The following is a 72,089-nucleotide window of genomic DNA, read 5'->3' on the forward strand; positions in this document are numbered from 1 at the left end:
TGCAACCTGACTTGTTTTATTTGACAGAATTCCCTCCTGATCCATCATGCAGCAGCTCATGTGTTCACATCTCTCCTGATGGTGTGTTACCAGGGCTCAGGTATTTTTCATTGATACATCTTGCTGTACTGTACCTTCAGTATACACCTTATTTGTTAGAGTCAATTCTTCTCATTTGTTTCTGCCAAGGTTGACATGTGGCTCCCTGCTGCCTAAAATTTTCTGCATTCTTTCCTTTTCTCCCCATTCACTTTTAGCCTGTTCATGTCTCTGTCTCTGAAGAGAATTTGGGAGCAGGGGAGTGTGGCTTAGTAGTAAAGACTTGTCTAACATGCATAAGGCCCAGGATTTGACCCCAGCACACATAGATAGATAGATAGATAGATAGATAGATAGATAGATAGATAGATAGATAGATAGATAGATAGATAGATAGACAGATAGATTAGATAGATAGTAGACAGACAGATGGATGATTAGTATAGATGATAGATCAGTGGTTCTTAACCTTCCAAATGCTGTGACCCTAAACACAGTTCCTCATGTTGTGGTAACTCCAACAATAAAGTGATTTCTCTTGCTACTTCATAACTGTAATTTTGCTACTGTTATAAATTATAATGTAAATATTTTTGATGATAGTGTTGCCAAAGAAGTCACGACCCACAGGTTGAGAACCTCTGCAAGAGATATAGACGGACAGAGAGATAAGGTGAGTCTCTCATAGACAGTGCATGGTTGGGTCATTTTTCAAAGCAAATTCTGATTACCTCAAACTCTCTTTTGCATGTGCATGTGGTATACATGTGGTGCTGATGGTGGTGGTGGTGGTGGTGATAGGAGTGGTGTGGTATACATGTCGTGCTGATGGTGGTGGTGATGATGGTGGTGGTGATGTTCATAGGAGTGGTGGTGGTGGTAGTGATAATGGTGGTGGTGGTGATGGTGACAGTGATGGTGGTCCTAATGGTGGTGGTGGTCATGGTGATGACACTGGGGGTGACAGGGATGATATTATTGGTGGTGTGGTAAAGATGGAGACAGTAGTGTTGGCGTTTTGACTAATAATGGCAAAGGAGTGGAAGAGTCTATCACTAGCTTTTCCTAGCGTGAGTCAATATGAAGTGTTAGTTAAAGTCTCAACCTTCAGTATCCTAAACACTTGGACTTTAGCCCCAGTACTTACTCGAGCATGATGATGGCCATGTTAGTCATGTTGTGTGCCTCACTTACCGACCAAATCAATGTGATGGGGACAATCAGCCGGAAATTAACTGTCACAGTGAGCCTAGTCCAGGAATGATGTGAGCGTCTTACCAGGAATGCCATGTCTTCAATGACTCTACTCTGTGTATCAAGAGTTCTCTGGGCGTGGTGCTAGCACCTGATATCTCTTTCCCTAAGAGACTGAGGTGGGAGAATTGCATTGAATTCAAGGGCTAGCCTTGGCTACAAAATGAGACCCTACCACAAATAAAGGACCCAGACTTTCATTATTTCTGGCTTTGACCCACTCCGTTGATGTTGCTATGATCCACCCATCTGCCTCCTTTGTTGCTTTCTTCTGCCTCAGTGGGGCGGGGTGGCATTTCCAGCAATCCAGTCCCCTGTTTTCTCTTGTGCAGCTTCTACCAACAATGTCACTGTAGTTTAACTGGTCTCCAGATTCCACCCACTTATCATTGCACCTGCGTAGTAGTGCTGATGGTGATGGGTGCTGCTGCTGGGGGTGGTGATGGGGATGATGGTAAGGGAGTGATTTTGGGAGGGTGATGGTGATAGTGGGTGGTTGGGGTGGTGGTGGGGTGGTAGTGGTGATGAAGATGGTGGAGGGGTGATAATGTTCGGGGGTGATGGTGCTGTTGGTGGTGGGAGTAGTGGTGATTATAGGTTGGGGATTATGATGGTAGGAGTGGTGGTGATGGTGATAGTGATGGGGGTGATGGGGTTGTGATGGTGATAGTGGTGGGGGTGATGGTAGTGGTGGTTGGGGTTGACTGTAGTGGAGATGATGATGGCGATGGGGGTGATGTTGATGATGCTGGGGGGCAGGTGGTAATGATGTTGATGGTGAGGGTGGGGTGATACTGGGGGTGACTGGGACAGTATCACTGGTGGGGGGGGTGATGATGCAGACAGTTGTGGTGTTTTCTGAACAGTGCGATGAAGGAAGTGGAGGAGTATATTGCAAGCTGTGCACCTGTCCCACATGCTGGCTCACACCAGAGCGTGCCGGCATGTTGTGTCTCTCTGCCACCGCCCATTTCTCCCCTGCAGACACTGACTCTCAGTCACAGCCTCTCAAGCCTTCCCTACTGTCCATGTCCCATAGATCAAGTCTACCCCGGTCACTGTGGAGTGTGAGGTCGGTATCCTCTGCTCAGGTTGCATTGGAATCCAGATTCAGACTGTTTGGTTATATCTGGTTCTGCCACCTCCTGCCGTGTGTCTCAGAGGGGAATGGGGGTGAGTTTTTTAACACCATGCCTCATTTTCCTTTTCTATAGCTTAGGCTTCATGAGAGCACCCACTCCTGAGGCTTAGGGGAGAATCATGTGAGTTTAATAAGCATTGATCCCTTAAACATGCTTCTTACACCTTTAGACAGTGTTAACCAACTCGATCACCACAACACTCACACCACTCAAGCTCTTCGTCAGCCACCAAGGCCCAGGCCTCAGAGACCCTCTTGGCAGAAGTTAGAAGAGTGTCTTAGACCTCCTGTTCCCCTGGTCAGGCTGGGCAGCAACTTTGTCACAGCCTGAGCAATGGAGTTAGAGCAAGGTGTCACGGATTGTGATGGAGCTACCTCCTGTCCTGGAGGGTAGTTCCCCAGCTAACACTCCCAGGCACAGCCCAGGCCCCAGCCCAGAGTGTAACCTTCAGCCTGATACACTGCAGACCGGAAAGGAAGCTGGAGGCTGCTGGGAAAGATGTCCATCTGTTTCCACAGTGATGGTAACATGCAGCCTCGACCCGTTGAATCACTCGTGTTCTACTGAGTCACAGCATCTCCACAGCTCTACAGAGGACCCTGGAAGTTAGGCACCTATGACCCTCTTTGGACCCCTCCCTGTCAATCTGGCTCCTAGCCCAGGCTCTCTATACAAGCCCACACCTAGAGGACTCTGGCCTCTGGAAACACCACAGTAGATTGAGTTCTCTCGAATCTGCAAGGCTGTGGTGCTTTCTGTAAGGCTGACATCATCCCTCACCCCATGGGAGAGGGGAGTTATGAGGGACGGTCTCCAGACAGCTCCCTGTGGGACCTGGCAGTTGTGTCTGCACATGCCACACATCTGGCCAGAAGTGGAGCCTTCCTTGCTCTCAGAAGCCACTGCCTCAGGCCGCCCTCTGCCTTCAGCCCCCACCCCACCCCGGCACCCACCCCAGCTCCCACCCCCGTGCACGGTGCTTCTTCCAAACCCTCCATAGCCCATGGGCACCTCCGAGCTGGAGGACCACTCAAAGACTGGAAGAAGCTCATGTCCCAGCTCAGGTCAGGCACATGCCACCTCCATGCTTCTGCCTCTCACCTGTAAGACAGACAGAGACAATGTCTTTTGGGACAGCTGAAAGAAAGTGGTTTATCAGGCGTGCTGGCCAAGCCATAGGCAGACTCAGTATTGTCGGCATTCTTTCCTGGACGCTGAGAACTGCTCCCTGGGCCCTTTTCTCTCTGCAGCTCCCAACTCCTTGCCTCTCTCACTTGCTCTGTTCTCACTCTCCTTGCTGGGTTTGGCCAGGCAGCCCCACTAAGCACAAACAGGTCTTTCCTCCCTGACCTGCTCTCTCCCTTCCATCATCTTATCCTCCTCCAACTGTCCCTGCCATGCTGTTCCAGGACCACCCAGCCCTTCCTGGGTGTCACTTAGTCATCTTCCATCTGAGTACTTACATTTCTCCTCTGCTTCAAGATGGCTCCTTCCCAGGCCTCCCATCACATCAGCACAATCCCTCTGGTTCTCCAGCCATGAGCTGGTCTCAGTGGCCCCCTTCTCTCCATCCATGCCACCTCTACTGACTCAGGTCCTGCCCCCACCTGTCTCTATGGCCTTCCTGTCCTAGGCTGCAGAGACCCTGGCCAGTGCAGCTGGGAGTGGTCCCGGACTCCCTCGGCCTCAGTCAGACCTCCGAGGCTCTGGCTGCCTTCTGTATTTGGAGCTTTTCTGAACATCTTACTGATGCTGTGTTTCTTGCCATCTAACACATGGCGTGTAGCATCGGCCGGAAGGCACATAAAATACATCTGCACAGGTGTGTGTCCTATGGTTTTCACAAGGTTGTACCAGGGCCATGTCTGCAGCCAGCTCAGGGTCTCGGACCTCATCTGTTCTTGGATGTGAGAGTCAAGCTGGGAGCTCTCTCCTCCACTGAGTGGACCTGTGCAGTAACCTCCTACATGTGTCAATGCTTATGACTATGGCACGAGGTCTTCATCCATTCTTCTGTTGATGATCAATGGGATCAATTCCAGTTAGAAATGAACATGATTCTAAAAGTGTTTTGAAGACACTTCCTTTTCAATTTTCCTGTCTACAGAAGTCTGGGAATAATATTGCCAGGATACGGAAACGCTGATGTTAACAGTATAGTCAGCTCCTTGTTACTGTAACAAAATGCCGGCCATAATCAACTTGTGAAGAAGAAAGGTGTGTTTGGGCTCGGGTTCAGATATCGTCACTGAGCCAATTTGCCTGTGCGCCTGTGGCAAGTCGGTATACCCTGGCAGGAGCGCCCAGCAGAGCGAACTGCTTGACTCACATCTGAGAAAAAAAAAAAGAGGAGACCAAAACACCGGCTCCCGAACCCTTTCAAGGGCACACCCCCAATAACCTAAAACCTGCTGTGACACCCACCTCCTAAAGGTTCCACACCCCTCAGAAGCTCTTCTCTTGGATGAACCTCTAGTGTGTGGACCTTTGGGGACAGTCTGGATCCAATTATGGCACTGGTAAATCCTCTGCAAGGCCTTCTGATTGGCTCACTCCCAGTACTCTGTGCCTCCACCTCGCTGCTCATGCTGGGAACTCTGCTAACTTTAGTTCTGCCGGGTATCCTTCCCACTCACCAAATGGGCCCTGGCCGTTCCTGGGTGTAAAGGGCACAGAGACAAAGTTCAGGGACTGAGTAAAACCAAGAAAACACAGGATGCCCCATAAAGTTTGAATTGTCCTAAATATGTCACGAGAGACGCACACACACACACACACACACACACACACACACACACAAAAAAAAACAAAAACAAAAAAAACTGTCCATTGCTGCTTCTCTGAAGTCTAGAAGTAATTGGAGCCCTGATAAGTCAGGGGATCATGTAAGGAGGGAGATGTGAAGGAGACATGACGCCTGATGTGAAAGGAATATGAGGCCCTACATGAGTGAGGGCATGAGGCAGGATGTGAGGGAGGGCTGCCTCCTGAGTGACTAGTGGGACTTAACAGGCAGCACAGACCCCTGACTCATCATCCCCACAGCTGCCTAGTGGGCCAGCTTTTCACCGTCCCCTCCACCACAGTGAACCTAGCAAGATGGAGGGGTCTGGAGTTGCTCCCCTCTGGCAGTTACAGGAACTTCTCCTTGTAACATGTTACCCTTTCCCTGAATGCCAAGGCCACAGGAAGATGCCAGGCCTTTGGAGCAGCAGAATGCATAAATCACACACACACACACACACACACACACACACACACGCATGCACGCACGCACGCACTCATGCATATACATACACATAGACACATAAATGCATGTACACACATATATGAGCATGTACACACAAACACACACAGATGCAGAGCTAAAGAGCTGGAGTCTGTTGGACAGTTGGAATGTAGTTCTATTTTGCATCCCTGAAGTGCTGGGAATTGCCACTGAACCACGTGCCCAGCCACGCTGCAGGATTTTCCTGATGGAGCTAGCATCTTAAAAACCCACACGAGGTTGGAGCACTGGAGGAATGGCTCAGTGGTTAATTAACACTCTTCTTGCGGAGGATCTGAGTTTACTTCCCTGATTGAGTGACCTGAGGGAGGCCTGAAGTCCTCAGTCTATCCTAAAACACTTCTCTCTGTGTGTGTCTCTATCCGTTTCTCACACACACAAAAACACCATTGCTCCACAAAGTAACACACATCAACACACAGACACACTACATGCAACATACTCTGCAAAGCACACTTAACACATGTACACACCTTTGCACATTACACACACAACATTCATACATAGATTACATGTAGTTCAAACACTACAAAACAACATCTTTGCAACACAGAATATGCCATAAACTTCTATATAAAACAACACCATACATAACACGTGGATCAGACAGGACATACAGTGCACACATACCACCTACATACTGTACAAGCCCACACGCACATCACAGACACTCACCAGGGGCCTACACATTAAACCACAAACTCACACACTCAACTCTTTGAACTTTGTTCAAACTGTTTCCTGGCTTATCGTGTGGCCAGTATTTGTGAAGTCTGTGTTCTTCAGCGGTTAGAATAAGGTTCTTCAGCTGTGGGGTGTAGAAACTGAAAAGTATCATGGCTGTGAGAGCTTCTGCCACCAGGGGGCACATGTAGCCCAGCTCAGGACCTTCAGATGCCCACAGGAACTTAGCTCCACTTGGGTTCCCACAGAGCCCAAAGCCAAGCCTGACTCCAGCTGCCCCTGCCAATATGTAGGAAGGGGTGGGGGTGGGGTAGGGTGGTGCCTTCAGCTCTTCTTCTGATCACCAGCTCAGAGCCATGGGTCTTGCCATGGGACAGCCACAGACTACACCCCCTCCTCACCCATGCAGCTTCCCGACCTGCCCAGAGTAGGCAGAGGATCTTGGCCCACCAATCCCCAGAAGCTGGCCCCAGAATATCGACTCAGCGCTATCAGAGCTATTACCGTCGGGCCCCAGCTGACTCCCCAGTTCAGACTCAGAGGCTGGTCTGAAGTTTCTGTTGCTGTGATGAAGCAGTGACCAAATCCCACCTGGAGAATAGGGGTTTAGTTCCTCTTACTGGTGACAGCCCATCACCAAGTGATGCCAAGGCAGCAACTCAAAGCGGCAACTGGAAGCACAGACCCCGGAGGATGCTGCTTACTGCCTTGCATCCTTGGCTTGCTCAGACAGCTTTCTTACACAGCCCAGGCCCACCTGCACAGGCATGGCACTGCTCACAGACGCTGGTCCTCCCACATCAGTTATCAGGTAAGACAATGCCTCACAGACACGCCCACAGGTCAACCTGATGGGATCCATTCCTCAGCTGAGGGTCCTTTTCCCAAGTACGTCAAGTTGACAACCAAACTTAGCCATCACAGAGGCCCTCCTGTATCCAGGCTGTCCTAAATGGGACTGAGTCTCAGCCAGCCACCTGAGGCCTAGAAGTTATCTGGAGTATACTGGGCTCTCCAGTCCCCAGGAAGACTTGCTGGGGGGGGGGGCTTGGTAGGATGGGGGAGGTGGAGGAAAGAGGATAGGCCCCAACTGCAATGGGAAGTCCAGAGGAGCCCAAGGAGCCCCTGGAAGCTAAGGTACTGAGCCCAAGCTGTCCCATGGCCATCCCGTGTGCAGAGGACTTATGCAATAGCTCAATGAGGGACCTAGGCCAGCAGACTAGGTACCCTTAGAGGTCACAGCAGGTTGGAAGGGGCAGAGGAAGGCTCTTTGGACCAGGTGGCAGGATCAGGAGACAAGTGGAGGTGTGCAGAAAGGACATTACACCTCCACAGCCCAGAAATACACCTGGGAGGGCTGGAATGCAGCCGAGCTGGCTACAGAAGAGGCCTTGCCCGTGTGTCTGGACAGTGGAACCAGGTGTCTAGGACATCTGATCTCCTGATCCAGGGTGGGCAGGGCAGCTTCTGCCACACCTGGCACCCCACCCATTCCCCTCCTTCATTCCTCCCCCATCACCTCCCCTCCCCGTCCTCCTCACTTCAGGAAATGAAACTCCACCTCTGGGTTTCCCTCCACCCCTCTCTCACCACCACATAAACCTAGGCCTCAGGAAATGGAAACTCTGCCCCAGGCTCCTCCTCTCCTTCCCAAGCCCCACCCCACCTGGGCTCCTTCTGCAGTTTCTCCTGGCAACCACCTCCCACCTCCCCTGGGAGGAATCCAGAACCTATGGGCTTGGCTAGCCCCTCTGGCTTGGGGGGGTCAGGATGGATGGGAATACACTGAGTAGTAGACAGGGCCTGTGGGTGGCCAGCTTCCACCTCTTCAAGGGTTCCTAGGAGGAGGAGAAAGGGATAAGAAAATGTTAGAGAGAATGATAGCAAAGAGGAGAAAAACAGAAACACAGGATACTTTCTTCAGGAGGACTTGGATCAAAACCCAGTGGCCCCTCCTGCCTCTTCAAAAGCGTTTTTTACAACAATGCCAAGGAGCGGGACAAAAGACCTCCACCTTGCTAGATCAAAGCACATCACACAGGCAAGTGTAGACCCTTCCAAACCCTTAACAACCATGCCTGTGGTCAAATCATCCCCTTATGCAGCTCTGCTGGGTAAAGCTAGCTCAGATTCTCTGACCCTGAGTAATAATTTGGGCTGCCACAAGAGCCAAAATTCTACAGAGCCAACCTCCCTAACCCTGAGAGACAGATGGCAGCCACACTGTGCCTACTGCAGAGAGGGTAAGAAGACAGGATGGGTAACACCCCCCAGTACAGAGCTAAAATACAGCAGGACAGGGGCCCCAGTGTCCTGGGCAAGTAGCTCGGACCTCCCAAGCAGCTTCACCCCTTTCTCTGGGCCTGTAATACCTGCCCTGGTACCCTCCAGATGTCCAAACAGGATAGTTTTGCTGCCACCCAGGAGTGCATGAGGTCAGTGGCTTGTGCCTTTACACCTACCTGGATGCCCCAGGTCTCCAGTGGTTGGCAAAGTCTGTCCAAGTTCCCAGTACCTCACTTTACTGCCTGGGGGCTCCACTTCTCTTCTGGTTCCCTTTGGACCCAGACCACCTGGGCTTCTATGAGGACCCGGGGCTCACAGGAGCTGTTCAGAGTTGTCTCTCTCTCTGCTGGAGTCCCACACAGGCACCTGGAGAATGATTCTCTATGGCACTCACACCCTTCTCATTCACCACGGGGGTCACAACCTGCTGGGTCCCTGGGTGTTTGCCAGACCCTCTCAAAGTCCAGGACTCATCTCTAACTATCACCAACCCCTGCAAAGTGTGAGTCCTTCAGCTTTGTCTCTGAGCCCATCTTGGGGTGGGTGGAGCAGCAGGTGCTGGCTACCGGATCAGTGAGTCAAGGTCACAGGGACCAGGTGACTCTCGTGATTTTTTTAGTTAGGGTTTCTATTGCTCAGATGAAACACCATGACCAAAGCACCTTCATACAATGTGAAAAGGTTCTTCTTTGGTACGTGCTTAAGCTTTTCTCAAGTTAAACGTTTTCAAAAGTTTAAAAGATATTTAATTAAAAATGAAAAGGAAGGGGACTGGAGGGATGGCTCAGTGGTTAGGAGTGCTTCCTGCTCTTACAGTTTGCCTCCCAGCACTCACGTTAGATGGCTACAACCGCTCCAGCACCAGGGTTCTGACATCCTCTTCTGACATCAAGTCTCTGCATGCATCTGTACATACATACTCACACATGCTCACGCACACATACATACACACACAAAAAATAAATATCTTCATTTTCACTTTATTTGATATGTATTGATTGGTATTTTGCTGCATGTATGTCTGTGTACCACATGCATGCCTGGTGTCTGTGGAATCTGATACAAAAAAAGTGCCAGATTCCCTGGAATTAGAGCTATAGATAGTTGTGAGCTTCTATGTGGGGGCTGGGAATTTGTTTTAGTTCGGGTTACTATTGCTGTGATGAAACACCGTGACCAAATGCAACTTGGGGAGGAAAGAGTTTATTCAGTTTATGCTTCCACATTACAGTTCATCATCAAGGGAATTCATGGTAGGAACTCAAACAGGGCAAAAACCTGGAGGCAGGAGCTGCTGCAGAGGACATGGAGGAGAGCTACTTCCGGGGTTGCTCATAATGACTTTCTCAGCCTGCTTTCTTATAGAACCCAGGCCCATCAGACCAAGGATAGCACCATCCATAATGGCCTGGGCCCTCCTCCATCAATCAGTAATCAAGAAAATGCCCTCTAGCTGGATCTTATGGAGCAGTTTCTCAATTGTGGTTCTTTCCTTTCAAATAACTATAGCTTGTGTCAAGTCGACATAAAACTAGCCAGCACACCTGGCTAGTATTCACACTCAGGGCTTTCAAAAGTATTTAATATTTAATAAAATTAACTCTTTCTTGAGCTACAAAAGGGGTGATAATTCATGTAGGATCCTCAGGGAGCACAGAACAGAGCAGGGAAGGAGCAGGTGACCCCAGAACCAGCAGAGGGAGCTCTGGTTCTCACACTAGGAGGTTGAGGGTGCCACAACCCATGTGGAACCTCTAATCTGAAGACAGCCACTGGGGCAGGAGCAAGGGATGGCCAGGGACACCTCTGATCTGCATTTTCCAGAGCCACCAACCCTTTGCATCTACATGATGGCCTATTCTGTTTGTCACCTTTCACAAAACCCCCTCCTTCCCTCTGAGGTCAAAGGTCTCTAACCTCAGTCATTTCCTCAGACTGTTTGGTTCAGACCCCCTATTTCAGTTCCAGCCCTTCTGACTGACTGTCATCTGTGAGCTAGAGAGGGCCTTGTCCCTGGTGAAGAGGCCACTTTTGCAGTGTACGACAAAAGTTCCCAGTGGATAGCCGGCCTGCAGTCACTCAGAAAGGGACCTACTCACTCTCAGAGTACATGCCAGGGTCCTTAGCTGAGTCCATGGAGCAGGCCCAGAGCCCATGAGCAGGCTCAGGGTGAGCCTTGTGACCAGATAGAAGGGAAGCCAGAGTCCATGCCAGCAGCTCTGGCCTGTGGTTCTTCCACATCAGCTGTCCCTGGCTGCCATGCTCACTGACTGGTGAAGGTCTGTCTAGGCCTTGGTTGGCCTTCATCTTTATCTGCCCTTTCCTTGGCCTGGTTGACCTCAGCCTTGAACTTGCTCTTTGCCTTGATTTTAGTCTTGGATTCAGTCTTGGCCATGTCCCTTGTCCTACTCTGTATACAGCTATAATATAAAATATGAATGGGGATTTAATTCCAATCCTGGTTTCAGAATGAGTCCCAACAACTCCTTGGCTCTCTGAAAGAAAGATGCATGGTAGAGCATTAGAGAAAGTGAAAGTTCTGGAAGATGCTGTGACTGATTGCAGCATTGAGTGCCAAGGGTTGCTGACACCAAGGCAGGACAGCCTTACAAGCATCCAAGGCAGAGTCCTGTTTTCAGAGTGTCTGATTGTGCCACAGAAGCCTGTGGTACAGGTAGAACCATTCAGAGCATGGGCTGTGGTGGACCTGGATCCCAGTACTTGCCTTGCAACTTATTACTTGGGTACCACTAGCAAAAGCTCATCCCCTTCCCAGTAGCCACTGGCATACTTCAAAACCGAAGGTAGGCCATCACGGCCACTTTACAGGCTTCCAAGATACAGTCAATGATATAAGGCATGTCATGCACCTTACAGTGCTCAGAACACAACAGATGCTCCCAATAAAAATGATCTGTCCTCCTGGGCTTAGCAGGGCAAATCAGGAGACTACCCTGCCCGCCACTGCCTCAAATCATCAGGGTCCACACTTCCATTCCTTTGGTTTTTTTTTTTTTTTTTTTTTTTTTGGTTTTTCAAGACAGGGTTTCTCTGGGTTGCCCTGGTTGTCCTGAAACTTGCTTTGTACACCAGGCTGGCCTCAAACTCACAGAGATCTGCCTGCCTCTGCCCCCCAAATGCAGGTATTAAAGGCGTGTGCCACCATGCTTGGCTCCTTGTACACATTTTTAAAAGGAATTTTTTATGTTATTGTATATGTGTGAATGTTTTCCCTGCATGCATGCCTGTGGTTCCTTTGTATGCCTGGTGGGTGTGCGGGCCAGAAGAGAATATCAGATCCCCTGGAACTGGAATCACAGGCATTGTGAGCTGTGGTATGCATGATGGGAATCAAACCCTGATCCTCTGACAGAGCAGCCAGTGAGCTCAACCTCTGAGAGGTCTCTCCAGTCTCCACCCACAGTGACACCAGCATTTCTCCCAATGGGTGAAAACATTTCTGCAATAGTTGTAGGAAAGACTTTGTTGCTTAGCAATGCCTTTCCTCTCTGTTGATCAGAAGTGGAAACTGAGCCAAGCCTCCTCCTGATTGGTTTGTGTTTGAATTATAGATCCCAAGAAACACAAATTCATTGCTTGCTCCCTTAATCCTTTGGCCATTTATCATCCATCCGCACACTGCTTTCTAAACAGGTCTTGGATATGACTATCTCTACTTGTGCTCATTGGCCCTGGCTGTTTCTGTTTTAAGAAAGGTCTTTGCCCTGAGGATGGGGTGTAATGGGACAGCACATGCCTAGCACACATGTCACCCTGTGTGTGAGTCCCACACTCTCAAAACAAGATTTGCCACTCAGGAGGATGAGATTTCACCTTTTCTGTTTGACTTTTGTGCTTTCAGGTGCTGCGTTCTAAGATCACACATACACACACACACACACACACATACATACACACACACACACATACACACACACACACACACACACACACACACACACACACATACACCCAAAAAACCTTTAATTCTCAAATGTTGCTGTGTAACTGAATCTCTGTTTTCAACAGACCTTTCTTCTAGGGGAGGACCTGCAGTGTTCTCTTAATTAGAGTAAGTATGAGTCCCTCAGACTCTGACCTCTGTCTCACTGGAGCTTTTCAGAAACACATACTCACCCCACCCCTCCCTGACTCACCCCCAATCCCTAATTCTGGTCATGGATTTGGGTTCAATGGGAAAGGTACAATGTCAGAGACACCTGTGACATCCGGGAAAGATTAGAGAGGAAGCAGTGGTGGGGAGGAGAGAGAGGAATCACTGGACACTCATGGGGAAGGGGACAGGGACAGGAAGGGACACGAGGAAAGCCTCTACAGATGAGGTATCTGAAACAGGGCCCAGAATGACAGAGATCCTTGGCCCAGAGCCCAGCCAGTCCCACTTTTATTCTCCCTGTAGGGCATGGATGTGAGTGTGTGTGTGTGTGTGTGTGTGTGTGTGTGTGTGTGTGAACAAGATCATGTTCCATCTCCAGCTAACACAGCTGTGGGCCCAGCTAACCTTTCAGCCTGTGTCCTCTCACACTAGTCAGCTACAGGAAAACCCTGAGTGCTGAGCTGAAAGCCAGCGGCCAAGACACACATGCTGCCCACAGCTGCTGGGCTTTGGAAAGCTGAGGGTGAAGATTTCAGGACTTCTGTAAAGAGGTTTTAAACGTGCATTTAAAATTAAATTACCTGCCAGGGAGGTGGATAGGCTGGTAGAGGCACCTGCTGCCAAGTCTGATTGAACCTGAGTTCAATCCCCAGCCCTGGCGTGGTGGAAAGAGAGATCTGACTCCAGCAGATTGTTCTCTGATTTCCATACTCAAGCCAAGGCACATGCTTATGCACGCATGCATAAATCAATGTAATGAATAAGTTTTAAAACTTAATTACAAGTTGGGTGTAGTGGTGCAGACCTATAATCCCAGTATATGGGTAGTGGAGGCAGGAGGATCAGGAGTGGAAGTGACTGGAGTGGATTATATGAGACCTTGTCTCAAAAAAAAAAAAAAGCAAAAGCAAGAAAAACAAACAAACAAACAAACAAAAAATAAAACAAAACCCAAACAAACAAACAAGAGATGGCTTGGCAGTTGAGAGCACTGGCTGCTCTCCCAGAAGGCAGAGAGTTTGATTTCCTGCATCCACATAGCTGCTCACAACCATCAGTAACTCCAGTCCCAAGAGATACAATGCCCTCTTCTGGCCACCACAAGCACTGCATGCACATGCAGGCAAAACATCCATACACACAAAATACAATTTTTAATGAAAAAAAAAGTTTTAAAAAATTTATCTGCATGAACATAAATAATTGCACCAAATAATAATCAAGTATCAGTAAAATTTAAAAACGAAGGTAACAACAACAAAAAGCTAAGATAACAAGTTCTCAATGCCTGTTTCTTCCTGCTTATTTCACAGTTCTTCCTGGTCTAGAGGCCATCTGGGTCTGCCATGTTTCCCAACAGTGCTGCTTGGTCTTGTGATGTCTCATGGGACAGGTGAGGTTACTTCATGGAAACCAGTAGACACCAAAACCCTGAGCTTACTGTTCATTTTGGGGTGACACAGGTACCCTGGCGTCACTCATGCTCCTGAAAGTGACCCCGAAAAGCTCACACGCTCAGCAGGCTAGGCTTGGGTAAGACGTTACTTCACTCTGTCATCCGTGTCCTATTGGGACAAAGAGACATTTGTTCACATCTCCCAGGAGGTCATGACAGATCCCTAAAGAATGGACAAGGGCCTTTTCTAGTGTGTCTTTTCCAAGGAATATGGAAGGAAGGAAAGCATGCTCCAAGTTGGGGTGTGTCCTCAATAGGCTGGACCAGGAATCTGTAAGATGAGAGAAGAATGACTTCCTTCCCAAGCAGACCCACTTCCTGTTACTGTCACAGCAACATCACACTTCTGTTCTTCAGCCTTTGAGCGTGAGCTTGAACCATCAGTCCCCTTCAGGGGACTTTGGGGCCTCCAGGAATGAGCTAGATCACATCTTGTGTGGTCTAGAGTTTCACTGCCTCACAGCTGCCTGGCTTCCCTGCTCTGAAGACAGCATCTTTGGAACTCACCAGTCTCTGGTGTGAGCCGAACTAATAATTCCCTCCATTTGCATACACTCTATTGGCCTGTTTCCCTAAAGGAGCCTGACTAGTACATTTCTGTTGAGTAATCTTGGAGATGGAGGCAGAAATATCAGGAGTTTAAGATCACCTTTGACCCATATAACAATTTTGAGAGCAGCCTGAGCTACGTAAGACCCTGTCTGTCTTAACAACCAACTAACCAAAAAAAAAAAAAAAAAAAAAAGAATGAAAAAAATATGAAACACACATGCATACACACACTCACACACACACATAGTCCACTCCAATTCTAGCTCAGCCTCAGGCTGGCCCCAACCCTGCTTACCAGACTGAATGGGAAATCTCCAGGTCACCGAACTGAGAACCCAGCCTGTGGTGCTTTACAACACCAGGGCAGGGACCCACCATGGTGGCAGAAGCCAACTGGTCTGCCTTGCCAGCCTGTCTGCTGAGCTCATTTGGCCTTGGCCTTGGTTTTGGCTTGGTCTTAGTACCGTGAGTATCATTTGGTGTCAACCTCCATCTATACTGTGTCCCTGATCATATTTGCTCTTTGTTTTTGCCTTGACATTTAGACTTTCTTGGATCTTGATCATCAATGGTCTTAGACACTATCTTCTTCCTGTCTCAGTCATGAAGGTGACTGTCCTCACATACCTCTGCTCTTGGCCTTGGCCTTCATCTCTACATGCTCATCTCAGAGCTTGTATGTCTTAGTGTGTTCCCTGGAGCCAGGAAAAACCTGCAGTTCCCTGTGACTGGCTGTCCTGTCATCAGACAACATCTTCAGCAGCTTACATGGATTAAATCTTCAAGATTGACTCCCTTGGGTGGAGGCTGAAGAACTACCACTTCTATTCATAGGGTATCTTGGTTACTTTTCTATTGCTATGATAAGACACCATGACCAAGACAACTTATAAAAGAAATAGTTTATTGGGGCTTATAGTTTCAAAGAGTGAGTCCAAAACCATCATGACAGGGAGTATGGCATCAAGACAGCAGGCATGATGCTGGAGCAGTAGCTGAGACCCTGCATCTGATCCACAAGCATTGAGGCAGAGAACTAACTGGGAATAGCGTGGACTTTTGAAACCTTAAAGCTTGAACAGTTTCACCAACTGGGGACCAAGTACTCAAACTATATGAGCCTATGGGTGGGGGACATTCTCATTCAAACCACCACAGAGGGAGAGGCCACCAACATGCCCTGGCAGAGCATCTGTAAGTGACTGGATGGAGTGAGGTGTCCCTGGCCAACACCCCTCTCTAGGGCTAAGGGCTGAGCCTATTCTCTGCTGTGGAGACCCCTAAAACATACAGACACACACACACACACACACACACACACACACACACACACACACGGGTTTTTGAGAGCTGGGCAGAGCTGAGAATACGGGCCATGAGACCAAGCTGTAATATAGCTCCACTGGTTCTCATCTATCACCCAGGCGTTAGAGTCAGCTACTCCTTTAGGAAGGGGACCCCTGCTGTGCCTGAACAAAGTCTGGGGCTGGCCTGAGATGTACCTCTCAAGATACGGTCTCCAGAGATGCTGCTACCACCTGTCCCATTAAACGGTGGAGCAAGCCTGGCAGTCTGAGGCATTTCTACATGGCTGGTCTGGATAACTGGGCCATGACCCCACCGGCGTCCAGAGAAGGACTTTAAGGTTGAAAGTAGCAGGTCCTCAGGACCCTGCCTGCTGCCAGAAAGGAAAGTGGTGTGAAGATGACACTCTGAGGAGCGGAGGAAGCATGTCACACTCCACACTTTCGTTGTTCTCTGACCCCTGACCTCCATGACCTCCAGGCCACCTGTGCACACAATCAGCCATGGACACCACAGACATGTAGAGAGGCTGGGGAAATGGTAGAGGAGGAAATGAGAGAAGGAGGGTATGCCAAGCACCCTGTCTTGAATCCGGTCTTCCCACTACCCAACAAGCGAGGCTGACCACAACCACCTGGTTTGACGTCAAGCTGCCTGGACCACGTCAGGTTCCTTTAACTGCTACTCTACCCTGAACTCCAGGAAAGGCTCACTCCACCACCACCACCACCCCACTGCTCTTTCTCCTCTCTTACTGTGTTTCTCTTTTCTCTGATATCTCCCTCCCTTCCACGTGGGCAAGCACCTCCAAGCTCTTCCTGCCTTCACAGAGCAACCCAGGAGCACACCGGCCTCTTCTAGCAAGCCTGACCCTTGTGACCCTGCACTGTCCAACATTTACACCCTCCAAACGGGGGCCAAGCAGACTCTCCACAGGCCACAGAGAGTACTTCGGAGTTTGAGACCTGAGCACTGAGCAGGCACTGGAGGATCCAGCAGAGACGAAACAGCCCAACAGGGCAGCACAGCCTAGTGTGTGCCCACAGAACTGCCATGAAGGGGCCTGCCCAGAAGACCACCTGTGGAGGACCCCACAAGCAGGCACTGTCCTGGAGGGCCACCCAGCAGGGACACAAAGAAAACAGGACAAAGCAGCCTCAAGCTTGTGAGGCGGCTACCCAGGGTGGGCTCCAGCTGCGTTTCCTGTGGACGTGAGTGACGTCCACACTGGACAGTGGGGCTTCCTCAGGTTTCCAGAACCCTCTGGTGTTTGTTGTCTCCATTGTCCCCATGTGTTTAAGGAAAAGGTCCAGAGCCTAACCAGTTACTCCATTCCACCCTCCACCCCCTCAGGAAAAAACACTCATGGCCAGAAAGAGCCTGAGAGACCCAGGGACATAATGGACTGCAGCGGAGGACTGTATGTGGGTGTCCAGAGCCAGACACCAGCCCTTTTAGGACCCTCTGCCCCATGCAGGCCCCTAGGTGATGCTCTTCCCAGCCTGTCCTGTATGATGTGGTACAGGGGTTTTGTGGCTCACTAGGCAGGTGCATCTAGAAACTGATGCTGCCTGGGAAGGCTGGAACCAGTGAGTAGGATAGGAGGAGCCCTAACATCGTGTTATGTCAACTTGACACAAGCTGAAATCATCTGAGAGGAGGGAACCTCAATTAAGAAAATGCCTCCATTAGACCTGGCTGTAGGCAAGCCTGGGGGGGGGCATTTGCTTAATTAGTGGTTGATGGGGGAGGGCCGTCAGGGGGAATCAGCAAGGGTACAGGATGCAGTTCTCAATCAGGGTTTAGGAAAAGAATATGACCCTGGCTCCAGAGTGTAGGAGTGGCCTCACTGGGTTGGGGGGTTGCCTCCCCCTGTTGCTATTCCTGCTTGCAGCATGATGAGTGGACGAGAGCATCTGACAAGGAGCAGGGCGCCATTCCAGACACCCTGAGAGCAGGTCTTTAGGACCCCGCCGTGGGCAGTGGCCACAGTTCCTGCAGAGGGGCTAGAGGCAGCTGCTCAGTGACTACACTGGAGACAGGGGACACAGCTGCTCTTCTGTCTGGAGTCTAGACACACCTGCCTGTCTTCCCAGGCTCTAACACTGGACCTGCGGTGCTGTCCGTCAACGAGAGAAATGTGCGGTGTCCACTAGAGCAGAGCTTCTGCTTTGAAGACGAGCTGAGAATAGACAGGACCCAGGGCAATGGAGCATCCCAGCCCTCCAATGTGGGTGAAGAGACAGAGTCCATGAGAGGGTCAGGAGGGACAGTAGCTTCAGAAGCTCTGCTGTGGGGCACCCCGATCTATGGAAGGAGGACGGACATGGCAGGGCTGCCTCCATGTCTCTTCTGGGAACCACGTAAGAGACCCTTGGATAGGGTCTTCACAGGCAGTGGGCTGTGTACTTTGGAGGCGGCAGAAGGGTTGAGGAGGGGACACAGGGGGCCTCAGGAATCCCAGGCCAACGTCTCATCTTCCTTGGGGAATGAGGTCACAGTGACATAAGGGCTCTTCCCATTCCTGTGAGACCTTCCTAAGGACTCCAAAGGTGGCCTGCCCTAAATATACCAGGGAGGGGTTGGGCCACTTTCACACCCACACTGACATGCATGCTCACATCTGCACTGCCCAGCAGATACAGGCTAGATTTCACTTGCTCACCTCACACTCCTGACACAGAGGCCCAGGGAGAAAGCATGCTAACTGGATTGGCTGCCCTCCAGCCCACTCAGTCCCAGCCTCCAGGCCCAGCATCCCAGTGTCCACAGGACACCAAACACTCTGACGTCTGTAAGCACCATCAGACATGAAGTTCAGGGTCCCTCTAGCAGCACAAGGCAGCCATCCAGAGAAACAAATGCTTCCCAGAAAAGCCCCTGTCCTGCAATGGCCTTCAGTCCCACTAGGGGATAATCAGGAATCCCTGTCACTTGTCTTGCTGGAGGCTTGGCTTTGGTTTTTTCCCCTAAGCCTTAGCCTGGGTGGATTTGTTCCCTGCCAGGGCCTAGCTCTGCCTGCTCCCTTGGGTGTGGTTCTGACCACCCAGTATTTACTCCCCACTCACTGTCCTTCCAAGATCACCACTCTCCCAGAACCCTCCACAGGGAAGGCTTTTGTCCAGGTTCCCTGGTTGGAGTTGAGGTTCGAGGGTGATGATCGATTTGGGGAAGGCCTGGTTCCTTCCTTCCAAATGCCAGAGTGGGTTTGGCAAGCTGGGGACAGGAGTGGCCAATGCTCTTTCTCTACAGTCCCCTATCTGCATCTGACCAGGAGGAGAAGATGTATGATATTTTGTTTGTGTTCTGACAAAGCTTGCCTGGAGATCAGAGGGCGGAGCCAGCCACTAGTTAACCACAGAGGCCAGGCAGTGGTGGCACACACCTCTAACCCCAACACTTGGGAGGAAGCAGAAAGATCAGGAGTTCAAGGCCACCCTGGGTGGACAGTCTAAAACAGTGTAAACCAGACTGAACCAGTCTAAAACAGAAACAGAACTAGGTGATGGAGGCTCACACCTTTGATCCCAGCACTTGAGAGGCTCTTGCCTTTAATCCCAGCACAATCTGGAGGTGGAGACAGGAATATAAGGCAGGTGGAGACAGGATCTTGGCCCCATTCAGTCTGAGGATTTGTAGAGACAGGCCCCCGTTCGTTCAGTCTAAGATTTCGAAGAGGTAAGAACTCTCTGCTGGCTGGCTGCTCTGCTCCTCTAGTCTTTCAGCTTTAGCCTGATACCTGACTCCGGGTTTTTCTTGTTAAGATGAATTAGGATCATGCATCAAGAAGACCATCCCCTTTCCATTACATTCCTCTTCCTCTGCAATCCCCTAATGTGGTTGTAGGCACCCCAAGGGATCACCAGGAGTGGGGACTGTGGGAGCTCCAAAGACTGTTCCCTTCACAGACTGGGGAATGACGGGACAGGTGGCCAAGCCTCTCTGCCAGTCTGTGACAGACAAGAGCCTTTCAGCCAATGCAACCATCACTTGTCTGTCTCAGTAATCATCAGCTGAGGACACACCTGCCACACAGAAGTCGTGCAACCAGAGGGAACCAGATGGGCTCTCTCAGAAACCTTTAAGTGTTCTAAGAGAAGTGGTCTCCCAAACCCCGCCTCCACGCTCAACTCCTTACCCAGGGAGAGCCTGAGAGAAGGTCAAGGAATACATGATGCATGGGAGAAGGCTTTTGATCCTCTCCCTAAAACCACTCAATACATTCCCAGGACTACAGCCCCATGGGATCATGGGAAGGCAAGGGCCCTTTGCTCTCCATCCTTTCTGGGATCCCCAGAGGCCCTTTGAAGTGAGCTGCCAGGCCTGGGGGACTTCACTTGTTATCATGCTTCTTGGTACTTTGAAGGCAGAGTCTTCCAACTCCCACCCACAGGCATGGGCACCCAAACATACACTCAAGGCCAAGTCTTGATTCTCCAGTCCCCAAGCTTCACCTTGTGTTAAAACAGTGTGGGCACCCAGGGACACTACCCTCCCACCAATGCCAGTCATTTCTCAGTTCTCAGTCACACACCCAGAATTAGGAGATCCTCCCAAGGGCTCCCAGCACTGGTGCATGTGGCCCTGGTACCCCTCTGACAGCTCATCAAATCCATCTCAAAACGATACCCACGTGCTGAGATTCCGTTCATCCAGCGGCTGCTGCAGCATGGGTAGTGAAGCTCCATGCACTGGGGGGGCAGCTGGCTTGGGTAGGATTCTGGAGAACTGAAAGAGAGTTCAGGGTTGAGTTTGGGCTTCCCTTCAAATGGAGGCCTTTCCCTACTGTACCATCAGGAGGAGTTTAAAAAGATTTCCAGACAGCCTAGGGATTATTACAAGATATCTACAAGTTGTATGAATTCAGGACCGAAGGCCTGTCCCAGGGACTGTCCGGTGCTAAATGGCTTGCTCACAGTGGCTGTGAACACATTCTCAAGGCAGCTTGCCTATGCCCACCCTCAGTTTGATTGACCACGGATTCTGAATCACTCCTCCTAGCCCAGTTCCTATGCATGTACAGCGTGGGCAGAGTCAGCCATGAGGGAATAGAAATATTCAGGGAAACATGCACTTGACTCGGCACACCTAACCTAGAGGCTGTTTAGACAGACGCACACCGTGGCGTTAGCTCTCATCTAGAGAGCACGAGAGACAAAGGATGCTGCAGGCCACATGTGAATACTACAACAGCCCATGAAAGGGACTTGAACAGACATGGATCCAGGTACCCATGATGTCCTGAGGACCCCGAGGATGACTGTGCCATCGAGGAAAGCAAGGAGAGAAGCAGACTCAGCTTTCCCGGGACCCGTTCACACTTGTCACCACCTAATGCAGCCCTGCCTTGCTCACAGTCTCTCTCCTGTCTGAGTTTCCTGGACCCACGATTCTGAAGTGATGTTACTTCTGAGCGTGAAGGTTTGGCAAACATGCTCCCCTGGCACCAGGCCCCTTCCCCCCTCCCTGAGAAGGCCAGCGCTATCTGCTCTACAGAGCCTAGGGAGTAGGAGAATCCCTTCCCCCAAGTGCAGTCACGGCTGCAGCAGACAGAAGGAAAACAGACCAGCCAGACTGAAGTAAACACGAACCATGTGAGCTTGTGAGACCCCTCTCCAAGAAGGCCATCTCCAGGAGACCAGCTAGAGGTCACCTCCTCCTGTGGTGATATATTGTGTACCCCAATAAAGCTTGTTTGGGGATCAGAGGACAGAATCAGCCACTAAATTAAACATAGAGGCCAGTCAGTGGTAGCACACACCTTTAATCCTACCTCTCGGGAGGCAGAGATTGGTCTGGATCTCTGTGATTTCAAGGCCACACAGGGCAGTGGTGACACACACCATTAATCTCAGATAGTAATGTGGCAGGACACAGAAAGTATGAGCATGAGGAAGCAGGAATCCTCTCTCTTGAGACTGAGGATTTCGTGGAGGTAAGAACTTGTGGCTGACTTGCTCTCCTTCTCTGATCTTTCAGCTTTCACCCCAATATTTGCCTGTGGGTTTTTTATTATAAGACCTTTCAAGATTCGTGTAACACCCTCCCTGTACAGCAGGCCACACAGGCAGTGGGTGGAAGTGCTGGGGCACCTCCTGTGGCCATTCAGTCAGGTGGAGGCATAGACAGAATAGAACCCAGGCGTCCAATTCCCCAGCACAAGGTTTTGGACACCAAAGGGGTGCTGGGTAAAACCTGCTGAGAGCCACACTTGAAATAGACCTATCAAACATGACTGCTCAAATGTATGTGCACATACCTGTACAGACATATGTGTGTGTGTGTGTGTGTGTACACCCTCACAGAGTGCACATAGATATATGCATACATGTTCACATACACATGTACCAATAAGTACTCATACACTCACACACAATACTCCACTGCATACACACCTATCTTTGGAATTTATCATGTTAATATATTTAAACATATTGACCTAATAGATAAATACTTTCTCTCATTTAATTCATAAAGAAGTTTCCTTGTATTTCTGAAATCTGAGTCTCAGAGGGCCAATTTCTCTTTTTTAAAAATTGTTTATATCAATTTATTTTTGTGTGTGTATGTGCATACACATTGGACACACAAGTATGCACACACAATCCAAGGGAGTCAATTCTCTCCTCAGACATTGACTTTCTGGTTTGAGATGGGCCAGCCCACATGCCCTGTCTGTGAGTGCCACCAGGCTGGGCTCTGCGGGGCACCACGCACACCATGGGTATCATTGTTGTGTTGTTCTCCACTGACCTGCTAGCCGGATCCCATTCAACCTCCCATGTGCCTAGACTGTTTCCTTCCTCTGCAAAGCCAGACTCAGAGGCCCCCAGAAGTCCCCTGCCTGCGCTGTCTTAATTTCAAAATCAGTTCACACTTACAGAGACCACATAAAAATAGCTTGGCGTTTCTGCATGTTCTTCTGCAGCTTACCAAATGTGACTTGTTACATAAGGGACAGAAATTAGTATGGCCACTTCCAGGCTGCATGAGACCCACATTGAGAGCATACCTGCTGTCTGGCCAGGAGTCCCCTCTGTCACCTCCTGTACCTTTGTAAGCTTAGATCCCAAAATTGTTCCTTCTCATTTTAAATCGCCACTCAAACTTTCTGAGCAGCGTTCTTGGTGGCAGAGCTAACTACCCATCTGTGAATTGAAAGGCCTGTGCCTTGGCACTGGACACCAAGTCTTAAGTGCAGCCCTATTTCCACCCCGGATGCCACAGGGCACTCTCATCAAGGGAAGCCCTGGTGCATCTTTGCACAGCAGCAGGCACAGGGAGACCAGCTGACTTGGGTCTCCAAGGATCCCTCCAGTGTCCTAGATTTCAGTGCCTGTTCCAGCTGGACCAGCAGCACAAGCAGAGACCAGAGCCACCATGGCCAGGGCCCCAGCCCTCTTCCTGTAGCATGGGTGGATGGTCTAACTTCCCTCTTTGGCCCAGCTGTGGCTCACACTTATGCATGCCTGGGAAGCCTCCCAACATGTAAAATGAAGGTAGGATGTGTATTTGTATAATGTGAATATATGAGGTATACAAGTAGAAGTATGTGTGCATGTGTGGGTATTATGATGTGGGTGGGATGTGAGTATGCATGTGGGGGTATTATGCTGTGGGTGGGACGTGAGTACGCCAGTGGGGAGTGTACATGCTGTGGTTAGAGTGTATTTTTGTGTATGTGGGGTATGTATGCTGTGGAAGGGGGTCTGTGAGTATGCATATGGGGGTGCATGTGTATGAGTTGTGGCTGATGTATAAAGCTATAAGTGGCTGTGCACACTCTGGGTGATGTGTTTATACATGTAATGTACAGTGAGCAGAGAAAGGAAGAGAGGGAGCGAGCATGGGTATGGTGGGTGGTATGATCAAGAAATGCTACCCAAGGAGACTGTGCATCCTGACAGTCCAGGGCACAGAGCCCTGGCATCCCCCCATTTTTCCTCAGAACCGGCCTTGTGGAATTTTTGACTTCCATGCCAGATCCCTACTCATCCTGGGCTTGAAGTTGAACCCTAGTAAGGAAGAAAAACAAGGGTCCTGCCAGCACTTGAATATGTGCAGAGCACCAAGGTGGGTCAGGGTTAGGAGAGTTGGCTGGTGGCCTCTGGCCTCTGGGTTGAGAAGCCAGGCCCTAAGGCAGTCAGGGTAAGAGGGTGGTGGGCTGCCTCCAGTTCCACCAGAATTGGATGGTGTGAATGGGCTGTAGAGGTAGGAGTCTAGGGGCCTTGGGAAAAGAATGAATGTCTTACTTGGCACTGTGCCCTCTGTCTGTCTATAGGACAGTCCCTTCCAGAGGAGGCCCTGGTCATCAACGCAGCAAATAGCATCCAGAAAGCTTGTCTGGAGGAGACCACCAGTCCCTGGATGACAGTATGACAGGGACCATGCCACTGCCAGGTCTTCCCGGCCACTCCTGCCCTAAGCAGCTTCAGAATGGGGGCAGGGGATCAAGGAGAGATGGGGTCAGAGCTGGCAGAAGTGAAAGGGACCCTCTGCTTAGTGGGGAGGGAACTGTGGAAGTGGGTGAGTGGGGGTCCTGAGGCAAGAGATGAGTGCTTTATAGATGAGGGTGATAGTCAGGCTTCTAGCCTGGCTCATGCTGGGAAGAGCAGTTATCACAGGCTTCCTGTTTCCTCTACTTCCCAAGTGCCAGGATTCTAGCTGTACATCCCCATGCCCAGTTTACACAGGGCTAGAGATGGAGCCCTGTGTGTGGTAAGCAAGCACTCTACCCACTTAACTTCATTCCCAACCGTGAGGGTATCATACTCCTGCAGGGCCAAGCACAAGCCACTTACCTACCACAGGTGCATTCTCAGGCTGCTGGGTCATTCGTTCTCGGTGGGAGGTCTGACAAGTACTAGTGGTGCATAGTTCATCCTAAAATCCACTGGGGTGGCTGGCCCTTATGTGTGCCCAAGGCCTCGTAACACATTCAGCTGTCCTTCGAGTTTGCCCTGCGCATGTGTGGTGAGTCTTTATTAGCTCTCTGGCCTTTGGTCTTTACCCAAACCACAGTGGAGATCAAATAGCCCCTCCAGGCAAAGTCAACAACAGAGCAGAGGGTCTCAGTGTTGGCAGGTGTTCTGGGCAGTAAGTCCTGGAGCGTGGCAGCATCCATCCCAAGGCTCAAGGACTCCTGGGATGACACCTGGTTCTCGGCAGAAGGGGGTTCTTGGTCAGAGGTCAGGGAAAAGAGCCAAGCCCATTTTGTGCAACTGACTGTCTGTCTTCCCTTCCTCCCTGTGACATCAACAGCTCAGACCAACTTCCAGAGAGCCTTCTGGGGACATGTTCAGCCTTGACCCAGCCCTAATCTCGTCCCACCCGAGGATGGAGTTGGGTAGGCACCAGACATGACCGCTAGACAGAACCCCAAGAGTCTCCTGCCTCTTTTACTATGTGGGGCAAGCCCTTGCCAGGCCTTAGATCTGCAGAGGCTTCAGTCTTGGACTTGCAGACTCCAGATTTATGTTGTCAGCCCCTGTGGGTTAGACGCTGCCCAGTCTTGGTATTGTGCTGGGGAAGCCTGAAGGACTGGGCAAACTGGTGTCAGGAATGGGTGGGGCTGTAGCAGATGCCTGATATTTGGGAAGCGGGTGATGGAAAATTCTGAGCTACAAGCAGAACCTTGTTAAAGAAAAATGAGTGGGGTAGGGTGCACGTGGCTGCAATCCCATCATTCTGGAGACTGAGGTAAGAAGATGGACAGTTTGGGTCAGCCTGAGCAACAGAATGAATTCAAAGAGATGGAGACAGAGAAATTTATTCCATGACACTTATTAAAGTAGCAAGGCTCCTCTATTAAAGACTACCAACAAGAGCAGAGTCCAGCCATGAGGGATTGTGTGCAGGGGTGAAGGGAGATGGGTCTCAGTTATCAAGGCAGCATGAACTAATAGGGGTTTAGAGCCAAGGAAGAGGGGAGTCAGTGGATGAAAACCTAAAGAGAAAACATCAGGATGCAGGGAACTCTGGCAGGCCAGGGTCCTTAGAAGTCACCTCCAGGATGCAGAGGAGGAACCTGGTCAGATATGGAAGGTAGAGTCTCTTGATAAACTGACAAAGCAGCGTCCAGAGGAAGTGCCCAGGTGTCAGAGCCAAACTAACGTATGGTTAAGTCTTGAATCTCTGTCACCTTAAAGGGTGACTCCAGGAGGACTTAGGAATAAAGGATACAGAGAACACGGCACGGTCATGGTCCCAAGGCTGGGAGAGAATGTCAGCAGAGACTCGAAGGGATTGCAGAGTGGGGAATTCGCTTCTGGAAACCGGGGGATAGGTTATCCTTGTCATAAAGCAGTGAAGAACATGATCTAATTCTGTTCCCGTCCTGGTATTTTTAGAACTTGCAAGCAAAGAAGTAGATTTTTAGCAGAAGATATGACTGAGCACCATGTTGCAGGTGTGGGTTAGTGCTTCTGAATGCTTATAACAGAATAGAGGAAGGAGAAATGATTCCACAGTAAAATGTTTAAGCAAAAGGGAAGCAGAAAATTCTCCACCTACTTATTGGAGGAATGGGAAAGCCTGCTCAGGGAGGTGAAGAGTGTGAGGCCTGATGGCCTTGAGGCCGTCAGCCAGATCCCCTCTGTTCCCAAGAAGGAAGAATGAGCACAAAAGCATTGGCAAGATTACCCAACAGTCCCTCCTGTCACAGGCCTACAGTTTCCAGGACCTTGAGGACAAAATTCTTTCAAATGTGGGGGAGGGGAGGGGACAGAGGTGCTGTGGCCCACCCATCCCACATGACACAGCTGGCCCACCACTCCACCACTGCACTCCTCAGCCGCCTCAGTGGTCTTCCCACGCCTCTGTGCTGTGTGCTCAGCAGCGCCGTAAGGGCAGGGGTGTCTAAGCCTACACTTCAGAGGGTCCCTGTGAGCTTTTAAAGCCAAGCAGACCCACTGTGGGAACCAGCACAGAGGGTCCCCATTAAAGCAATGCCCCACACAGCTGGATGGTAGCTGCATCTGAGACCCAAGACCATTGTTGCTGCTTACACAACATCTCAGCTCAAGTGTAGACAGTCTGAGCCTCAGGTATAGACCTACGGTAGAGCTGGGGGTCCTCAGAGAACGGCCATGCAGCAAGGCCTGGAACAGAGCAGTGGAGATATCCCGACGGTTTCCCTTGCCCTGGGATATCAGCAACCCTACAATCAGAATAACGGGATATTGGTATACGAAGCCCTTGTCCAGTTCTAGTCTTCACCCAGAAGAGCTCAGGGCTGGATTAACAAAGTGAGCTTGCAGTTCCCACTAGGAGTTTTGATCACATTCATTTTCTCAGCCAGTTAGAAAGTTTAAAGACAGAAGAAAATCTCCGACACAGTGGACAGCAGCGGGCACCAAGAGTTCCCACGAAGAGGGGACTCGGAATCTGAAATCCAGCCCCTGGAAGGGCGTGGATCTTTTAAGTGGTTTTGGTGGTACAGGGTGGGTTCCCCTCTCTAATTTTGTATTGGTCAAGCTAAACAAGGAAAGGCTCACAAGAGGTGTGGAGGGCTGGCTCAGCAGGTAAGTGCACTGGCTGGCTTCTCTGGCCGAGGACCTGGGTTCGATCCTTCTGCAGGTCTTACCCAGGTTGTTTGTTCCATCTGCTAAAGTTAAGGTACAAGAATTATGTCATGTGTTGGACTACCCTCCTCTAGACATGAGGAGGATAGTCCAACACTCTGCCACTTCCTTTTGTTCTCTTATTCTTTCTGCCTCCTCCTCCCAGTGTACTCGGAGTTGGATGCAGGGGTAGAGATGCTTCTTTTAGGGCAGAACACACAACAGTTACTTGTTCTCAGCACTTTGGCTAGTTATGAGTGCCCTGCTCTGGGGATGGAAGTTTCAATCCACTGCACCTGGGCTGAGGGAAAGCCTTTCCTTCCCAGGTCCTCAGTTTCCCACCTCTTGCCAGAGCTTGTCTGAGAACCCATGTATGGCAAGCCAGAATGCCCCTGCAATCCCATCAAACCCCTCACAGGTTTTCCACTGTTACCGAGAGTTCTGTGTGCTTTTAAGGGTCCTGTGGTGCTGGAGGAATGTCTCAGCAGTTAAAGAGCACCAGATGCTCTTCCAGAGGACCTGAGTGTGATTCCCAGCACCCCCACAGTGGCTCACAACCCTCTCTAACTCCAGGTCCAGGGGATCCAACACCCTCTTCTGACCTCTGTGGGTACTATATAATTGTGGGGCACAGACACACAGGCAGGCAACACACCCATACACATAAAAATAAAGATAAAAATGAAACACTTTTAAAGTCTTACACCTCAGGCTGGGGCTGTAGCCCAGTGATAGAGCACTTGCCTAGAATGTGCCAGCATCCGGCTATACACAACACCTCAAAATTTGGGGAAAGAGTGGAATCGGGAGAAAGGAGCTCTGGACAGCTTTATTTTTGTTCAAAACATCAGTCTCAAACTTTCCCCTTGTTTTCTATTTTAAATGACATTTTTTAAATGCTGCAGGCAAAGTAATATGCATATCTTCCTTGGTTTCTCTGCCCTCTGCTGGTGAGGTCTCACCCTTGAATAGTTTGGAAGCCTGGTTCCCTTCCCATCAAGGTCTGAGAAAGAGTTTGCACAGAGGACGCTCCCCTGGGAATGGTAGTGTGCCCTGTAGTCTTCATGCCCGGGCAACCAGGGTCTCGCTGGTCTGTGTGAGACAGGGAGAAAACACATCTATGTTCCTAGTGATGACTTTACAGACAAGCCACTGTGCAAAAAGTGTGGGAGTGCCAGGAAAGAAAGAGGCAGCTTGAGCTGCCCGTGCTGGCCCAGCACAGCCTGCAGCTGCCCAAGCATTCTGATCACATGCAGCCAGGCTCACCCTGTAAGTAATAGAGCCTATACCTGCTGTCCTAGTTAGGCTTACTATCGCTGTGAGGAAACACCGTGACTAAAAGCAACTTGGGGAAGAAAAATGTGTCTTTCACTTCCACTTGCACATGAAGAAAGTAAGGGCAGGAACTCAAACAGTAATTTCTTTCTCTTCCCATTGTGGTAGTGCTAAATACATCAGCTTTCTCTTTTCACTGTTCTTGTCTCTTTGTTGGTGTGAGACCCAAGGCCTGGGCTCTGTCCCTAACAGCTCTGTAACTGAGGGAGCACAGAGAGAAAGTAAATACAGGAGAAGGCTAGCAAGTCTGAGGGCCCCAGGGGACAACCCCAGTGGCTCACTGTCTTCAGTCTTCTGCCACCCACCATGTCCCACCAACACCATCAGACTATAAACCCATCAAGGGAGGAAGCCATTGATTACATTGGGAACCTTGGAGTCTAACTGTTTGCAAACAGCACTATAGAAACACCCCCAAAGTGAGCTTTCCTAACCTCCAGGGCATTTCCTAACCTTATCAGGTTGACAATCAAAGTCAACCATCACACACAAAAATTTGTTTGGGAGAGAAATTCCAATGTTGATATTCATTCTTGTACCCAGGAAGCATTTATTAGACAATTGTGACATCCAAATTGTCCAAACAGGGCCTTTGAGATGACTCAGCAGAGAACGGCACTCACCAAGCAAGCCTGGGCATCTCAGTTCCATTCCAGGAACCCACATGAAGATGAAAAGACAGAGCCAGCTGCACAAAGTTGTCCTCTGACCTCCACATGGGCTGTGGCAGTGCCCAGGATTGTAGAAGCTGTGTTTTTTATTTGAGGGAGGGGCAATTTAAAATAAGGTTTTTTTTTTTTTTTTTTTTTTTTTTTTTTTTTTTTTTTTTTAAGAAAGCCAGTTCTTCTATATTTTCAAAGTTGCTATTATGAAGTTAAGAATGTTCCCTTATTAAGTGCTGTGTGTCCATTGATGGTTAGGGCTCCTTTTATTTACAAGGTGACTTTGTGTGCTCCCAAAACCCCCACCTCTCATTTCAATACAAATAGGCAGACCACTACCAGAAGACTGCTCCCTTTGAGTATAGTTTTGAACTTCCAGATTTATCATGAATGAAATTCACACACAAACCACAGCATCCAGAGCTATAGTTGGTCCCTCCCTTTGGGACCTGTCCCTACAGATGAGCCTCCCACCCTCAGATTTCCAGGGGAAGCAGCATTGCCTTAGAGGGGATGAAGTAATAGCCTTGTGAGACCCATGGCCCTAGAGTGGGCGGTGGAGAACCGTGAAGGACCACTGAGCACTCAAAGCCAGACATACTCCACCTGTTTTAACATAAGTTCAACTCTGGGAGATTTTACCCTGTGTCGGTCAGTCTGTGCCCTGCTCTGAGTCACTCCATATTATGTGAACAGTGGCATTCAGATCACACTATGCCCTGGCTGACTCCATTATACAAATAGCACTTGGTCCAACTTTGACTGTAACACAGAGGCAGGTGTATTAAAAACCACACCAAAAACCAGGACTCAGAACTTACCCAACACATCAGACTGATGAAGGGTACAGCAGTTTCACCCAGACCCCATAAAGAGGACGACATCCATCCTGCCAGGTGACAGCCCTAACTGACCTGTCCTCTGACTACTGCGTGTGTACCAAAGCAGCAGCAGCCAGAGGCTGTCTCCAGGACTTTAGCTCCATGCCTGAAGCTGGTCTGGGGTCTCCTCACAGTGCCATTTGCCTGTCTGTCTATCTGTCCACCCAAACAGACCTGGTCCTGTACCTCACCTCCAGGTCCTACAACACTGGTTCTGCAGCCTCCATATGGGTTTGTTAATCCATCCACCTGCAGTCTTCTCTACTTCCGCTTCCAGGGAGCCCTCCTTGATTTCTTAGGACTCTTCAGCACTTAACCCTTCTGGAGCTATTCTGTGTCCTACATAGGCAGATAGAGGGCAGATAAATAGATAGATAGATAGATAGATAGATAGATAGATAGATAGATAGATAGATTAGACAGATAGATGATTAGTGTGGGAGACCAGCTCCCACAGTTACGACAGGGTACTCTTGAGGAGTGAGGGATAAGAGATATTAAATAAAAGGATAGAGGAGAGAGAAACAGATAGAAACTCAGGATAGTCTTGGGAGGGTCTAGATCATTATCCACCAGCCCCCTTCTGTCTCTTCTGAAGGGCTTTTTATAGGAATGCCAACGGGTGGAGCAAAAAACCTCCCCCTAGCACAGCCAACTGTAGACCCTTCCAATCACCTAGTAACCATGCACATGGTCAAACAATCCTCTAATGCAGCCCTGCTGGGTATAGCAAGCTCAGATCTCACTAGAAAACCTTTGTGGGCTTCCACAGATTAGATAGATAGATAGATAGATAGATAGATAGATAGATAGATAGATAGATGATTAGACAGACAGGCGACAGACAAACAGACAGACAGATAGATAGATGTGGTATGTGATACTTGATCTGAGAATTGATATTAGTGATTGGTTGGAATGAAAGAGTCTGTGCTTGTTTCTGCCAGCGACCAAGGGAAGTCAGGACTACTTGGTAAATTATGGCTAACACAGCTTACTTACCTTGTGAACCTTCTGTCATTCAATAAATTCTGACCTTGAATAAAGATACCACACATCATCTGTTTCTGGCGTGGCGCTATGTGTCATCTTTTTGGACGCCTTGTCCATTGTCCTGGCCAATGCTGGGATGGACAGTGAGGCTCATAGATGATTACCCATGACAACGGGATGGGGGTGGGGAGACAGAAGCAGCAGAACAGCTTGGCTGGGTGGAATTTTCCCTTCACAGTAGCTGGCTGCCCATGCCTACCGACCCCATGCCCCACTGCATACCCCATCAGCTGTACCTTCCGTCCCACTGGGAGCTCCTTCAGGAAGCTCTGATTGCAACATCCTGAATTCCATCTTTCTTTCTCCTGTAGCCCTGGGCTGATAGAAGGCAAGTCAGCCACATGGCGTGACTCACAAGCCTGACATCTACTAATCATGGTCTTAGGTAACATTTTATTATCTGCCCCTGTTATGTGAAGTTTTGTTTTACTCTTTATTCCTTATATTATTTACCTTAAACCCAATTGCCAAAAATGCCTTGCTGGTTCCAAGAGGCTGTAAGACTGCTCTGGGGTCTTTGGTGGATTTTGTTTTGTTTTTCTTTGTTGTTGTTATTGTTTACTTTGAGACTGAGTGTCACCATGTAGCTCTGTCTAGTCTGGAACTTGCTATATAGACCAGCCTGGCCTCAAACTCACAGAGATTCACCTGCCTCTGCCTCCCAAGAGCTTAGCGATATATTTGTCTTTTAAAGATAAAATGTTTACATTTGAGTAGAAGACTTCATGACAAGTGGCTGGTGTCAGCAAAATAAATAGCGCTCCCCTCTGAGGAACAAAGGAGGTGGCTTATTCTGGAGCCAAATATAAGCAGCGATGGCCCCAGAACACAGATTTGGGTCTCCCCAAATGTCATGTTCCAATGAGGTAAGGAGAAGAAGTCATTAAAGAACACACTTTTTGCCGGGCGGTGACAGAAGCAGCCAGACATGGTGATGCATGCCTTTAATCCTAGCACTCGTGAGGCAGAGCCAGGCAGATCTCTGTGTAAGCCTGGTGTACAGAGTGAGTTCCAGGAAAGGCACCAAAACTACACGGAGAAACCCTGTCTCGAAAAACCAAACCAAACCAAACCAAACCAAAACAAAAAGACAAAAAAAATAAAATAAAATAAAAAATAAATAAAAAACAAACAAACAAACAAAAAAACAAAAAAAAAAACACTTTTCAATACACTTGTGGTCCATCAGGCGGGCAGTTACAGAAACACAGGGAAAGCTCTGCTCCAGGCCTCAGGAACTATCTGACAGCGTTCTTAGCCCCTTGGTGGTGGAAACTGGGGTCTGTTCATACATCCCAAAGGATTTCCCTAATGGCCACAAAAGATGTTAGGCCATTTCAGCAAGAAATGGTTACTAAAGAAGCCAGAGCTGCTTCAGGATAATTTGACTCTAAACTTGCACCATTCCAACCTTCCCACATTACTGCGTTTCTGGTCAGTCAGCCTTTGCAGACACAGCTTCTTTCCAGGAATTCTCATCCACACTGCTCAGTCTCCTCCTCCCATCTTTGGGATTAACAACCCTTATGCCTGTTGAGTGAGGTGGGGGCCACAGACCTGCCCATAGAAGAAAATGGAATACAGGGCCTGCTTCTGCTTCTCTCTCCCTCTCCCTCTCTCTCTGAGCCTCAGTTTCCCCATCTGAATATGTTCTGGTAACTCCCTCATGTTCAGAAGCTTCTGCAGCAATGGGTGACACAGAGAGGCAGGACTCAGTGCAGAGCAGGAAGTGCTGTCTACACAGTCCTCAGTGTCTATCCGGTTCTCAGAACCAAGCTTCTGCCCCTCCTGCTTCATTGGGTCTGATGACGGACAGAATACTAAATGGCTCTTGTTAGAGTTCTTGAGTAAGGTTCCATAGCACTTGCCTTATCCACACTTCAAGTTCTGTTACTTGCATCCAACCACAGTCTCAAAGTATCAATTAGAAAATTCCAGAAATAATTCTGGGGATTCTGGCTAAACCATCCTAGACATAGTCTCATGCCCTGGCCAGCGAGGTCTTCATCCGGGACCTGAATGGAGGACCAGTGAATGAGAGGGACAAGAGATACAAAGAATGAGAGCAAGACGGGATGTCTGATAAAGCTCCAAAATTTTATTTTCCTCTTAAGGCATATATAGGCAAGGGCAAAAAGGGGGGAGGGTGCAGGAAAGAAGGGAACTTTAATCATGGGTTGTTCAGCCAACAGGGAATGTTGCTAGGGGGATTATGTATTCTTGCTTAACTGCCTAACTGCAGCGCGGTCACCTGATTTCTGAGAAGAGGTTCTGGTATTTGTGACAAGAGGTTCTGGTGCTATGGAGACTTAAGCAAGGCCTAGATCTAGAAAAAGAGGAGAAGCCCAAATATGGCGGCATGTGTGTCAAGGGTCACTTAGGCTTTGGCTCCTGTCAGTCTCAGAGAAGGTAAGCCAGAGAACTCAGGCCAGATGAGAGCTAGGGTTTTGAAGGACTGGGATATGACCCCATCAGATTGGAGTGGTCAGGGCAATCAGGTGTGGGGGGCGAGCAGGGCAGGCCTTGACATACTGACTAGGTAGGGATCTAAGGGAATCTTTTTGTTTGTTTGTTTTTTGACAGGGTTTCTCTGTGTAGCTTTGCGCCTTTCCTGGAACTCACTTGGTAGCCCAGGCTGGCCTCGAACTCACAGAGATCCGCCTGGCTCTGCCTCCCGAGTGCTGGGATTAAAGGCGTGCGCCACCACCTCCCGGCAAGGATCTAAGGGAATCTTAAAGGAAGTGCCTTGACAGACCCAGGAGAAAACTTGGAAGTAAGACCATTGGGATTTTGACCACACACCTGCAACCCTCTTGATAAGGAAGAGTAATTTGCCCTGCTGGGTGCTCATTCAAGGCTGCCTCAGCACTGGGCGGGGGGTCAGCTGAAGAGGAACAAGTGGGTAGAGAGCCCCAGCCAGTGTCCTGCCCTCTGCTTCGGAGTCACTGTGAATCCATTTCCAAACTGGCACCAGGAACCCACAGTGGCAATCATTCTCAAAGTGGTGAGCGGGTGGCCTGGATAGGGAGGCAAGAGGGTCCCTGAGACTTGTGATATGAAAGAACTGGAAAGCGATGGACCCCATTCCTTCTTCCTGCGACTATGACATCATGCTTTAAGGGTCTTTGTCACGACAGCACCCCACCCACCCCACACTGCTGCCATGCTTCTAAAGGACAGTTCACTGGTAGGCAGACAGTTGGGGGAGAGGCATGACTAGGTAATAAAGGTGATGGCCTTCCAAAATGGCTGCCTTTTGGCTTCCTCACCTCCAGACCCGAGACAAAAACCTCATGGCTTAAAACAAAGGCCTTGCAGGCTTTTGTGTCCCACCAGCAGGCCCCCTGCTGATGAACTGACTCAACATGTCCCAGGCAAGGTCAAGACATCAGTGTGCAGTTGTGGGGCAATCAACCACCCTATCTCTCTTCAAAGCAACAAATCCTAAATTAGGGGAGGAATCTTTTCAGAGACATCCAAAAACCAGCCCACTCTGCAAAGCAGAGGGTCTTTCTCTGTGTCTCTGCTACGTGCATGTGTCTCCTCACCCCCGGTAAACGCTTTCCTGCAACTCCTGACCTGTTCCCTCCCTTTGCAGTATTCTGGGATTTCTCTGCTGCCTACCTGGTGTACTTGAGAGTTTCCCGCCTTTCTGTTCTTTAATAGGCAGAGAAAACGAACCCTATCAAGACCCCTAGACTGTATCATTTCATGTAAAGTACACACAAGAGACTTGTGCTGATGGGCCCTAACACCAATGGGAGGTGAGACAAGGAACTCAGACCAACATCATATAAGAGGTGATTTCAGTACCCCAATTTCATCTGGACAAAAAGTAAACAGAAAAACACCAGAATTAAATGACATTATACATCAAATGAACCTAACATATATCTACAGAATACTACATATACACACACACACACACACACAAACACACACACACACACAAACATACACACACACACACACACACACACACACACACACACACACACGAAACTTACCCTACTCAGCAGCACATGAAAGATTCTCTAAAATAGACTTCATCTTAGGACACAAACAAATTTTAACAAGTTCAGAAAGACTGATGACACCAAGTATCCTATTTGATCACAATGCAGTAAAGCTTAAACCTGACAGCAAACCAATCTCTAGTAAATACACAAACTCATGGAGGTTAAACAGCTCATTACTGAATGATTAATGGGTCAAAGAGAAATCAAGAAAGACAGAAAAATTTTTTCTGGAACTAACTGAAAATCAAAAAGAAAACAACAAAACCTCTGGACACATTAAAGGAAGTTAAGTCTATGAGGACCTAACTTGACTTTTTCCTGTAAAATCATTCCTCATTCTCTTTTTTATATAAACAAAAGGCTGAGAACATTAAAACGTGATGCTAGAGTTCAGCTGCTGCTGAGGTCACAGGTGCATACCCAGAGGAGCCCTTCTCCTCTCACAGGTATGACAGGCAGCCTAGAGACACTGTCTGTGGTCCCTAAAAGACTTCCAGGTGCCAGCATTTAGAACTTGCAGAAGTGAGTTTGCAAGAAAGCAGTCATTGGCAGCTACACCTCCAACAGGTGAACCTTGAAAACATTATGTCACTTCAAAGAGATTGCATGTATGTGTGTGTGGGGGGGGGTGGTTATATAATACATGTGATATATATGTCAATGAAATCAGTTATCAAAGACCAAGCGTCATTGAAGCCCAATCTAAGGTAATGACCAGAACATAAAAATCTATAGCAACAGGAAGTGCAGTAGTGTACGGACAGCCTGGACAGTGCAGGACAGGGGTCATGAATGGCTGTAGTGAGAGGTTCTCCAGAGCATTGCATCTGGCTTGAATTCTGGAGTATTGGCACCTAGACTTTGAACTGCCTTTTGTTATGCTACCTTTGCTGATTTGTTATCTTTTATTTGAAGCATTTGATTCTTCTCTGAGTTCTTTCTGAAGGATTCAGAGCCTTTGCAAAACTTGGTTACGAGAGGACTTGGAAAATCAAGATGTGTCATGGCTGAGAATTGCTTGGGTAAATGGTTCCTTCAACCAGCTTCAGATAAGAGGTCTTGGAGGCATCCAGGCAGTGAGACCAGGTCCTGTACTCAGTGCATGAGTTGGCTGTTTGGAACCTGGGGCTTATACAGGGACACTTGGCTCAGCCTGGGAGGAGGGGACTAGACCAGCCTGGACTGAATCTACCAGGTTGAACTCAATCCTCAGGGGAGTCTTTGCCCTGGAGGAGATGGGAATGGGGGGTGGGCTGGGGGGAAGGTAGGGGGGCAGAAGGGGGGAGAACAAGGGAATCCGTGGCTGATATGTAAAATTAAATTAAATTATAAAATAAAAATAAAGATAAAAAAGAAATTGACTTGCTAACAGGTGTAAATTTTCTAACAATAAAAAAGGTTTTCTTTTTTCTTTTTTTTCTTCTTTCTTTCTTAATTTATTTATTTTTATTTTATTTATTTTTGAGGAACAAAGAGCAGTCAGTTCACCAGAAGCTGATTCCCCTGATGTTTTGCTAAACCTAAACTTCATCTTGGAGTGACACTTTTCTTCCACAAACCTGCAAAATAGAACAACACTTGGCACCCAACCTCATGGGGCTGGGAGAAAGAAAGGATCCGGACACTCCAGAACTGGAGGTATGAAGTGTGCTCTCAGGTAAGAGAACTCCAGGATTTGTCAGGGAAATGGGGAATTTAAATTCCCCATATCAGGAGAGGCAACAAGTAAAAAGGCTCCTGAGACAAAGAATAAATCAAGGAAAAAGGCCCTTCTCTATAGAAAAAGGGGAGATGCTTAATCAAGAAAAGAGAAATATTCCTGGTAGAAAAGTGTTTATGTTCAGATTAGTTGGAAACCTCCAGACATGATCAGTCTGACGTGATGTAAAGAAGCAACGGTGGCATATGAAATGCATTCACCCTACATAAGACAGAATTGAAATAACTGGACTACTCAGAACAGAATCATTCTGAAGGATTGGAAGAAATCAGTGAGAGCTGGAACTCAGAGCTCTCTGGTTTGCAAACTGCCTGTCAGCTCTTTTAGGCCAGGGCTGACCAGTCCAGAGTGGCAGCACCACAATTCCAAAGAGGGAGGGCGGGGCTTCACTGAGGCAGCATGAGCTAGCACAGCCTGCCCAGAACTTAGAATTTGCTTGTTTGTTTGCTTAATTTTAGTTTAAATGTGTTCTGTTTTTCCCTCAGAGTGGAAATAACTCATTATCAATGGTCCCTTCCTGGGAGAAAGGAAAAATCGAAACAAGCCTGACTTCTAAGGCAAAAGCAATGACAATCAGGGCACAAAGTAATAAACTAATGCTGTTTAAATTTCCAGAGGTTTTAGTCATTCATCATATGGAGGATGTTCTTTTCTCCTGATCATCTAGTGGATGCTCAAATTAATGCTTAATTTTCATGGCAAATAAACTCAAAGGCAAAATTCATAATTTTAAATTGTATCATTGGGTATGCTCTTATCTATCATTACTGAGGATTTGGCTCTGCTCTTTAAGTTGCTTTCTGGAGGCTCTTGCTTAAATTCTATAAAAATGTAACACCTGAAACAGAATGGGTTATTGACCTCTTGGGCAATTTGGCTGCTAAGGCAAAAGCTCATGGAAATAATCTCTTACTGATGGAGAACCTACAAGAATTATTTTTCTACCTAAGTAAGATGCAGGTAAATTGTGTTAGACCCTAAGTTAAGGTCTGTAAGCCCCACCTGCCCAAGGACCAGTAACTTCCTGGGGTTCTGGGAATTGTGATTCCTAACAACAAAGCATCATGGGAAAGTACAGTGGCCTATGAGTTTTGTCCACAAAAGACCTGACAGCACATGTCTGGGGGCCATTCAGGAGGAAAAGATTACAGATGATAGTCCTGACCAAATTCCATCTTGGTCAGTATTTAACATTTTGAATAAAAGTTTGCTTCAATTCAGCCAAAATGGTGGAGCTAGTTTTTCTGGCAAATTTCAGGATTAACAATTGCTGTTCCACACTGTTAATAATTGACAGCTGGCATTAATAAGTCGCTTGGGATCTATAAAGAGGATCCTCTTTTTAAGATTTTATAAAAAATATCCCATGGGTATTGCCTAAAGTTACTGTGTTAATATCCCATACAGAAGCTGGGTGGTGGTGGTGCACACCTTTAATCCCAGTCCCTCCAGGACAGGCACCAAAACTACACAGAGAAACCTTGTCTTGAAAAACCAAAAAAAAAAAAATCCTAGATAGATTGCTTTTGATGGTTTTATGGGTGGCTTATGTAAAAAGAACTATGCAGATTAAAAACTGGTGATTAAATTTCTCAATTGCTATTACTCCCATATCTTAAAGGAAAAGCAGCTCCAATATGTAGGACAGAAGATTTTGGAAGTACTGGAAAGAAAGTATTTTGACAAACTGTTACTAATGATGAGAGGTCAAAGTGGAAATTACAAATAAATGGCATTGAGATTGGAGGTTTAATGGACACTGGCGATGATGTAGCTATAATTTCTCAAGAATCTTGGAATCCCAACTGGTCTTTACAAGAAGTCTCCATTCATTTTTTAGGCACTGGGACAACATCTCAGATGAAAAAAAGTGTATATTGGATTAAATGCATAGGATCTGAAAGACCAGTAGGGATATTAAAGTCTTATGTGGCTGATATAGCCATGAATTTATGGGGGAGAGATTGGTTACAACATTGGGGAGCTCAGATTAATGTTTCTACAATTTCAGAAACAGCTCATAAAATGATGCTTAAAATGAGTTATATCTTGGAAAAGGTATTGGAAAGAATTATCCAGGAAAGTCACAGACTATACAGGTTGTCCAACAACAGGACAAGGCACAAATTGGTTATCCCAATTTGGAGTAGGGGCCACTGCCAGAAGCCCAACTGCTCTGCCTTTAAATGGTTAACTAAGAAGCCTGTATGGGTGGAGCAATGGCCCGTAACTAAAGAAAACTTGCAGGCATTTTGAGCAGCTAGTAAAAGAACAGTTAGATGTTAAGCACACAGAGAAAACTACTAGTCCTTGGAATTCTCCTGTATTTAAAAAAAAAATCTGGAAAATGGAGATTGTTAACTGATTTGAGAGTTGTAAATAAAGTAATTCAACCAATGGGATATTTTCAGCCTGGAATTCCTTTACCTTCTTTATTACCTGTAGATGTAACCAACCATCTTATTAAATAAGGAACACAGAACCAATGCAAAGAAGAAAGCCGAGAGGTCAGAGCTAAGAGCTAAAACCTTACCCTTTCTCCTGTGGTGGTCCTATCTCTCCGAAAGAGAGCTACTTCCTGTGTTAAAGTCTTTATAAAGACTTTTGTTTCTGCCTTCTCACTGGTTGTAAACCCAACCACATGACCGCCTCATCTCTGCCTGTCTGTATAGACCTCCAGGTCTTCTATGGTTGGTATTGAGATTGAAGGCGTGTGTCTCCAATACTGGCTGTATTCCTGAACACACAGAGATCTACCTAGCTCTGCCTACCAAGTGCTGGGATTACAAGCGTACACCACCACCGCCCGCCTGGCTTTCCTATGGCTTGCTAATAGCTCTGACCCCCAGGCAACTTTATTTATTAACATACAAATAACATTTTAGTACAAAATAAAATATAACCATAATTACCTAAGACTAGCCTATTACAATTATTGATCTACAAAATTGTTTCTTCACTATCCCTTTACAAGAACAAGATAGAGAGAAATTTGCTTTTATAGTGCCTACCTATAATAATGCCCCGCCTGTAAAGAACTATCAATGGAAGGTCCTTCTTCAAGGAATATTAAACAGTCCAGTTTTGTGTCAATATTTTGTACTTCAACTACTAAATATGGTTCAAATAATTTCCTCAATCCATTATTTACCATCATATGGAAAACATTTTTATTGCTTGCTTCTGATACAGATAACTTAGAAAAAAAGTTTAATGTAGTACAAAGGGTTTTACCTTGTTGGGGATTACAGATTGCTACTGAAAAATTACAAAGAGGACAGTCTCTTAATTCTTTAAGATTTAAATCAAGTAAACAGAATACAGCCAGGAAGATTAGAAGGCATCAATTACATACTCTTAATGTGTTCAAATTTTATTGGGTGATATTAACTGGTTGTGGCCTACTATGGGACTAACTACTCAAAACTTAACTAATTTGTTTCAAATTTTGTAAGGTGACTCAGATTTAAACAGCTCAAGGCAATTGACAACTGAAACAGAAAGGAATTGGCTCAAGTAGAACAGCAATCTCAAAATGCCTATGTAGATAGATTAGATCTTACAAGTGAGTTTATTCTAGTTATTTTACCTTCTACCCATTCCCCTACAGGACTCATTATGCAAAGGGAGGATAATATTTTAGAATAGATTTTTTTTTAGCTCATAAACAGAATAAAAAGTTCAAAACCTACATAAATAATATTTCTGAATTAATTATAAAGGGAAGAATGAGACTTTGTTAATTGTCAAGAATGGATCCAGCTGAGATTTAGTACCCTATACTAATGCTGAAATTATGCAATTGTGGATGATTAATGGTGATTGGCAAAGAGCTCATAGCAATTTCTTAGGAGAAATTAACAACAAATATCCCCAAAGCAAGTGACTTGAATTTATGAAAAGAATAGAATGCATTCTTCCCCTCATAGTCAAAAAACAAAAACAGTCGGGTGGTGGTGGCGCACGCCTTTAATCCCAGAACTCGTGAAGCAGAGGCAGGCGGATCTTTGCGAGTTCGAGGCTAGCCTGGTCTACAGAGCGAGATCCAGGAAAGGCACAAAGCTACACAGAGAAACCCTGTCTCGAAAAACCAAAACCAAAACAAACCAAAATCAAAACCAAAACAAAACCCAAAAACCAAAACTTTCATTTCTGGGGCTCTTGCATTTTGTACTAACCCAAATGAATTAGAAATGGCTGGCTATAAAGCAGGAGACATAGGTAAGGTAATTCAAAGTCCATATACTTCAGTTCAAAAATCAGAGTTATATGCCATTTTAGTGGGTTTTTTAGACTTTAATAAATCTCTTAATATAATGACTGGTTCTTAACACACAGAAGGGGCCATGTTACATATAGAAACTGCAAAACTTATGCCTGATAATTCAAAATTAACTTCGCTATTCATGCAACTGCAACAAGCAATCCAGGACAGAAATTATTCGCAACATGTCCCACATATCCATCCTCATCCTGGATTTTCTGGGCCATTAGCAAACGGAAATGAAGAAGTGGATCAATTATTGATAGGAAAATTTCAAAATTTCATAAAAAACATTCATGTTAATAGTAAAGGCTGGTGCCAGGCAATGGCAGCGCTTGCTTTTAATCCCAGCAGTTGGGAGGCAGAGGCAGGCAGATCACTGTGAGTTCGAGGCTATCCTGGTCTACAGAGCAAGTTCCAGGACAGCTAAGGCTACACAGAGAAACCCTGTCTCAAAACAAAAACAAACAAAGAAAACAACAAAAAAAAAATAGTAAATGCTTAAATTTTGTTTCATTTACCGGGCAACAAACTAAAGAAATTATGAAAAACTCTCCTACTTGTTCTTTGCATAAGCAAGTTCCTTTCCCCTGCAGAGAGTAATCCTAAAGGTACACAAAAGATAAAACTTTGTAAATGGATGTATTTCATTGAACAAAATTTTAAAAATTAAAATGTACTCATCATGTCATTGATAAATACTCTGGATTTCAAGGGCATCTGCTTTGAGCTCTGAAAAGGCTCATTATATGATTACAAATTTATTAGAGGCAATGGTTCTAATGGGTATACCAATACAAATTAAAACTGATAATGTCCCTGCTTATGTTTTCAATAAATAAAACAATGTTTTTTGCACGATATAACATAAAACACATTACAGAGATACTGTATAATCCTACGGGACAAGCAGTTGTTGAAAGATCTAGTCACACTCCACCAGAGATTGTTTTTCATATTTATTTATTTGTTTGTTTGTTTTTTCAAGACATGTTTTCTCTGTGAAGCAGTCCTGGCTATCCTGGAACTCATTCTGTAGACCAGGCTGGCCTCGAAACTCACAGAGATCAGCCTGCCTCTGTCTCTCCAGTGCTGGAATTAAAGCTGTGCACCACCACCATCTGGCAAGAGATCCTTTTTAAACAGAAGGGGGATATGAGGACCCCCAGAGATAGACTGCATAATGATTTACTAATTTAAATTTTTTAAATGCTAATTAAACAGGGACAAGAGCTGCTGAAAGTATTGGATTGTGGAATAAACTGCTGAATTCAGTCAGCCTGTGTATTGCAAGGATGTTTTAACATCAGAATGGAAACCAGAAAGGTGTTGTGCTGAGGCCGAGGATATGCTCATGTTTCTGCAGGAGACAAAAAAGTTGTGGTTATCAACATTGATAAAAATTTGACACGAGCGAGGGAAGTCTCTTGGACGTTTGGCCGCTGACATGGGTGAGGTGATTCTGGGGAAAAAGAGATGCAAAGCCTTTAAAATGGATGGCTGATCCTTCCACCTGTTTAAGAATTTGTGTGACAAAGGGGATGTGATAGTTCAACTTCCTGAGAAATCTTTAAATGCTACAACTTTGTTCCTTGCTGTACTGTCTCTGGTAACTGTACAGGTTCTGGGAACGGACCATACATATTGGGCATATATTCCTAATCCTCCAATTAACATAGGAGTAAGTTGGAGAAATATGGATATTCTTGTGGTACTTAGTGAATTTTCTTGGCTTCCTAGTCCTTATGACAACCAAGGACCTATTAAGCCTATGAAGGAGGGTAAGGAAATCACAAATTATACTGTAGGGTGCAAGGAATTCCTATTTGTATGGGTAATGGAATTCAATGTCTAAATATAACTTTCAAGTGTGGTTATCTGTAGTTGGTACTATCATAATAAGTTCTATATGCTTCATACATCTGGTTTCAGAGGACAGGAGATTAATGCCACTAGTTCTATAAATCTGCCATTTTGTGAGATGTGGACAAGGAATCCGACTGGGTACATTGGCAACAGTGTAAGAGTAAGAATCCTGGAGTGGTTACTAATATCTCTCATGGATACATTGTTGATTGGAGCCTGTATGGCTTCCTGGAGGAAAGTATTTTTACTCAGAATTGAAACGGCACAGATATAGTTCGAATGGAATTATTGGAATTAGTTTTACTGTGAATGAACCTATCCAATGATATGGAGTTGGAATGTCAAATACTCTCCTGCAATTTGGCAATTCAGTTCAGACTAACTTGTGAAAATTAGCAAGTACCATCTGCCCTCTTAAAACATGGGAAAGAAGCTGGGCGGTGGTGGCACATGCCTTTAATCCCAGCACTTGGAGGCAGAGGCAGGCGTATCTCTGTGAGTTTGAGGCCCACCTGGTCTACAAAGCAAGTGCCAAGAAAGGCGCAAAGCTACACAGAGAAACCCTGTCTCGAAAAACAAAACAAAACAAAAAAACAAACAAAAAAAATGGAAAAGAAAGTTAAACATCAAGTACGATAAGTATTCTTTGTCTTTTAGATGAAATAAAGTTGCCTTTTTATAGCATGTATATCATTACTTTATTTGTTACTGAAAAGGTCTATAAAATGGCAACCTAATAATTATAGTATCACTTGTGAGTGCTGACTCTTCATACCCATGTTAATTCTAGTAAGTCTGTAAATGTAATCTCTGTATGTTCAGACATTCTTAGAGCAAGGCTGGCAATCTGGTTAGTAGTGAAGTTGTCGAGGCCATGGCAAGACTCACCTGTGATGATCCTGGTACAGAAGCCCGCTGAAAGGTTAAGAAGAACTCATCAGATGACTGGATTGATTATTGCACTGACTGCTTCTGCCGCTATGGCTGGACTGGCACCTCATGAGGAAATTCAAACTGCTGAGTTCGTTAGAGATGGCATAAGCATTCTACAGAACTTTGGACTCAACAAAATAACATAGTGAGATAGTTAATGAAATACCTGATTTGATACAAAACCGTTATACTATTGAGAGATCAGTTAGAAATATTGGGGGAACAGATGAAATAAAAATGTGATTGGACTGCTACATTCTATTATATTACATTTAAGGTTCATAATAGCAAGCAAGACTGGGAAAAGGTTAAGATGTGTTTGATGGGTCACTCCACTTCTTCTCAAATGATTTACGATTTACAACAAGAAATTAAGGAAACTTTTTCAAAAACTTTCCTTATCCGATGTGACAGGAAGGGATGTTCTGGAAAGGCTTATACATCAGCCTCATTCAATCCTGTACATCACTTTAATAGAGCTCTTGTTCTAGCAGATGTTATCCTTGTTCTAGCAGTAATGACTTTATTGGTTTTAAAATGTACTTTTGCTTATTTGTATAAGATTGTAAGACAAAAACTATAGAGAAAAGGCTGTGTTTACCGTGCAGCTACATAACCTCCAACATAATTAATTGCAGTTTAAACAGAAGGGGGAGATGTAACTAGAGATCCCACAGAGCATTGCATCTGGCTTGAATTCCTCAGTATTAGCACCTAGACTTTGAACTGCCTTTTGTTCTTCTTTCCTTTAGTTTGAAATAGTTGATTCTTGTCTGAGTCCTTCCCGAAGGATTCAGAGACTTTCCAAAACTTAGTTTTAAGAGGACTTGGAAACCAAGATGTCTCATGGCTGAGAATTCCTTGGGCAAATGATTCTGTCAAACAACTCCAGATAGGAGGTTTTGACTTGCTAAGAGGTGTAAACTGTATAACAATGAAGAAGGATTTTTTGCAAAGCTGTGGGCAACCATTTCACCAGAAGCTAAGTCCGCTGCTGATTGCTAAGCCAAAATTCATCTTGGAGTGATCCTTTTCTTCAACAAACCCACAAAAAACAGAACACCAACAAATGGCCCGGAAGTTTATTTTGAGGAGAAAGCATTTGAAAATTGACTATGGTGATGATAGGCATATCCATATACACAATATACAAAACACCTATACTTGCATATTAAGTGGGTGAGTTGTGCATTATGTGATTTGTAGCTTATAAAAAGCCATCAAACACAATGATTAAGTTGCACAAAACAGGCACAGAGCCCTTATCTGTGTTATGACATGGACGGTGCCACTCCAAAAAAAAAAAAAAAAAAAAAAAGGCTGACTGAGAGGCCCACAAGATCCTCAGTGTGATAACTGATAGTTCTTGTGCATGTCCACTTAGGTGTGGTACTAAGCATGTGAGGCACCTCAGTCAAAATGCTCTTGCAATGGTAACATGGAAATATGATTGACCTTTACATCTGTAGACTTCCTGACTATGGGTACCTCGGCCCAGTCTGTTGAGGGCCTTGTAAGCAAAGACTGAGGAACGTTGAAATGAGATTCACATCTGCACACTGCAACCTAGACAGTCTGTGCTTCTAGCCTGTGGGTTGAAGATTTGAACTCAAAGCTGCCTTGCCAGACCAGACCTAAACCCAAGCCTGATGCCCTGGTCCACAGGTTTAAAAAGAGCCAGACCTATCAGAGCCAATTCTTTCTTTCGTTCTTTCTTTCTTTCTTTCTTTCTTTTTTTTTTTTTTTTTTTTTTTTTTTTTGATTTGGAGACAGGGTTTCTCTGTGTAACTCTAGCTGTCCTGGAACTTGCTCTGTAGACAAAGCTGACCTCCAACTCACAGAGATCCACCTGCCTCTGTCTCTCAAGTGCTAGAATTAAAGCCAGGCACCACCTCCACCTTCAGAGGCAATTCTTTCAGGCAAATCTCTCCATCTATCTCGCTGATTCTCTCTGCCATGCTCTCTAGCTGTGCTGGTGTGCATGCATTGGCACTATTCCTGAGCACTTTAGACGTGAAGAGAACCCACACCCAAATAGGGCCACATGCATGCACACATATACATAAAATATAAATGTAATAAAAATTTGAAAATTGGTGGCGACTGCCAGGGGTTAGCTATGGGTAATATCCTGTCACCTCACTGAAAGCAGGTGGTGTGGGAGAGACAAGCCCGGAATTTGTCAGTTCCAATTCTCTTAGTGCCCTTCCCTAGGGTTCTGAGCTCCTCTTCTAACCTCTCAGATTTTCAACGGTCTTTTGGTGCACTTCCGTTGAGCTCCGACTCTGTTTTGGTTTGAACCTTCCCACAAGGTTCCGACCTTCTTTGGTGCAGTTCCATCAGGATTCTGCCTCTCTTGGTGCTTTTTACTTACGGTTCTAACACCTCAATACTCCATCTTTCTTTTGTTCACTTTGCTCCACAGCACTCCATCCCTGTCTTGGTGTGCTTCTCTCTAGTCTTCAACTGTTTGTTGGTGCCTTTCTATCAAAGTTCAGAACCTTTTGGTGAACTTCCCCTCGGGGATGGACCTTCTCTTGAAGTGCTTCCCTCTAGGCTGCGACCCTCTCTTATACTTCCTTCAGGGTTCTGACCCACTTCAGGGGCCCCACATTGAGGCGCTCCTTTTCTTGGCCGGTCCCTCAGGACTATGAATCTCTTCAGGCACTCCTCTCTTGAGACTTGGACTCTTCTTTTGTGCCCGTATTTCAGGGATTTACCTCTCTTGACACCCGTTCCTCAGTTTTCAGAGCCTCTCTGGGCGTCCTCCCTTGAGAAGATTGGAGCCTTGAAGGAAGAGCACAGAGAGTCGGAACCATGAGGGAAGAGCACCAAAGCAGGGTCAGAGGTCTAACGGAAGTGCACCAAAAGACCGTTGGCGATCTGAGGGATTAGAAGAGGGACTCAGAACCCTGAGGGAAGGGCACCAAGAGAGCTAGAAATCTGAAGGAGAGGCGCCAACAGAGAACTGGCCCCGAGTCAAAGTTAGAGCCCTGAGGTAGGAGCATCAAGAGAGGTCTTAAGAGAGAGACTTAAAAGAAGTGCCCAAAGAGATGATTGGAACTCAGAGGCAAGGTTGACAAAGGAAGATCTGACCCCTGAGGAAAGGGAGCCAGGTACCCTGAAGGAGGGACATCAGAAGATGGTTAGAGCCTTGAGTGAGGAATGTGCCAATGGAGACTGGGGTTGGGGGCCGAGAAAGAGGCACCAAGACAAAGGTGGATCCCGGGGGGAGGGACTCCAGAAAAGGTTTTAGGTCCTCCAGGGGGCAACCCCATAGAGTTGAAGCCCTAAAAGAAGGGGTCCAAAGACTTTTGTAGGCCCGAGGAAGGGCATTAAGAGAGGTTGAGAGAGAGTTGGAGCTTTTAAGGAAGTGCATCAAGACATGGTAAGAGCCCTGAGGGATAAAGAGAGAGCCTTGATAGAGGGTCCCAAATAACAGAGTTCTGAGGGGTCAGAAGAGAGGGTCAGAACCCCGAGGGAAGTGTATCAAAAGAGTCCAGCCTTAAAGAAAGGACTCCAAAACTGAAGAACCCCAAGAGTGGGTCAAAGTCTTGAGAGAGGGGTGCTTAAGAGAGCCTCAGTGCCATGAGGGAGCAGGAGCTATGCCAAGAAAGGGAGAGACTTAAAGGTAGGACCCCCATGACAGTCAGATTCCTGAGGGAGGAGCTGCAAGAGAGGATCAGAACCTTGAGAGAGTTTTGAAAACTTTTGAGGTCCTGCCTTTAGATAGTCTCCTTCCCAGGGCCCCAGAAGAGACGCTACCAACGGCAGCAATAATCTGCAGGAAGTGAGTCTGAGTACACCATGCTCTTATGTCCGTCCTTTAACTTTATTCCTTTAAGACAAAATTCTATCTACACAGCTTCAGTTCTGGTCTCACATTCAGCTCCTCTGTGTGATTTTTCTCCCTGTCCTCTCATTGTCCTAGATCGAAGCTCTTTTGCTCTCCACCTCGTCTTAGAACTCTGATCCTCCATCCATTTTGTCCTTTTCTCTCCTACTCTCCTGATCCAACTCAATTCACCTGCAATCTACAAAAACTCTGCCTCTTCCTGGTCAGGTGGGGCAACCCTGCTGGGAGCTAGGAATTCTGCCTCAGTACTTCACTGCACCTGGTGTGCAAAAAACCCTTTTGCTCTAGAATGCCACTTGGTCTGTGAGAGGGGGAGGGTCTGAGCTTCATCTGCACAAGAAACAAAGCTATGTTGTCTCCAAGGCAGTGTCTCCAGAAGGATGTTTACCCCAATTCAGGAAACCTTTTGCCATCATGGCCTAGGATGCTTGAGAAGTATTTCAGATAAATACATTGTTAGGAGTTCTTGGAACCATACACAGCATACAAGAAAATCATTGCAGGAACTGGCTAATATGTATACAAAAGCTAAAATATCACCCAGACTCTTTAAGCCATGGCTTGACCTTCAGAAAAGTCATTGGCCTTCCAAGTAGTAGCTTGTGTGACAGTAGCTGGATTCCATTCCATTTTCCTGCAGCTTGCAGAAAGAGAGAGTTGCCAAGAGAGCTTGAGAGCCCTAGGGAGAGGTGCAAAAGAGGGAGAAAACAGAAGGTGGGGCTGAGAGTTGATCAGAACACAAATGGAAGGGTACCAAGAGAGACTGATAGAGGGAGAGAGAGGGAGAGAGAAGGAGAGGAGAAAGAGACAAGAGAAAGAGAGAGAGAGAGAGAGAGAGAGAGAGAGAGAGAGAGAGAGAGAGAGAGAGTCAGTTGAATCCTTGAGGGAAGGGCACCTGAGGGAGTTGGTCAGAGGCTTGAAAGAAGGACACCACTATGTCCAGAGACCTGAGGAAAGGGCACCAGGAGATGGTCAGGGATCAGAGCCTAGGAGCAGAGCTCCAATAGAAGGTCATCTGGAAGCAGAGGCACCAAGGTAGAGCTCCTGAGGGAGGAGCACCAGGAGAGTGCCAGGGTCTGAGGGGTGGCAACAATAAAGATTCACAGCCCTGCAGGGGGAATGCCAGGTGAGGGTTTTCAGTCTTGGGTGAATCACTCCGATGATGTGAGTGAAGGAATGACGCTCCAGAGCTTGGAGCCTGAAGGAAGGAGTGAAGGTACAGAGGCCCTTGTGTGGGGACAGTCTCCAGTATGGTCTCCAGAAAGAGGATGTTGCTCATCTTCCTCAGACAGGGCCTTCTAGAACATTCCCCTGAGTACAGACAAGTCCAGTGGGGCCAGTGGCTGAGAGATGCTAGCAGAACTTGAGTAACTAACCTGGAACATTCCAGAAGGGCATATTAGATTCCAAGCAAGCATCCATGTTCCAGATATGAGATGATAAGATCCAGCCCAGTGGGACAATTCCATAAGGAAACCCCAGAGGATTCTGCAGGATGATTCTAGAATGGAAAAGCAAGAAGATGAGGAAAGGTTTCTAGCAAGGGTAGGATAACCTTAAATCCAATGTTAGGGTAGAGACCAGATGGGAGGGGAGGATATGGACTATGCCCATGAGAGGAAGAAGGTCTAGAAGGGGGAAGATGGCAGACCCATTAGGACAATTTTACAAGTGGGAAGCAGATTCTGAGTATGGAGCAGAGCAGGATGGAGGAGACAAGGACCTGAAGCTCCTGGGGTAGGAGCAGTAGGACAAGGTTGCCAAGGCCATGACCCGGGATGACTCCTCTGTGCCTTGATCCTCAGGACATGGACCTGGAGCAAGGAGCCTTGCCCTCACTGATGGACATGGCTCTCTTCACTTTCAGGTTCACCTGGTTAGAGATGATGCACCCCTTCTTCTTGATAATTCTCCTGGGACTCCCATGGGTGCACACCACTGTCAACAATACCAGTGGGTTGGACAACAGTACCAGTGGGTTAGACATGGTCATCAAACCTAGGCAAGGTCAGTATGATCTCAAGACTCCCAGTGTGTTGGATGGAAGGAAGCTCCACCTAGAGCTGAATAGGGTTATAAGAAGGCTTGTTTGGGATTGGGCTCACCAGAACCAGGTGGCATGAGTATTGTTAGGTTAACTTGAGACTCAAAGATACTCCTGAGATTGAACAGGTCTGAGGAGACTGAAGACTGCCACAGAGAGCTGCTGACTAGGAGACCCCAGGGAGCATCTGTCCATAGCACTTCCCAGCAGGGACAGCAGGTGCTGAGTCCAGAGAAACACTGGAGGATTGTGGTGTCCTGGGTGGTCACTGTTCCATGGAGGGATGGACTTCTTTGAAGTGCTCAGCTGTTTACATATGGCCAGCCTTTTAGAAAAAGGAAAGGTTCCTAATGAGTCTGCTGCTATTCTGCTGATGGTCTGGCCTTGCCTTAGACTATGGCAGGATCTGAGCTTTTCAGGCATTGGGTGGCTTATACAGAGAACAGTATTGGGAAGCAGCTATGAGCAGAGGGGAGATGGGAGTATAATGGTGAAAAAACTTCTTGGGGAAAAACCCAACAGTAGTTTTTTTTTTCCATCTTCAGAAGTATTTCAATGCTATTTGTGTGCAGCCACAAACACCTTCAACTGCCTACAAATGCATACCTGTGTGGGTAATAGCAGACGCTGTGCAGTAATTGCCATACGTAAGTATCTGTATTCTGGTCATAGGGTGAGTAAGCCTACCTGCACAAGTTTGGGGGACAGGCTCAGTCTGTTCTCTCTGCAGCCAGAGTCACCACTCTTCTGGCAGCTCCTTGAACTGAGAACCTGTTCACAGGTGCTGGGTTCAGCCCACTGATAGGGCAATGTACATCTGCTCATGGAGCCAAGAGCCTGTGGTTGATGGTAGGCTGACAGTCTACACATCCTGAGTATCCAGGGAATGAGACTACTGTGGCCCATCCATGACTTTGTCGCAGGGAGTCTCTCTATTCATATGGGCAGACACCTTGGTTCAGCTTTTGTGAATCTTTGCATACATGTTAGTTTCTGATTTTGTGCATTAACATCCTGTATTAGTTGCTTTCCATTGCTCTGATAAAACGGCCTGAACAAGAAAACATCTAAAATGAGGCATTTGATTGGGCTTCTGTCTTCAGAGGGTTGGAGTCTATAAGAGTGTAGGAAAGGCATGGTGGCAGGAACAGCTGAGAGCTCACACCTGGATTTACAAGCAGGAGACAGAACTAACTGTGAAAGGTGCTAGACTTTTGAAATCCCGAAGCCTGTCCTACACCCCCCCCCATGGTACACCTCCAATACCTTCTGGTCCTTCCCAAATGGTTCTACCAACTGGTTAACAAATATTCAAACTTATGAGCCCATGGGGGCCATTTTCATTCACATCACCATACATCCCAACTAGCCAGATTCAAGCAGTGAGATGCCCAGTTTATCAGGGTGATGCCTGCCATCTGAGATGGAAAAACTAGGGTTGAATCAGGGCACACAACAGGCAAAATAAATATTACTTGCATGAGCAGTGATCTTTTGTGGAGGAGACAGGATAGATTGCAAAGAAGCTGTAATAATCTTCAGTCATGTACATCAAGTAACACATGATGAAAATAGCCACTGGGCTGAGGAATGGGCAGGGAATGGGATGGTATTTCTAAAATGTAGGCAATCAGGCAGCTCTGAAGTTCCCACTTAAATGCCCCCTGCCATGGTGTCTAGACTCAACAGCACAAAGGCTAAACTCATTACAGCTCTAGATGGAGGATAGAAGAACTTTGTCTGGAAAGAGCAGACAGCAATGGTCTTAATACTGCTGCCTCTGTCTAGGGGGAAGTAGCCCTAGTTAACACATCGCTGATTTGTTCCAACAGTAGTTTGTTTCCAGAGGCAGCTGAGGGACTGGACTTGCCCCTTAGGCTTTACTTTGCCAACATCCACCACAGGCAACCTGATAATACCATTAACAAATGGAAGTCACCATATGAGACCAAGACAGAAACGGCCAAATGCATACATTTTCCATGGTTCCCCACACGAGCTCATGGAATTAATGGAAGTGTGTGATGTTGAGCATCGACAAGGTCCTCATAAATGGAGCTATGTGGAGTTATTTCTCCATCACAGTGCAATTGAGCTGTGAATTATTGTGAGGGAAGGACTTGCTGGCTCCTTGACAGGAAGGAACCTTTCTAAGCAGCCCAGTAGGCAGGGAGGCCACCTTGGAATGAGGAAATATTGGGAGTTGGATGATTTGTGAAGAGAGGACTCATCAAAAATGAGTAGACATCCCTGACAGAGAGCTGAAGCTTGACTATGGATTGACACAGAGTTTATGTGGGGGAGGGGGCTGCTTGGGTCTTGATCACAAGGTCCTTCTGTTGTTGTACAGCAGACAAGTCTCAGGGCTGTGGATGGTAAAGCAGTCAGGGTGAGTCCCACATCAGAAGAACTAAATAATGGCTCAGGCTCCAAGGGGAACAAGCAGTAGCAAAGCCTCAAGCCTTCAGCCCAGGGATTCTGGCAGGGTGTTGCCAGTGGGGCTCACTTTACACAACTCCAGTTGGCTGAAACCAGAGCAGATGGAAGTCTCGTTCTCTATGGAGTCTTGCTTGGAATGGGCCATCTAATCTGTGCTGGAGAACATGCCATCAAGGGTCCCTATGCTCTGTACATAGATGCCAAAGCTTGGAAAGCCAGGTGGGGGGTTAGGAAAGAATTTATCCTAGAGTCGTGAATTTGGGCACTTCTTTGTGCCCTTAATCCTCTCTGGAGTCTCAAAGAGCATAGCTTCTGGTCAGTGTTTCGTTCTAGACCTTGGTAACACTTAGGGTAATATTAGAACCAGAACTGAACAGGATATTTCATTTGCATAGCTGTGTGTCCTGAGACTAAAGTGTCAACTGGGGAGGGACAGTGACAGATGTAAAGATGGTAGCAATGCATAGAAAGGTAAGTGTAGAAGTTGGTACTGGAGCAATCAGGCCCTCTTGTGTACTTGTGTGATTTCTCTCAAGCACTCTTCACGATGTCTAGTTGTGAAATAATCATTTTGTACACTGTTTAAAAGTGTCACTCTGATTGGTGGAGTCACCAGCCAGAGGCAGAGAAAGCATGACATGTAGGATATGAGGTAAGAAGCCATGAGCCATGTAGCAGCAGGTAAATAATAGAAATGGTTTAAATTAAGTTATAAGAACTAGTTAGAAACAAGCCTAAGCTATCTGCTGAGCTTTCATAATTAATAAGTCTCCATGTGGTTTATTTGGGAGCTGGCTGGTGGGACAGAAATATCTGCCTACAATGTCTCAATTTAAGGTTATGGAGCCAGTTGTGGTTGACTGTGGTGGTGGATTTACAATGAAGATGTGAAGCTGGTAATTTTCCTCCTCTTTTCTTCTAGGTATGGACTCTCGTCAGCTCCTAGTCTACAAGAACTGTGTAGAGGACTGCTCGTTTGCGCTTATTCAGCCTCCACCAACCCCTAGAAAGCTTCCACCAACCACTTACTTCTACTATACCCAGTGCTGCTCTGGTTATCTTTGCAATGAAGGAGGACCTTCTAATATAGAGAGGGACTTGTCACCCCCTGTTGTGATTGAGGAAGGGCTAATTGCAAGAGCTGTGTGTCTGGGCGAGTTCAACCTTCTCCTGAACATTTCCTTAATCCTCTCCAGCAGCATACTGATCTGAGAGCCCCCCCCCCTTGGGGTAAACCCATCTTCCCACAGCTGAAAGCAACTTTGTTCTTTGTTGCTTCCTTGTGAAGCAGAGACTGTGTTCAGGGCATCTGGTGGGCCCCTTCATAGCTTGTTGTAGGAAAGAAATAAAGACATTGTTGAAAATGTCCCTGGTCATTGTTTTCTTGCTGTGTGAGAGCATTTAGCCTGGGTTCTCTACTCAGACAAGCTCGTTCCCCTTCTATATCCTTAGGAGTTCTTTTGTGGGATCATGGTTTCAGCTACTTGGCACCCTTTCAACACTGTAGGCTAAATACTCATCTCACTAGAAAGAGCCAAAGCATTGGGCAGCCTTGGTATATGAGTGTTTTGAACAGAAGTGTTCTGAGGTCAGTATGTAGGCTAATAAGTCAGGTCCCAGCTAAGCTGGGATGACTAAGTCCTTGCCAGATCCTTTCAGTCCCTCAAGTCATGGGAGAAGGGAACAGGGAAGGTACCTGGCAAGCAGTGGCACTTGGACTGCTGGGCCTGACAGTCACCTCTGTGTTTTCCCTGTGCTGTGGGACAAATTCCCCAGCAACTGGCTTGTCTCTTCCACACCACCTGCTTTCAGTGAGGTGACAGGATATTATCCATGGCTAAGCACTGGCAGTCTCCACTAATTTTCAAATTTTTATTACATTTATATTTTATGTATATGTGTGCATGCATGTGGCCCTATTTGGGTGTGGGTTCTCTTCACGTCTAAAGTGCTCAGGAATAGTGCCAATGCATGCACACTAGCACAGCTAGAGAGCATGGCAGAGAGAATCAGCGAGATAGATGGAGAGATTTGCCTGAAAGAAATGCCTCTGAAGGTGGAGGTGGTGCCTGGCACTTGGGAGACAGAGGCAGGTGGATCTCTGTGAGTTGGAGGTCAGCTTTGTCTACAGAACAAGTTCCAGGACAGCCAGAGTTACACAGAGAAAGCCTGTCTCCAAATCAAAAAAAAAAAAAAAAAAGAAAAAAGAAAAAGAAAGAAAGAAAGAAAGAATTGGCTCTGATAGGTCTGGCTCTTTTTAAACCTGTGGACCAGGGCATCAGGCTTGGGTTTAGGTCTGGTCTGGCAAGGCAGCTTTGAGTTCAAATCTTCAACCCACAGGCTAGAAGCACAGACTGTCTAGGTTGCAGTGTGCAGATGTGAATCTCATTTCAACGTTCCTCAGTCTTTGCTTACAAGGCCCTCAACAGACTGGGCCGAGGTACCCATAGTCAGGAAGTCTACAGATGTAAAGGTCAATCATATTTCCATGTTACCATTGCAAGAGCATTTTGACTGAGGTGCCTCACATGCTTAGTACCACACCTAAGTGGACATGCACAAGAACTATCTGTAATGATACAGTGGAGAGGCTTTGGTGGGTTTGGACCAAGGTGTCTTTCAACAGGTTGGCCACACCATGCAGACATGGCAGATGATGGCGTGATGGAGTGGAAAGTTACTCACACAGCAGACATGACATCTCCATGGATGATTTATTTTGGGGGGGGGATTGTACTGGTATTTGCTCCACCATGACCTTGAGGTATAGGGCCTGAAGTGGGAGGTGCTTCCTGCCATTGTATGTGACCTCTTAAAAGCAGAGGGAGAAGGGTCACATGCCCCTTTTCCAAGCTTCTGCCTAGGAGGCAGATTCGCTCCTGTTCAGATGTCTACTCTGTTCTATATTCACGAGTGTATTTCCTCAATTTACTTTAATAAATTTCCCTAATACTTCTTTAACAGAAGTCCTGTGGATTTATTGCTTTATCTGGTGCCCAACCACATGGATCTGAACCCCACACATCCCTACTGGGGTTACTCGTGTGATCAAACCCTAAGGTATGTAGGTGGCTCCTGGTGAGTTTTCCCACCATGCAGAGCCTGCAGGAACCCCTGGGACCTGCATGACCTCTGCTCAGGTGACCATACGCATATAGTCATTGTGAGTGGAGCCTGTAGGCCAGGCAGCTCATGTGGCAGTGGTTCTTATTACCACTGCCAGAAGCACAAGCGTTCTGCAGCCCATAAAGCACTGCATCAGAGAGAAAGGTGTCTATGCTAGGCACCTTTCTAGTTCCATATTTGTAGTGGCCAGATTGGGTCACAGACCCCTGCCTGGTTAGAGACTACCAGCAGACTGTTCCTTTACTTTTAAAACTGTTCCATGTAGCTGCTGTCAACTCCATCTTTTGAAACTCCCACTGACACCACCACTTTGCGTGCAGCCACCACCGAGTGCATGTGTTGTACTCGTTTCTCGAAACCCCCAGAGACCACCAAGGAGCCGGTTTCCCATGCAAGCACATAAGGGTCCTTTTATTCAGGTTCAACCTGGGCCACCGCACAGCAGATGCAAGGAAATGTGGTGGCCCCCATGAGCCCAGGTGTAGAGAGTTTTTATAGGGAAAGACCAAAAGCCAGGAATTGGCAGCTTGGGATTGGGTAGAAGGAATATGGGGTGAGGTGATTTTTTGAAACTGTTGGTCTAGACTTTGGGGTGAAATCACATTTGAAACCATTGGGTTAGACTTTTGGCAGGGAACTACAACCTGCTGAATAGGATTATCTGGACTGCTCAGCAGGGTTATCTAGATATCTTCAAGGGCCATAAACCACAAACAGAATGTCTGCAGGAGAATACTGCTCTGTATCCATTCAAGTTGCCATGGCACATTCCCAAGGTCCTTTCTGGAACCAAGTACAGCAGGTGGTCTGAGATGGTGGACCTTTCCCTAAAATGGAGCATGTAAAGTTAAGTCTAGGCCTTCACAGCACACACAGTCTGTCCTGCAGAGTGTCTGCAGGTGTTCCAGGCAGCACTTCTAATTGTTTATTTGGTGTATTGCCTCATCTGTTATGATCCCAGCAGCTCTGGCTGGTACTCAGAGGTACTAGGTGGGGCTTGCCTGGGTGACTGCTTAATTCACAGGAGCCCATTCAAGGATCCTGAGTCAGCTTGCACCAGACCTGTTTTGGTGCTACACCTGCGACACTTACTGGCCAAGCAATGATACTACATCCAAAAACCAGCCATTCATCTAAGCTGATTAATTACACCTGGAACATCTGGACTCAAAAGATAATCTTTTGAGGATTTTTTGTAAGGAAATTATTTGATAATTTTACACTTTAAACTGATTAATAAATAAATTAATAAAAATTTTCTTTACAAATTTTGAATATTTCTCAAAAAGTGGCAGATAATTTCACCATTCAGGAATTTAAGACCTTTTTTTGCTTGTACTATGAATGAAATATTACAGGAAATATATGACCTTCCTGGGATGTATATAATGTTCACCATAATAGCAATTAGCATAGTGATTCATCTCATATCATTGAAAAATTGGCTTAATAATAACAGCAAAAGTGAGACATTAATGGCACTGATAATGCTAATACAGAATGCAAAAGAATACTTACACCTTTAAAGTTCAGGTCAGCATCCTTAGAAGAATAGATTCAATATATAAATGATGTTGAGTCTCTTAACTATGGTAATGAGACTTGTATAGAAGAGGCGATTTCCAAAGGTGAGAGGAAGCATCAAGGTAATAAATGTTTTAACTGTGGTACACCAGGTCATATAAGAAGAAATTGTACACAGGGTGCTCCTAGAAGCAATTCTTCTTATAGAAATAACCCAAAGAGAAGACCCCATCCTTCTGGATTATGCAGAAGATGTGGCAAAGTCTGACATTGGACCAATGAGTGCAGATCAATAAGAGGCATACGAGGTAACCCTTTACCATGGGAAAGTGCCTCAGGGGGCCTCTTGCAGGTCCCCAAATCTAACATTGTCCTAACATTTCTAGTCACTGCAGAAGACATTCCTCCTGAGGAAAATTAAATAACCCAGTAACTAATGTAAAGAATGATACTGCACTGGATGATACAGCAACTTTGATAGATGAGCCAAAAATACCATAAAATGAATATTTTGACAGATTTCCATAAATGAACAAAGACCAAAGCTTAAAGTGTGAATTAATAACATTGTCCTTGAAGAATTAGTGGACACAGGTGTGGATATGACTGGAATTATACCAAAATCATGGCATCCAAATTGGCCTCTTCAAGAGGTAGATGTCCAATTTCTAGGGATTGGAACCCTATCTCAGGTAAAGCAAAGTTTGAGATGGGTTCATTGCATAGGGCCAGAAGGACAAAGAGGAAGGCTGAAGCCATGTGTGGCAAATGTAGCAGTGAATCTTTGGGGCCAATATCTGTTACAGCAATGGAATACCCAGATTAAAATTCCTCCAATCTCAGGAGTAGAATATAGACCAATTCATGTTTCTTGGAATAATATTATAAGATACTATAAGAAACAGCCACCAACCATTCAGGCTGTACATAAGCAGAGCACAACTGCCATTGAACTCTCAGAATTACCAATGGCCCTATCTTTAAAATGGTTAACTGATAAGCCTGTCTGGGTTGGACAATGGCCTATGACACACAAGAGAAGCTACAAGCTTTAGAATAGCTGGTTCAGGAGCAGTTAAATGCTCAACACGTTGAAGAATCTACCATCCCTTGGAATTCTCATGTATTTGTTATTAAAAAGAAATCTGGTAATTGGAGAATGCTGACAGATCTGAGAGTCATAAATAAAGTAATACAGCCTATGAGCTCCTTACAGAATGGGATGCCCTTGTCCTCTCTGTTACCTAAAGAATAGCCTATTATAGTTATTGACTTAAAAGACTGTTTCTTCACTGTACCTATACGAGAAAAGAATAGAGAAAAATTTGACTTCATAGTACCTACTTATAATAATTCCCAGCCAGTCAAGAGATATCAATGGAAGGTCCTCCCATGGGGAATGTTAAATAGCCCTACTCTGTGCCAATATTTTGTACAAAAAACATTGGAAATAATTCATGCAAAATTTCCACAGTCCATAATCTACCATTATATGGATGATATCTTATTAGCTGATCCAAAGTTAGGTACCTTAGAAGACATGTTTGAAGAAGTAAAGCAAGTTTTGCCTCGTTGGGGATTACAAATTGCTTCTGAAAAAATACAAAGAGTAAATTCTATTAATTACTTAGGATATAAGATAGATCTACAAAAAGCTAGACCCCAGAAGGTAAAACTCAGGAGAGATTGTTTGTGGACTCTTAATAATTTTCAAAAATTGTTAGGAAGCATTTTCAACTTACAGACTATCATTGGAATACCTAAAGATGGACTAGTAAATTTGGCCAATGCCCTAAAAAGGGACAAGGATTTAAATAGTCCAAGAAAATTATCAGCTGAAGTTGAGAAGGAATTGGCTTAAGTAGAAAAGAAAATATGAGAAGCACACGTGGATTGTGTGAATCCAGAACTTAACTGCATTCTGGTCATATTCCCTTCTAGACACTCCCCTGGAGGGATTTTGATGGAGAGGGAAGATATTGCATTGGAATGGATATTTCTACCATGTAAACTGAGTAAGAAGTTAAAGACTTATGTAGAAAAGATGTCTGATTTGATTCTAAAAGGAAAATTAAGACTTTGTCAGTTGACAGGAATGGACCCAGCAGAAACTGTAGTCCCTTTAACTAAGGAGGAAATTTCCTTTTTATGGAAAGAATGAATACTGGCAAAGAGCCTGAAGTAACTTTTTGGGAGAGATTAACAATTACTATCCCAAAACCAAGAGAATAGAATTCATAAAAAGAACTGAATGGGTCCTTTCTTACATTGTACAACAAAAACCAGTCTCTGGAGTCCCCACATTCTATACTGAGGCAAATAAATCATGAAAGGTAGGATATAATTCTGGAGACTTAAGTAAAGTGATGCAAAGCCCCTACAATTCTACATAAAAGGCAGAACTGTATGCTGTTCTTATGGTACTGATGGACTTCAAAAAAACCTCTCAATATAGTTTCTGATTCTCAATATGCAGGGAGAGTTGTTTTACATATTGAAACTGCTGAATTTATTCCTCATAATACAGAATTAACTTCACTATTTATTCAATTACAGGAAATCATCAGAAGTAGGGAACATCCTATACACATACATATATATGCATATGCATACATATACACATACATATGCATATACATACATATGTTACACATCAGATCCCATATGGGTCTTCCAGGTCCTCTAGCACAAGGTAATGATGAGATTTATCAGTTATTAATAGGTAATATACTACAAGCCTCAGAATTTCATAAGAGATACCATGTAAATAGCAAAGGTTTGAAAAAGGACTTTTCCATCACTTGGGAACAATCCAAGGAAATTGTAAAAAAAAAAAAAAAAAAAAAAAAAAAAAAAAAAAAAAATCCTACTTGTTCTTTCTGTAGCCGAAACTCCATTACCTGCAGGAAGTAATCCTAATGATATACAAAAAAATGAAATTTGGCAGATGGATGTGTTTCATTTTGTAGAATTTGGAAGATTAAAATATGTACACCATACCATTGACACCTACTCAGGATTTCAGTTGGCAACTTCTATGAATTCTGAAAAGACTGACTCTGTGATTACACACCTATTAGAAGTTATGGCCATCATGGGAATAACTGTATAAATTAAGACTGACAATGCTTCAGAATATGTCCCAAATAAAATGAGAGGTTTTTTTTTTGCTTATTACAATATAAATCATGATACAGTTATACCACACAATCCCACAGGCCAAGCGGTCATAGAAAAATCTAACCAAATTTTAATGGATATGCTAAATAAATCTGTGTTGCTCCTGGCAACACAGATCTGATCCTGAGAGAATGTTGGGCTTCTAGAAATTTCTATTTGGAAGTTTGTCTTCTTCTTAGCACAAAATAGCCTATTGGGCAAAGAAATGCCCTTGCCTCGACTGCTGACATTATGAACGCTGTCCTTTCCAGACGAGCAGGACACAAGGAAAAGTGACTACTGAACTCTGCCCAGACAGGGTGAGATGGTCTTTCAAAATTTCTGCTTCTGAAAATGGTCTGTCAGATATTCTAGGCCTGTAGCTAAATTGGATGCCCCAATGATGCTGAGAAACTTTAGGTTACTGTCCAGGCTGCCAGCTGTCTATGTCTATTTTCACAAGAATTTTGGAAATTGCTTCTTTGCATTTTCCATTTTCTCAGGTATTATTACTTTCCTTCTCAGGTCTTTGATGGAATTGAAGACTAGATAGTTACAGTTACAGTCTTCTTGTATCTTAGCTAGAACATATTTATACTAGAATTAGAATCTTCAAGATAGGACAGCTATTGGAGTAATCTTGGTAATTTGCCATTTACCCATATTCTGGACATTTCTGGACATTTAGCATGTCTTTCTTGTTTGATGTTATTCTTGTTGGTTATAGTTCTATTTTTGTTTATGTTCTTACCATTTATTTTTTGTGGACAGTACTTGACAATCATTCTTATTGTATATAGTTTGCATTAAGTTAAGAACCTTCAGCCGGGTGGTGGTGGCGCACGCCTATAATCCCAGCACTTGGGAGGCAGAGGCAGGCAGATCTCTGTGAGTTTGAGGCCAGCCTGGTCTACAGAGTTAGTCCAGGACAGGCTCCAAAGCTACAGAGAAACCCTGTCTCGGGAAAAAAAAAAAAAAAAAAAAAGAACCTTCTTATTTAGACAAAAAGGGAAATGTAGTGATATTCAGTAGTATTTGCTCTTCCCATGACCTTGGGCTATAGGGCCTGAAGGAGACAGTGCTTCCTGCCATTGTATGTGACCTCTTAAAAGAAGAGGGGTAAGGGTCACATGCCCCTTCTTGCTGCTCCTGCCTGCTAGGTCGATTCACTCCTGGTCAGATCAGAGGACAACTTCAGTTGTCTACTCCATTCTGTATTCATGAGTGTATTTCCTCAATTTACTTTAATAAATTTTCTTAATACTACTTAAACAGACTGCCATAGATTTATCACTTTAGGGGAGAGGAGAGGGGATGGAGGGAAGGAGAAAGGAGAGAGAGAGATAAAGACAGACAGACAGACAGACAGATGATAGATAGATAGAGGTGCACCCTACCTCTGGCAAAAAGAGGAAGAGAGAGAGCAGGGGGGGGAGTTTTTTCCTTAAAGGGGACTTCATATAGGATTATGTGAGGATGCTGGGTGGGTCCCAAGGTTGAGTACAGAATCCCAGAATTCCTCTAATTTGATTATTATAAAAAGTTGAGTTATGGATAGCAAGCCGGGGGGATGAGGGCATTGAATTCTTGAGACTGCTTCCTGCTGACAAGGGGCAAAGTGGGGAGGGGAGTTGGGAGTTGGGGTCAAGCAGGGTGGGAGGTGTGAGTGAAGAAGCATTCAGTTGGCTGTCATCGTATAGTCCTCAGTGTCTGTTCCTTGAGGGAGCAGAGAAGGCAGGTTGCAGGATTTGCTCACTTGGCATCCTCAGTTGGTGATTGGCATCTTTGGAGCTGGTACAGGGGTTTGCATATCCCCTGTGGATTGGCCTTGACACCAATCAGGCAGGAGGAGGGAAACTGCAAAAAAATGTGCTCGAAAATGGGTGGGGTCAAAATGGGCTCTGAAGACTGTTCGTTTTCATCAGACCAGATTTCCTGATACAGCAGCAGAACTTTTTCTGGGAACCTGCAAGATAACTGGAACAGATTTACATCTTGGTGTCATAGCAAAAGGCTACAGCTCCGGGTGAAAAGGCATGAACATTTTCTGGCTTCAGTCCAACGAAATATATCTTTAAATCTATAACCAGAGGAAATTTACTGGATGGAAGTGGTTGAGTGAGTGAAGGAGAGGGAGGCTTTCCTAAACATTAGAGTGAATAGAAGTGAGACAGTTTTCCTATCTTCATATAAACAAACTTTAAAGCTGTTTTTTTTGTTTAAATCTCATTCTCCAGGAAATACTGAGAGCAGTCAATAATAAAATATTACATTGAAATCTGTTCTGTGAGTTTATCTGATCTGGTAACAAGGTAAATTGTGTCTAGACCTAGTAGTAGCCCTAGGAGAGGGAGACCTGTGAATTTTATATAGAGAACTGAGAAGGCAGCTGAAGTAAAGCCTGGTCGTTAAATGGAATCAGAGATCTGGGAAGGATAAATCATATCTGAGTGCAGACTGAGCAGCTTTTGATCTATTAAAATGACAGGAACCAGTCCATACTCAGTTAGCCATACTCAGGTCTCCACATCGTTGGAGACAGAAGTATCAGAACAGCATCAATCTTCGGCTGCCTGGCCCAAAAAGTGGGAGTTTTTCAGAAGGAAGAGGGACATAAGGAAGACTGACTTTACTTTGTATAAGCAAAAGGGATGCAACCAATTCTCTGATGTCTTGCTGTTTATCCACAGTCTTATCTGGGTCCTGGTGGCAGGTGTGACATTGGGGCTTTTTGCCTAGAGGCCAATGTTGCTATAATCCAGGGGGAGACATTGTAGTGCCTTGCAATCTTCTTTGGAGACCTTGGATCACTGCTAGGATCTAGGAGTCTCTGTCTGATATAATAAGCTTTTTAAATCAACATTTTAAATGATGTATTCTGCAGATCTCTGAGCATTTGAGGACTGCCTGTATGAATGGATTACTATCAGCTTATAGTCTCCAATATTTTAGCAGCTTCCATAAGGCTAGGACTTACTATCTCCTGAAAAGGCAAAGAAGATTGACAGGGGAAAGATCCCAGGGCTGAATGGGAACAGGAGAAAGGGGGCTTGTGAGTCAAGGTGTGACCCAACTCTGAGAAAAGGACCCACTGAGAAAAACCCTCTTGGGGTACCAGAAACTCCATCATAGAATATACATACATACATATATATAATATTTAAATATAATATTTATATTCTCAGATATTTAAAGGTGTTTGAGGACCAGAGGAAACAAAATCTGTTGGCTATAGGCTTAACTTCGAAAGCATATATAAATTACATCTGGGTATACAGTTTTCCCAATTAGTTACAGCTTACCAATGATAACAAAACCAAGAAGATTTAGTCTCCAGTTTTAAGCTGTGGTCCTAAGATATATAAGGCAAAATTAAGGTTTAATATTGTAAACAGTTTAGTTTTAATATAACAGAAAGGTGTACAAACTTTTCCTGGGAAACCATGTCAGAAAACAAACTTAAAATAAAATTCATTTTCCAGCTATAATGCAGCTTCTACCAAGTCATGAGGCCCACTGTCCAGAGAGGGCACTGTTGCTGCCAGACACATGGCTGTCTACTTCATGATGAGGTCATCAGCCAAGATGGAGGAGAGTCATGTGATTGCTGCTCAAAACATGTTTTTTTTTTTTTAAATCTTTTAAACAGGTAAATCTAAGTCATAAGGAAGAGAGAAGGAAGAAAGTGGGGATTTTTTCTCAGTTCCTTGACTATCTGGTCCATGAAATACTGAGGCCAGTCTCACATCCAGGGGGATGGTCAGAGGCAGGAAGCTCTGCCAGAGACCTGAGTGGTGGTATTAAATGGAAGGCAAAGCTGCTGGTGAATGAGAAAGTAGACTTGTTACAGGCAGGAAGGAGCAGATCTCCCATGGGTAGAGGCAAGTCATCATTAAAAAACAAATTTCTCTCTATCTTGTTCTTGTAAAGGCATAGTGAAGAAACAATCTTTTAGATCAATAATTTTAACAGGCTCTTAGGTAATAAAAAAGGTAAAGGAATTCCAGGCTGTAAATATCCCATTGGTTGAACTACTTTTGCAACTCTCGAATCAGTTAACAATCTCCATTTTCCAGATTTTTTTTAAATACAGGAGAATTCCAAGGACTAATAGTTTCCTCTATGTGCTTAACATCTAACTGTTCTTTTACTAGCTGATCAAAGTGCTTACAAGTTTTCTTTAGTTAAGGGCCATTGCTCCACCCATACAGGCTTCTTAGTTAACCATTTAAAGGCAGAGCAGTTGGGCTTCTGGCAGTGGCCCCTACTCCAAATTGGGATAACCAATTTGTGCCTTGTCCTGTTGTTGGACAACCTGTATAGTCTGTGACTTTCCTGGATAATTCTTTCCAATACCTTTTCCAAGAATATAATCTATTTTTAACATCATTTTATGAGCTGTTTATGAAATTGTAGAAACATTAACCTGAGCTCCCCAATGTTGTAACCAATCTCTCCCTCATAAATTCATGGCTATATCAGCCACATAAGGCTTTAAAATCCCTACTGGTCTTTCAGGTCATATACATTTAATCCATTCTACACTTTTTTTTCATCTAAGATGTTGTCCCAGTGCCTAAAACATGAATGGAGACTTCTTGTAAAGACCAGGTGGGATTCCAAGATTCTTGAGAAATTATAGCTACATCATCGCCAGTGTCCATTAAACCTCCAATCTCAATGCCATTTATTTGTAATTTCCACTTTGACCTCTCATCATTAGTAACAGTTAGTCAAAATACTTTCTTTCCAGTACTTCCAAAATCTTCTGTCCTACATACTGGAGCTGCTTTTCCTTTAAGATATGGGAGTAATAGCAATTGAGAAATTTTATCACCAGTTTTTAATCTGCATAGTCCTTTTTACACAAGCCACCCATGAAAGCATCAAAAGTAATCTGTCTAGGATTTTTTTTTTGTTTTGTTTTTCAAGACAGGGTTTCTCTGTGTAGTTTTGGTGCCTGTCCTGAAGGGACTGAGATTAAAGGTGTGCACCACCACCACCCAGCTTTCTTTCTCCCAGCCCCATGAGGTTGGGTGTCAAGTGTTGTTGTTCTATTTTGCAAGTCTGTGGAAGAAAAGTGTCACTCCAAGATGAAGTTTAGGTTTAGCAAAACATCAGGGGAATCAGCTTCTGGTGAACTGACTGCCCTTTGTTCCTCAAAAATAAATAAAATAAAATAAAATAAAATAATAAAGAAATTAAGAAAGAAAAAAAAAAGAAAACCTTTTTATTGTTAGACAATTCACACCTCTTAGCAAGTCAATTTCTATACACCAAGACCTCTTATCTGAAGCTGTTTGAAGGAACCATTTGCCCAAGCAATTCTCAGCCATGACACATCTTGGTTTTCCAAGTCCTCTCATAACCAAGTTTTGCAAAGGCTCTGAATCCTTCAGAAAGAACTCAGAGAAGAATCAAACAATTCAAATAAAAGATAACAAATCACCAAAGGTAGCATCACAAAAGGCAGTTCAAAGTCTAGGTGCCAATACTCCAGAATTCAAGCCAGATGCAATGCTCTGGAGGACCTCTCACTACAGCCATTCATGACCCCTGTCCTGCACTGTCCAGGCTATCCGTACACTACTGCACTTCCTGTTGCTATAGATTTTTATGTTCTGGTCATTACCTTAGATTGGGCTTGAATGACGCTTGGTCTTTGATAACTGATTTCATTGACATATATATCACATGTATTATATAACACCCCCCACACACACACATACATGCAATCTCTTTGAAGTGACATAATGTTTTCAAGGTTCACCTGTTGGAGGTGTAGCTGCCAATGACTGTTTTCTTGCAAACTCACTTCTGCAAGTCATAAATACTGGTACCTGGAAGTCTGTTAGGGACCACAAACAGTGTCTCTAGGCTGCCTGTCATACCTGTGAGAGGAGAAGGGCTCCTCTGGGTATGCACCTGTGACCTCAGCAGCAGCTGGACTCTAGCATCATGTTTTAATGTTCTTAGCCTTTTGTTTATATAAAAAAAAAGATATGGAGGAATGATTTTACAGGAAAAAGTCAAGTTAGGTCCTCATAGGACTAACTGCTTTTAATGTGTCCAGAGGTTTTGTTGTTTTCTTTTTGATTTTCAGTTAGTTCCAGAAAAAATTTTTCTGTCTTTCTTGATTTCTCTTTGACCCATTAATCATTCAGTAATGAGCTGTTTAACCTCCATGAGTTTGTGTATTTACTAGAGATTGGTTTGCTGTCAGGTTTAAGCTTTACTGCATTGTGATCAAATAGGATACTTGGTGTCATCAGTCTTTCTGAACTTGTTAAAATTTGTTTGTATCCTAAGATGAAGTCTATTTTAGAGAATCTTTCATGTGCTGCTGAGTAGGGTAAGTTTCATGTGTGTGTGTGTGTGTGTGTGTGTGTGTGTGTGTGTGTGCATGCGTGTAGTATTCTGTAGATATCTGTTAGGTCCTATTGATGTTTAATGACATTTAATTCTGGTGTTTTCTGTTTATTTTTTGTCCAGATGAAGTGGGGTACTGAAATCACCTCTTATTATTATATGATGTTGATCTGTGTTTTAATTACAGTAGTACACTTTTTATAAAATTGGGTGCATCAGAATGTGATGCATATATGTTTAGGATAGCAATGTCTTCTTATTTAACTGTCCTTTTGATTATAATGAAGTGTCCTTCTTTATCTCTTCCAATAAATTTCAGTTTGAAGTCTATTTTGTCAGGTATTAGCATAATGGTACCTGCTTGCTTCCTGATCCCATTTGATGGGAGTACTTTTAGCCATCTTTTTGCTCTAAGATACTTACTGTCAAAACAAAGGTGTTTCTTGTAGACAACAATTGATTTTGTGATTCAATTCTTTCAGCCAGAATGTACAGTCACAGATTAAAAAATAGTTTAAAGATAATGAAGTAAAGTCTTTAAAAAAGAATTTATTCTTTTTAAACGAGGGAAAGAGAGCTTGGGGGAGCGGAAGATCCCAGCTGGATCAACAACAGAGAGGGAAAACAAGGAATAGGAGACCATGGTAAATGAAGACCACATGAGAATAGGAAGAAGCAAAGTGCTAGAGAGGCCCACAGAAATCCACAAAGATACCCCTACAACAGACTGCTGGCAATGGTCGAGAGACAGCCCAAACTGACCTACTCTGGTGATGGGATGGCCAAACACCCTAATTGTGGTGCTAGAAACCCCATCCAACTACTGAAGGATCTGGATGCAGAGATCCATGGCTAGGCCCTGGGTGGAGCTCTGAGAGTCCAATTAGCAAGAATGAGGAGGGTTTATATGAGCAAGAATTGTTGAGACCAAGGTTGGATAAAGCACAGGGACAAACAGCCAAACGAATGGAAACACATGAACTACGAACCAATGGCTGAGGGGTCACCAACTTGATCAGGCCCTCTGAATGGGTGAGACAGTTGATTGGCTTGACAGTTGATCTGTTTGGGAGGCACCCAAGCAGTGGGACCGGGTCCTGTGCTCATTGCATTAGTTGGCTGTTTGAAACCTGGAGCCTATGCAGGGTCACTTGGCTCGGCCTGGGAGGAGGGGACTGGACCTGCCTGGACTGAGTCTACCAGGTTGATCTCAGTCCGAGGGGGAAGCTTTGCCCTGGAGGAGATGGGAATGGGGGGTGGGCTTGGGGGAAAAAAAAGAAAAAAAAAAACAAAAATCCATGTAAAGATGGGAAGCACACAAGCAATCTGAATCCTGTATGTTACTGTGTTGTGTTTAATTTTTTTTTGACTGCTCATGAAGGAGCGCTGCTAAGAGACTTTGTATTATGAAAGCTGCTAGATTAAACCAACTTATATATTTTAAGAATATCTTGACTTCAAAATGGAAGCAAAAAGGTTTATTGCTTTAGGGAAGAGGTTATGCTCTTATTTCTACAGGAAATGAGAGGCTACGGATTCATTCCACATTGATATGGATCAGGTTTGATCAGGGAAGACCCCTTGAACATCCTGGCTGCAGACATAAAGAAATAAACCTTGGAAAACTACAAAACATGTGATGTGTATTTTACCTGCACGAACATAAAACAAAAAATCGTCTTTGGCTAATTTGTGTACAATACACAGTCTATACTTGTATTAATACAGATATGTATGTTATTTTTAAAAGTTTATATATTTTCAGAGCAAGTGGACAAAATATCACTGAAAACACATGGCTCAGATGACCCAACATCTCAAAACACCTCTGTTGCCATTTCCTCTGAGTTCTGCATTCAGAACAGTTTTAAGGCTAATGACGGAAATAGTCCAGCCTCACAGACTATTCTATCCAGGACTTAACAATTATCCTGATTTTCTCAAGGTTCCCCCAAAGATGCCAGAACCTCCAGATAACAGGAAGCAGTCTAGAGAAAACAATGCCCACATTCCCCCAAATGGATTATATATGTTTGTTATCACTAAAAGGAGGTTGGTTACAAATTGTTATTGGTCATAGTCAAGAAAAAAGCTAAATGAAAGAGTTAAATTCAAAAATCTCTTTCTAAAGCAAAAAAGGAGGATATGACATAGGAATGATAGAAAAAATGATAAATTATTGAACCTACTTTAATCCAAAAAACAACTATTAATCTCAAAATACTTTACATTGGTATGGATTTTGGTTTATTGATACAAATTTAATGATATTTTTGCTATTATATATATACATTATATATATTATATATATATTTGTACTCTTGTTTGGGATATTGTGCTTATGCAATTAATTTAAAAATGTAATGTATAGTTTAAAAACACAGGTTGGTAGTTAGTCATCTGAAATAATCAAACTTGAAGTCATATTACATATATTTTCAAGGTTAAACAGATATATTTAGGTAGTTAGATTGTCTTCAAACACTTCAAAGATCTACAGAATATGGCATTTAATAAGTTTAATAACCTGAGGCTTTTCATGGCAGTGACACATGTCTGCTTCTGACAGCACTCATTTACTTCAAAAGAAGATGACGGACATTGAAGAACCTCTGTATAGATTTTGCTTTCCTTATGGCAAAAACCATTTGGGAAAAAAACTGCTCTTGCCTCAATTGCTGATAGTTTACTGTCCAAACTGGACTAGTAGGACACAAAAAAAGCTACTGCCAAACTTTTCCAAGGCAAGGTAGGTCAGTCCTTCAAAATTTCCTGCTTCTCAAAAATTTCTGTCAGATATGTCAGGCCTGTAGGCCAAACCTGTAGGCCAGATGTCCCTGTTGTTAGGTAACATTATACCCTTCTGGGGTCTTTGATGTAGTTAAAGACTAAACAATTAGATTTAAAGTTTTCCTTAGTTATGATTAAAGGTAAATTAAGTATAAAACTTTAGACTTACAAAGATAAGATAGATAATAAAATATTTTCTTTAAATTTACCATTTGGACTGGATATTGTAACTGTAATTCTTACTCAACAACTGTTTTTGTTATATGTAGTTTTACTATGTGAAAGTTAAAACCTTCCTTTTTAATTAGACAAAAATAGAGAAATGGAACAGTCTTTATACACTGTAAATATGTATCACTTTCATTGGTTAATAAAGAGCTGACTGGCCTATAGCTGGGCAGAAAGAGATTGGGAGGGAGAGCCAGATGAGGAGGACACTGGGAAGAAGAAGGGTGGAGTCTCAAGAGATGCCATGAGATGTAGAGCAAGAAGGATGGGAAGTATGTAGATGAGGTAAACAAGCCTGGGGCAGCACATCAACTAGTAGAAATGGATTAATTTAAGTTATACAAGCTAGCTATCAACAAGCCTAAGCTATTGGCCAAGCTTTCATAATTAATAATAACTCTCCTTGTGGTTATTTGGGAGCTGAGTGGCAGGACAGAGAAAGTCTGATTACAAGCCTGTATCTTTTGCTTAGAAACTTAGGTCATTAATATTTAAAATTATTATTGAAAGTGAATATTGATTGCAATCATTTTGTTGTTGACTTCTAGTGGTTTTGTTTGTATTCTCAGTGGTTATTTTATGTTTCAGTAATTATAGCTTTCTTGTCTTTCTACAGTCTCTTGGTTACGCTCATTTCTCCCTTCACCTTGAAATACTGCTTCCTATGTTTTCCTTGTATATAAAATTTTAGGCTGTACATATCATGGAAAGTTTTTCTCTCTACTTCGATGATGACAGTTTTGCTGAGTATATTACTATAGGTTACCAGTCATGGTCTTTTAGGACTTGGAATGCATTGTCCGGTCTATTCTGGCTTGCCAACCACTGAGAAATCAGCTGTTAATTGAAGGGTTTTCAAATAACAAGGTGAATTTTGCTTGCAGCTTTCCATATTCCTTCTATGTTCTGTATACTTAGTGTTTGAACTATGATATGCCATAGGGGTTTTCTGTGGTGACATTCTGTTTGTACTGTAACAAATAAAGCTTGTCTCAAGATCAGAGGGCAGAACCAGCCACAGAGTTAGCCATAGAGGTCAGGCCGTGGTGGCACACATCTTTAATCCCAGCACTTGGGAATCTCATGCCTTTGCTCCCAGTATTTGGAAAGCACACACACCATTAATCCCAGCATTAGGAAGGTTGAGACAGGAAGTGACATGGCTGGGTGGAGAAAGGCATATAAGGCAGGAAGAGACAGGAACTCAGCCCTTTCAGCTGAGGACTCGGGAGCATTTAGTCTGAGGATTCATGGAGACAGGATCTTCCCCTTTCTGTTGAGGAGTTGGCAGGTGAGAAGTAGCTGTGGCTTGTTTCCTCTGATCTTTCAGCATTTACTCCAATGTCTGACTCCCGGTTTTTATTATAAGACCAATTAGGATTTGTGCAACAGTTTTCTTTTCTGGCTTTGTCTAGTTGGGGTTCTGTGTGCTTCTGTATGGGTATGTCTTTCCTTAGTTTGAGAAATTTTTTTATGATCTTGTCTATGCCCCTGACTTGGGATTCTTCTCCCTCATCTATCTAGTCCTATAATTTGAAGGTTTGGTCTTTTCATGGTGTCCCATACTTCTTCTCTGTTCCTTTCCTGTTTTTTTTTTCATATTCTTTGCTTGTTTGATCTAGATCCTACTTTGTCAAGCCCTGATATTCCATCTTCTGGTTGATCCATCCTCCTTGTAAGGCTTTTCCTTGAGTTTTCTACTTGGGTTATTGGAGTTTTGATTGCATATTCATTTCAGTTTGAGCTCTCTTCAATGTTTCTATCTCTTTATTAAATTTTTGTTTTGAATTCCTGGACTGTCCTTGTCATTTCCACCAGCCTTATGTTTTTATCTTCTTGGTATTCACCCAGGGGTTTATTCTCTGTAAGTTCACAAGCTCTTTCTTCGTGTCTCTTTTAAACTCCTTAAATTCTTTAATGAAGTTTATGATTTTTCTTTCAAATTCTATGTCCTAGGCTTCATCTAGGTAATTCTCACTGGTAATAATTTCTATAGAACTAGTGGATTTTACAGGGAAGATTCTGCCTTGCTTTTTCATATTTTCTATATTTTTACCATGAAGTTTGGACATGGGGACTTATTTTGTTAGTTCTGTGTCTGATAAGGACAGAACAGGTTGGGCCAGAACACAGGAT

At 45.1% G+C, this 72,089-nt stretch overlaps 1 protein-coding gene across 5 annotated transcripts; it reads left to right on the forward strand.

Moving 5' to 3' along the window:
* The first annotated feature begins 47,222 nt into the window (after positions 1-47,222).
* Positions 47,223-54,124, forward strand: Gml (glycosylphosphatidylinositol anchored molecule like). Of its 5 annotated transcripts, XM_059247643.1 has the most exons (5): positions 47,223-47,416; positions 48,164-48,208; positions 50,142-50,281; positions 50,864-50,965; positions 53,680-54,124. In XM_059247643.1, the coding sequence occupies exons 3-5, from the start codon at positions 50,158-50,160 to the stop codon at positions 53,967-53,969; spliced, it is 516 nt and encodes a 171-aa protein (XP_059103626.1). In that variant the 5' UTR covers positions 47,223-47,416; positions 48,164-48,208; positions 50,142-50,157; the 3' UTR covers positions 53,970-54,124. The 5 variants fall into 5 exon arrangements, with proteins under 5 accessions (XP_059103626.1, XP_059103625.1, XP_059103627.1 ...); XM_059247642.1 differs by lacking the exon at positions 48,164-48,208 and having other exon boundaries at positions 47,251-47,416; XM_059247644.1 differs by lacking the exons at positions 47,223-47,416; positions 48,164-48,208 and adding an exon at positions 47,423-47,534.
* Positions 54,125-72,089: the final 17,965 nt, after the last annotated feature.

This window comes from Peromyscus eremicus, chromosome 20 (assembly GCF_949786415.1).
Source record: "Peromyscus eremicus chromosome 20, PerEre_H2_v1, whole genome shotgun sequence".
Lineage (NCBI taxonomy): Eukaryota > Metazoa > Chordata > Mammalia > Rodentia > Cricetidae > Peromyscus > Peromyscus eremicus.

Excerpts from the sequence above, each read along its gene's own strand:
- Gml (XM_059247643.1), top strand. The coding sequence starts at position 50,158 with ATGATGCACCCCTTCTTCTTGATAATTCTCCTGGGACTCCCATGGGTG. Across the intron at positions 50,282-50,863 it reads GGTCATCAAACCTAGGCAAG|AAGTATTTCAATGCTATTTG; the intron begins GTCAGTATGATC and ends TTCCATCTTCAG. Across the intron at positions 50,966-53,679 it reads CTGTGCAGTAATTGCCATAC|GTATGGACTCTCGTCAGCTC; the intron begins GTAAGTATCTGT and ends CTTTTCTTCTAG.